At 42.6% G+C, this 72,089-nt stretch overlaps 1 protein-coding gene across 1 annotated transcript; it reads left to right on the top strand.

The window, feature by feature from the left end:
* Positions 1–17,663: 17,663 nt before the first annotated feature.
* On the top strand, positions 17,664–54,698 carry LOC121289986 (protein SPEC3-like). Its single transcript, XM_041210077.1, has 3 exons — positions 17,664–17,784; positions 22,308–22,505; positions 52,430–54,698. Exons 1-3 carry the CDS (start codon positions 17,676–17,678, stop codon positions 52,504–52,506), a joined length of 384 nt encoding a protein of 127 aa, XP_041066011.1. The 5' UTR covers positions 17,664–17,675; the 3' UTR covers positions 52,507–54,698.
* Positions 54,699–72,089: the final 17,391 nt, after the last annotated feature.

Here is a 72,089-nt window from a genome sequence, read left to right as displayed (position 1 = left end):
TAATGTGAGATGGGTGCTCCACAGTTTAGCTCTATTACCTTTGGGAGTCGGGGAGAGGAATAGTGCCCACTGTAAGGGGAGATTAGCTGCAGGGTAATGTTGCCTATGCCTCTGAATTACAAGTCCCACTCAAGAGCTTGAGCACAAAAATCAAAGCTGACACTCCAGTGCAGCACTGAAGGAGCATTGTACTGTCAAAGATGCTGCCTTTCAGATGGGATGTTAAACCAAGGCCCCATTTGCCAGCTCATTTCGAAGAAGAGCAGGAGAGTTATCTTCAGTGTCCTGGCCAATATTTATCTCACCAATCAACATTACAAAAATCTCATTGCTGTTTGTGGGAGTTGTGATCCAAATTAGCTGTCACCTTTCTGACATTACAACAATGATCATACCTTGCACTTCATTGGCTGTAAAGCACTTTGAGACATCCAGTGGTCATGAAAAGCGCTATATAAATGCAATTCTATTTTCTTTCTTGCTCAATAGGAGCACTCTCACCTCTGAATCAAAAAGTTGTGAGTTCAAGGCTCACTTTAGTCACTTTAGGGTCTTGAGCATATTATCCAGGCTGATACTCCCAATGCAGAAATGGGGGAGTTGCCATCTTCCAGATGAGATGGTAAATCGAGACCCTATCTGTCCTCTCAGATGGGCAAATAAAATCATGTTGATTTTAAACAGTCATCTCCCCAGTGTCCTGGCCAACATTTATCCCTCAAATAATATCACTAAAAACGCATGATCTGGTTGTTTCTCACATTGCTGTTTCTGGGAGCTTTCTGTGCATAAACCAGTTTGCACATGAAACAAGAAACAGGAGCAGGAGTAGGCCACACAGCCCATCAAGCCTGCTCCAGTGTTCAATATGATCATAGCTGATCTTGGGCTTCAAATCCATTTCCCCACCCATTCCCAAATCCCTTAATTCCCCGAAAGACCAAAAATTTATCCATCCCAGCTTTAAATGTATTCAACGATGGAGCATCCACAACTTTCTGGGGTAGAGAAGTGATTACACTTCAATAACGCTTGTAAAGCACTTTGGGATGTCCTGAGGTTGTGAAACTTAGTTGATAAATGCAATACCTTTCCTTACAGTGCAAAATGTTTATGGGGGAAGCCTAGAATATCCATAGAGTTGATACATTCCACCCATCAATCACAGGAAGTGGCCTTTACAGTATTGATAATTGGTATGAAGTTAACCACCAATCTTTTATGTGTTGGCCAGGGGCTGCAGCCGAACTGCTGAAACATAGGCAAAAGCCTTTTGAACTGAAGTAAGTTGAGTCCAGTCACTGGCCTGAGCTGGCAGGCACCTGTTTGAATTAGCTGAGTTTCGTGAAAAACAAGGGAAATGTGATGTGACATAAGTCCTTATTTAGAAAAGGAGTAATGAGGTAATGCTACCTAAGCCCTTGGGACAGAGCCAATGAGAAGATGCCACAGACTAGGCAAGCTAGCCTAAACCAACGGGAGAGAAACAGCACATCTTGAAGAGATAAGATTCGGAATAAGAATGGAGAATCTCGGGCGTGGAGCCAGCGAAGACTCCGGAGACCAACCATCACGGAAGTGGAAGAACCTATGTCAGCAACGTAGAGACAACGTCGAAAGAGAGAGAATGGAACACCTGGCCAGCTTCAGCCCTCCTTTTCGGGTTTTAGCTTTTATATTCTGTGACCACTCAGGGAGTGTCAGAGAAACCTAGTGGGTGTGCGTTTAGATCCTAGTTTGGGAATAAAACTGTATTTTTGCAAACTGCATGTCTATATCTAACCAAACGTATAAGCTATATGTAGATGATCTAACGATGTAAATAAAGCGAATTGAGAGTTAAGAGAGAATTGACTCTTTGTATTAAGCCAATAACCGTTACTGGTGACCTCCGGTCAACATATGTTTACCTTGAAAAATATTTATTCGCCAATTTTCTGCCTATGTTTTACTTCTGTGTCCAGGTACTCTAACCTTCTATCAGAAAGTCAATGGCATCTGGATCTTTTTGCATAATTGAGAAGCCTCTTAGGTAGCCCTGTGTCCTGCACTTTAATCTTCTGAAGAGTTTCATAGAATCATAGAACTTTTACAGTGCAGAAGGAGTTTTGTCAATGTGGTTTTTTTATATTTGTTCATGGGACCATGGGTGTCACTACCCAGGCCAGCATTTACTCCATCCCTAATTGCCCTAGTTCAGAGGGCATTTAAGAGTCAACCACATTGCTGTGGATCTGAAGTCACATGAAGGCCAGACAGAAGGTAAGGACAGCAGATTTCCTTCCCTAAAGGGCATTACTGAACCAGACAGGTTTTTACAACAATTGACAATGGTTTCATAGTCATCATTAGACTTTTCATTCCAGATTTTAATTTAATTCAAATTCCACCATCTGTCATAGCAGGATTCGAACACAGGTCCCCAGAGCATTACTAGTCCAGTGACAATTTCACTATGCTGTCACCTCCCTTTGTCAGCTGGATTTAGTTGGTAGCTGCCTTGCCATTGGATTTCTGTATAAGAAGGGTCTACAATACGGAAGTAATACATTGCATGAAGCACTCTGAGAGATTTATGTAAATTATTTAAATATTTACTTGTGCTTTACATTTATTCTCTGAGTAACCTATTTTCCCACTATGATTATGAAGAAAATTGCTTTCTTGTTACCAAGCAATTCATAAGATTAGCTGGGTGGAAAGTAAATCCCATTTCTGTCTTATTTGCTGGTGTCTCTTTAAGTCAGTGAAAATAACCATTTATATAGTACCTTTAACATAGTAAAACATCCCAATGCACTCCACAGGAGAGTTATCAGACAAATTTTGATATCAGCCACATAAAAAGATATTAGGACAGGTGATCAAAACCTTGACCAAAGAGGTAAGTTTTAAAGGATGTATTAAAGGAATGAGAGGAAGAGAGGTTTAGGAGAATATTCCAGAGTTTAGAGCCCGGACAAACGAAAACGTAGCCACTAATGGTGTGCCACAGAAAATTGGGAATGCACAAGAGGCCAGAATTGGAGAAAAACACAGTTCTTGGAGACTTGCAGGGATGGAGGAAGATGCAGACATAGGGAGGGGAGAAGTCAGGCAGAGATTTAGACATAGATCAGAATTTTAAATTTGTGGTGTTCCTGGATCGAATGCCAATGTAAGTTACTGAACACAGCAGGATTTGGATTGGAATAGAATAAGGGTAGCAGAGTTTTGGAAGAGTTGAAGTTTACAGAGGCTGGAAGATAGAGACTGGCCAAGAGGGCATTGGGATAAGCCTTAGTAATAAAGGCATGGGTAAGGATTTCATAGCAGGTGAGCTGAGGCAGGACTGGGGACTGGCGATGTAGCGATATGAAAATAAGTAGTCTTTGTGATGGTGAGGATTTGGGCTTGGAAGCTTAACTCGGTTGAATTGGATGCTGAGGTTGCGAACAGTCTGCTTTAGCCTTAGACAATGGCCAGGGAGAGGGATGGAACCAGTAGTTAGGAAATTGAGCTTGTGACAGAGGGCAAAGACAATGACCTTAGTTTTTCCAATGCTTAATTGGAGGAAATTTCAGCTCATCCAATACTGGATGTCAGACTAACAGTATAATAAATCAAAGGCATTGGAAGGATCGCAAGAAGTGATAATGAGGTAGATCTGAGTGTTAATAATGCACATGTGGAACTTGATGTTGTGCTTTCAGAGAATGTCACTGAAGGTTAGCATGTAGATGATAAATAGGAAGGTATTAAGGATAGATCCTTGGGAGACTCCTGTGATAATGGAATGAGGAGAGAAACCTTTGCAGGTTATTCTGTTTTTTATTCATTCATGGAATATGAGCATCACTGGCTGGGCCAGCATTTATTGCCCAACCCTCACTGCCCTTGAGAAGGTGGTGGTGTGCTGCCTTCTTGAACCGTGCAGTCCCTGTGGTGTAGGTACACCCACAGTGCTGTTAGGGAGGGAATTCCAGGATTTTAACCCAGCGACAGTGAAGAAACAGCAATATATTTCCAAGTCAGGATGGTGAATGGCTTGGAGAGGAACTTCCAGGTAGTGGTGTTCTCATCCGTCTTCTGCCCTTGTTGTTCTATTCGGTAGCAGTCGTGGGTTTGAAAGGTGCTGTCTAAGGAGCCTTGGTGAGTTCCTGTCATGCTGCCGCTGTGCATTGGTGGTGGAGGGAGTGAATGTTTGTGGATGGGATGCCAATCAAGCAGGCTGATATGTCCTGAATGGTGTCAAGCTTCTTGAGTGTTGTTGGAGTTGCATTCATCCGGGCAAGTGGGGAGTATTGCTTCACACTCCTGGCTTGTGCCTTGTAGATGGTGGACAGGCTTTGGGGAGTGAGGAGGTGAGTTAGTCGCCACAGGATTCCTTGCCTCTGACCTACTCTTGTAGCCACAGTATTTATATGGCTATTCCAGTTCAGTTTCTGGTCAATGATAACTTCCAGGATGTTGATAGTGGGGGATTCAGCAATGGTAATGTCATTGAATGTCAAGGGATGATGGTTAGATTCTCTCTTGTTGGAGATGGTCGTTGCCTGGCACTTGTGTGGCATGAATGTTATTTGCTATTTGTCAGCCCAAGCCTGGATATTGTCCAGGCCTTATTGCATTTGGCCATGGACTGCTTCAGTATCTGAGGAGTCATGAACATTGTGCAATCATCATCGAACATCCACACTTCTGACCTTATGATGGAAGGAAGGAAGGTCATTGATGAAGCAGCTGAAAATGGTTGGGCCAATGGCACTAACCTGAGGAACTCCTGCAGTGATGTCCTTGCACTGTGATGATTGACCTCCAACAATCACAACCATCTTACTTTGTGCTAGGTATGACTCCAACCAGCGGGGAGTTTCCCCCTTGATTCTCATTAACTCCAGTTTTACTAAGGCTCCTTGATGCCACACTTAGTCAAATGCTGCCTTGATGCCAAGGGCAGTCACTCTCACCTCACCTCAGGAGTTCAGTTCTTTTGATCATGTTTAAACCAAGGCTGTAATGAGGTCAGGAACTAAGTGGCCCAGGCGGAACTCAAATGGAGCATCAGTGAGTGGTTTATTGCAAGTGCCACATGAAAGCACTGTTGATGACCCCTTCCATCACTTTATTGACGATCGAGAGTAGACTGATGGGCGATAGTTGGCTGGGTTGGATTTGTCCTGCTTTTTGTGTACAGGACATACCTTGGTAATTCTCCACATTAGAACCATAGAAAAGTTACGGTGTAGGAAGAGGCCAATCAGCCCACAGTGTCTGCGCTGGTCAAAAAGAAGCTAGCCACTCAGTTTAATCCAACTTTCCAGCATCTGGTCTATAGCCTTGCAGGTTACAGCAGTTCCGATGCGGATCCAGGTACCATTTAAATGAGTTGAGTGTTTCAGCCTCAACCACCAATTTATTCAGTGAATTCCAGACGGCCACCACCCTCTGGGTGAAAAAGCTTTTCCACATGTCCCTTCTAACCCTTCTACCAATCACCTTAAATTACCTCCTGGTAATTGACCCCTCAGCTAGGGGAAACAGGTTTTTGCTGTCTACCCTATCTAGGCCCCTCATAATTTTGTACACCTCAATTAGGTCACCCCTTGGCCTCCTCTGTTCTAAGGAAAACAAAAAAACACATAGCCAGGTAGATGCCAGTGTTGTAGCTGCACTGAACAACTTGGCTAGGGGCGCAGCAAGTTCTGGAGCATAAGTCTTCAGTAATATTACTGGGATATTGTCAGGGCCCATAGCCTTTGCATTATCTAGTGCCTTCAGCCATTTCTTGATATCACATGGAGTGAATCCAATTGGCTGAAGACTGGCATCTGTGATGGTGACCTCCGAAGGAAGCCGAGATGGATCATCCACTCGGCACTTCTGGCTGAAGGTGGAGGATGGGGATATTTGTGGAGCCCCCTCCTCTAATGAGTTGTTTAATTTCCACCACCATTGACGACTGGTTGTGGCAGGACTGCAGAGCTTAGATCTGATCCATTGGTTGTGGAATTGCTTAGCTCTGCCTATCACATACTGCTTATACTATTTGGCATGCAAGTAGTCCTGTGTTGTAGCTTCACCAGGTTGACACCTTATTTTTAGGTATGCTGGTGCTGCTCCTGCACTCTTCATTGAACCAGGGTTGATCCCCTGGCTTGGTGTTAATGTTAGACTGGGGGATATGACAGGCCATGGGGATACATACAGATTGTGGTTGTGTTCAATTCTGCTGCTGCTGATGGCCCACAGCGCTTCATGGTTGCCTAGCTACAAGGTGCTAGATCTGTTCAAAATCTATCCCATTTAGCATGGTGGTAGCGCCACACAACATGATGGAGGATATCCTCAATGTGAAGGCAGGACTTTGTCTCCACAAGGGCTGTGCAGTGGTCATTTCTTCCATTACTGTCATATCCAGATGCATCTGTGGCAGGCAGGTTGGTGAGGATAAGGTCAAGTATATTTTTCCCTCACTACCTGCAACAGGCCCAGTTTAGCAGCTATGTCCTTTAAGCCTAGGCTAGCTCAGTCTGTAGCGGTGCTACCAAGCCACTGTTGATGGAAATTGAAGTTCCCCACCCAGAGTACCTTTTGTGCCCTTGCCACCCTCAGTGCTTCCTCAACATGGAGGAGCACTGATTCATCAGCTGAGACTGGGGTGAAGGGTGGTCGGGGTGGGGGGGAACGGGGGGGTGGTTCATGGTATGTGGTAATAAGCAGAAAGTTTCCTTGCTCACATTTGACCTGATGCCATGAGATTTCATGGGCTCCAGAGTCAGGAGTCTATGTTGAGGATTCCCAGGGCAACTAATTCGGCAGGGGGAGGGGACACAGAATGTTAGCAGAATAGGGACACATCACAATACAGTAAAACAGTAAAACTAATCAAGTCAGAGGGAGTACAGCTGCAATAAGCTTCAAGGGAGTAAGGCAAGGCTGGATGGCCTCTACTTTAATGCCAGAAGTATTACAGGTAAAACAGGTGAGTTAAGAGTGAGGATTGACTTGTGGAATTGTGATATAGCAGCCATCACTGAGACATGGTTGAGGGAGGGACAGGATTGGCGGCTCAACATTCCAGGATATAGAATCTTCAGGCGAGACAGGGGAGGGAGTAAAAGAGGAGGAGGCATTGCATTATTAGTTAAGGAGTCTGTTACTGCAGTAGGGAGAGATGATATCTTGGATGGGGCATTGAATGAAGCTTTGTGGGTAGAGCTTAGGAATAAAAAAGGGGCAGCCACATTGTTAGGTGTTTATTATAGAACCCCAGATGGTCAGTGGGAAATTGAGGAGCAAATATGTGCACAATTCGTGGAGGTGTGTAAAAACAGTAACAGTAGGTTAATTATATTAGGTGATTTCAACTTTCCCAACATTAATTGGGATAGACATAGTGTTAAGGGCTTGGATGGAGTGGATTTCTTGAAATGTGTACAGGAAAACATTTTAAGTCAGTATGTAGAGGGTCCAACAAGGGACGGCACAGTGCTGGACCTAATTCTGGGGAATGAAGCCGGACAGGTAGCTGAGGTGGTGGTGGGGGAGCATTTTAGTGATAGTGACCACAACATGGTACAGTTTAAGTTTGTTATGGACAAAGAAATTGACAAGTTGCAAAAAAATGTTTTGGATTGGAGGAGAGTGGATTTTAGTAAAATAAGGCAGGATCTGGCCAAGATAGACTGGGAACAGTTACTTGTGGGAAATCTACAGAGGAACAGTGGGGGATGTTCAAAAAGGAAATGGGGAGGGTACAGGCTCAACATGTTCCCTCTAGGCTGATAGGAAAAAGTAACAAGCCCAGAGAACCATGGATGACCAGAGATATTCAGGTTATGATGAGAAGGAAAAGAGAGGCTTTTAGCAGGTACAAGGGAAGCAAATCAGCAGAGGCATTAGTGGAGTACAAACAGTGCAGGGTGGAGTACAGACAGTGCAGGGTGGAGCTTAAGAAAGCAATTAGGAGAGCAAAGAGGGGATATGAGAAAGCTCTGGCTGGTAAAAGTAGGGAAAATCCCAAGATATTCTCTAAGTATATCAATGGGAAGAGGATAACCAGGGAAAGAGTAGGGCCCATAAGGGACCAAGGGGGCAATCTATGGGTGGAGCCAGAGGACATCACTAGAGTTAAAAACAAAAAACTGCGGATGCTGGAAATCCAAAACAAAAACAGAATTACCTGGAAAAACTCAGCAGGTCTGGCAGCATCAGTGGAGAAGAAAAGAGTTGACATTTCTGTGGAAGGGTCATGAGGACTCGAAATGTCAACTCTTTTCTTCTCCACCTATGCTGCCAGACCTGCTGAGTTTTTCCAGGTAATTCTGTTTTTGTTTTGACATCACTAGAGTGTTGACTGTATACTTCAAGTCTGTCTTCACCCAAGAGAATGAGGATGAAGGTATTGAACTTGGGGAGAGAGACTGCGAGGTTCTTAAGCAAATTGATATAGGGAGTGACAAGGTATTGGAGGTGTTGGCAGGCTTAAAAGTGGACAATTCCCAGATCCAGATGATTTGTGTCCCAGACTGCTGAGGGAGGCAAGGGAGGGGATCGCAGGGGCTCTGACCCAAATTTTTAATTCCTTTCTGGCCACGGGGGTGGTGCCAGAGGACTGGAGAACAGCTACTGTGGGTTCGCTACTTAAGAAGGGTTGTAGAGATAAGCCAGGGAACTACAGGCCAGTGAGTCTCACGTCAGTGGTGGGGAAACTATTGGAGAAATTTCTGAAGGAGAGTATCTATCTCTACTTGGAGAGGCAAAGTTTGATCAAGGATAGTCAGCATGGCTTTGTTAGAGGGAGGTCATGCCTAACAAATTTGATTGCATTTTTTGAGAAAGTGACCAGGTGTGTAGATGAGGTTAGTGCAGTTGATGTAGTTTATATGGATTTCAGCAAAGCCTTTAACAAGGTCCCACATGGGAGACTTATAAAGGCAGCAAAGGCACATGGGATACAGGGTAACTTGATAAGGTGGATTCAAAGTTGGCTTAGTTGTAGGAACCAGAGGGTAATGACAGAAGGATGCTTTAGTGACTGGAAGCCAGTATCCAGTGGCATACCACAGGGATCTGTGCTTGGTCCCCTATTATTTGTCATTTATATAAACGACATAGATGACTATATGGGGGGTAGGATTAGTAAGTTTGCGGATGATACAAAGATTGGCTGGGTGATTAACAGCGAGTTTGAGGATCTTGGGCTACAGGAAGATATAGATGGGATAGTCAAATGGGCAGATAAGTGGCAGATGGAAATTAACCCTGAAAAATGTGAGGTGATACACTTTGGAAGGAGTAATTTGACAAGGAAGTATTCAATGAACGGCATGGCACTAGGAAGTTCTGAGGAATAAAGGGACCTTGGCGTGTGTGTCCATAGATCTCAGAAGGTGGAGGGGCATCTTAGTGGGGTGGTGAAAAAGGCATATGGAACACTTGCCTTTATCAATCGAGGCATAGATTACAAAAGTAGGGAGGTCATGTTGGAGTTGTATAGAACCTTGGTGAGGTTGTGATTTGAAATCAAATCCCCAGACCATTATTCTGGACTACTAATCCAGTGACAATATCACTACACTACACTGCCCCCTCCTTCCAGTTATGGCTGGATGGATAAGAATATAACAACTGGATGATGGAGGAGAGGTGTTGAACAAGGATGGAGTGCCCAACTGTCTCAAAGCCACAGATAAGTTGAGGAGGGTGAAGAGGGACAGTGCACATAGTCATGCAATTTATGTTAAATCCAATATCAGTATGTTGAGGAAAGAACGAGTCTGAAGCCGGTCTGTACTTTAAGACTGACTTATTTTCAAGCCTGCACAGCATAAAAACAGAGTCCTCCAATTCCCTCCTAACTGCCAGTGTGAATGCCTTTTTATACCCTGGCAATGAAGCCCGAACACTTCCCCAATTGGGACAACTGCTTTTAATTATCAACTTAAAGCTTGAACTCTATTGCAGCACAATTTCAACATTAACAATTTATGTTAAAACTATATTATTGTCAACAGCGTTTAAATATCTTTTAAACCTAAAAAAAATCTTTGATGATAAATATTCCAACATTTGTTTAAGACACTAAAGCTTCCTGTGTAGAAGAATATAAATATATATGGTAGATTTCTGAATATATCTCAGTTTGAAAATGGGCACTACATCCTACAGCAAGCGTGCCCCATTGTCAATTTCTTTTGCCAGAATTTAGAAAATGCAGACTTTCTGCTTGTTTCAATCAGGTTCCCCCTCTTGATTGCAAATTAGGTTGATGTTTAAGTCTCTGTGCACCAATCCATTGTGGGTGGAGCTTAATTCAACGTGGAAAATGTAATCTTCCAGCAATTAATTCGAAAAGTTGGACTGTTGACAGAACCGACAAGCCTGCTAGAAACTGAGTGATAAGTAACAGAGGGACCAATTCCAGCCTGTGTTAATATTCACCGTAATAATTTATCACACTGTTTTAACTAATCTTATTGTTTTAATTGCTGAATGGCATTTATTTATTTCAAAGATCTCTGGTGGTTTTTTAGGTCCAGTGTGATCACTTTTAATTTTCCTTTAATTTCCTACTTTTTCCCACATTGGCAATTCTTTTATTGGTTAATCAACCTTCAGATTGTCTATTAATAAACATGAACATCCATCACTGCAGTAGGATGGTGAAATTCAGTTCTGTTTAGCACATTTTGGTCTGGCACTATACTACAATTTAATTCCCTCAATCTATTATTGACCTCCATCTATCTGCACACTCCCTTTTTTGGGTCATAAGCGTAAATCACAACACTATGATTGTTGGGCCAGTTAGTTAAGTGACTGATCTGGTTGGTTAAAGGCACACTCAACTGTGAAACAACATGACCCAAGTGTTAGAGTTAAAGCTTCATTCCACTGAAACCACATCCAGTCTGAGAGGGGAGAAAAGAAGGAACTCGTGTTAGCTGTTATCTTTGGTTTCCTGTAAACCTCCTCTGGCCTGGGTTTCAGTAGTACGCTGAAAATAAGGAGTTTTCAAAACAATCTGATTTTACTTTTTTTTACTTTGAACTGAGAAAATAATTGCATAAGAGGAATGAAAGATGGAGCTAAGAATAGTTAAAAGCTAAGTGGTACAGAATTGAACAGCAGTGAAAAGATCTTCCTTGTTATTTCAAGACAAATGCTGGGGGAAAATTTGAATATGAACAAGAGGTGCCCCACACTTTTCATCTCCCACGTCTCAGAGACTCCCTCTGAGGATAAACAAAATCCCGGACTGGGATGTCGACCAGTGAACCTATGGGATGGGTTGTCTGTCGCTCACCTCGATCTCAGGAGAGCCTCTCTCACTGACTCCAGAAACAACCTGGTGACATTGGTCCAGGGTGCCTTGCAGAAGGACGAGGAGGATTCGGAGAATGACACAGATGATCCTCAGATGAAGCCGACCAAAATCACCGGAGCTATCCCCTACATGAGCAGGCCAATGGCTGTCTTCTGCCTGGTACTGAACATCATACTCCCTGGATCAGGTATACATATTTAAATAAAAATCAAAAGAATTGCTTTATCCAACTTTGTTTTTTAACTATGTGCCTTTATCTTGAATGGATTTAATAATGAACTGCTTCTTAAAGGAACATTGTGTTTATGAGAAAAGTGTTTTGTGCATTTTTTTGAATAAAATCTTTCTTTGTCAACCTTCTCCATTTGATTCCTCCTGAATGCGTGGATTCCTCAATGAGTACCAAATCCATAGATCCTGGATATTCTTGGTAACTTGCCTTGATGTCCATTCATGTCTGAACTTGCGCAAGTGAATGGTGGCAAGCTATTCCTCTGCATAGTGCATCGCATTTGATTTCTGCACATTCGGCCATTTTCAGCATGTTTGATGAAAGCAGCAATGGGCCAATCCAGGGCATTGAGGCCAATTGTGGTAATCTTACCACTCCAGCTGAACACGTTGGAGATTAAGGCTTAGGCTGGTCTGTCTGACTGAAATACTCTCTGTTTTAGCCAGTTTTAGTCCTAGCAAACATATTTGAGAGAGGGAAAAGAGTCAAAATATGTAATATTGAGGTAATGCTCCGATTTATCGTACATTGTGTCCTGTGCTTGTAAAGAAATTTTCTTTTAAAAAATTGACCAAATATGAAAACTTTCCTCAACCAAAGTAAAACATAGGCTTGCAATTATATAGCACCTTTCATGACCACTGGATGCTCTAAGGCACTTTACAACTAATGAATTGCTTTTCACTATTGTGGGTAATGTAATAATAAAATTGTGCACAGCAAGGACCCACAAAAACTAATGTGATGATAAACCTGTTTAAGTAATGTCGGTTGAGGGATGAATATTAATCAGAGCACCGGAGAGAACTCCGAGCTCTTCATCAAATAGCGCCACCTGAGAGAGAAAAAGGTTTAACATCTTATCCGAAAGACTGTACCTCAAACAGTGCAGCACTCCCTCCATACTGTACTGGAGTGTCACCTGAGATTTTATGTTCAAGTCTCTGGAATCGGATTTGCACAAAAATTAACCCAGAGGAGAGAGCACTACAAACTGAGCCAAAGCTGAAACTTACAGATATGTCAAATATTGATTGATTGGATCCTTGCTGGAGATTGGGGTGGGAAGTGAAGTGAAACCAGCTGCAGAGTGGCACTTTTTAAAGAATAACATTTTCAAAGCCAGAGTTGTTGTTTTTCTGCCCTCTTGTGTTCTGAAAATGAGGTCTCCTGGAAACAGAAGTGAGGCAAAGAGTCAGGTAGGTTGAAATTGTGCAGGGAAAGCCACATAAATGTTTTGGTTCTTGCTAGTTAACTGACATCTCTTGTTTTTGGAGTCCAAGGTCCAGTGTGTGCCACATGAGTGACTTAATAATGTTGATACTGAGCAGAACCTGGAAGACTGTGGCACATGACAGGCACCCAAACATCAAAAATGATTTCAATGTGTGGTTCCACCTATAAAAGGAAGCACTTACATTTATAAAACACTTTTCATGACCTCAGGAAATCCAAAGTGCTTTACAGGCAATGAAGTACTTTTGAAGTGTAGTCACAGTTATAGGAAATGCAACAGCCAATCCTTGTACAGCAATGTCCCATTAACTGCAATATAGTAGTGATAAAGTGAATCTGATGCTGACTAAGGGATATACACAGGGGAGAATTCTCTTTCTCTTCTTCAAAACAGTGCAATGGGGTCTTTAATGTCAACCTGAAAGGACACTCCCTCAGTGCTGCATTGGAGTATCAGCCTGGATAATGCACTCAAGTCTTTGGAGTGCAGCTTAAACCCAGGACCTTCAAATTCAGAGGCAAGTGTGCTACCCACTGAGACACAACTGCCATCTTGCTACCTTGATTGGCTAGTTCTCCAGAGACACTTTCAGCAAGTAAATGCATTGGGCATCTAGAGTGGTGAATGCAATATTCACAAGGACTGTTGGAAAAGCTGATTTAGACTAAAATTGCCCTGAAGAAAATCTTTGTTGGCTAATAAGAAATAATAGAACAGTGCAATGTATTTAAGAAAATCACACACAAATATACAGGCAACTTTACTATAGCATGGCACATATGCAAAGGCAAGCTTTCAATGTGACTTTTTTTGTTAGAAATTGATTTGTGGAAGTTGCACATTGAAACGGTGTGAAGCATTAGTAGTCTAAGCAGACCAAAACAGCAATTGCCCAATTTTTCACCAGAGGGCACTGTTATCCCTGTTGAAGGATTCATTCACGTGCACAAGCACTTAACTCAAGTCAAATTGAGTGTGATCATTCAATAAAATATTATTCTTGGCTCTTTGAGAAAACTTTCACATTTAATAAATTTTGAACTATTTAATGAATAATATTTTACATTTGTGTGGCAGTTTCACCACCAATGTGTGTTGTGTGTTGGGGCTGGAATCATCCTGTGTAATGCATGTGGGGCAGCTGCTGAGCTGCTGTATTCGCCTCAGTCTTTGCTCAGGCATTGTGATATTTCCCCTCCAGTGAGATTCATTTCCTATTCCCCAGTCAGTCTCTGCAATTTTGGGTGTGATGACTTGACAGAACAGACAAGTTTCAACAAGAAACATATAAACTTTATTACAGAGAGCTTTTCAGGTGCTAAATGCTCGCTCGATCAGGACTCTCGTCAGGAAGGCCCACCCCCCAGATTGCCCGCACTTAAGGCTCATTGGTTGGAGCCCTCCAGATCATCACGTGATCCCTGATAGGCAGCAGGAGAGGCTATACCTTCAGATACTACATTTTGTTCCCCTTTAGTTTTTTTTACAATTTCTATTTACAGGGAAATATTTTATGTTTCCAACAATACATACATATATACAACTTCAGGTGATTAAAGCTCAAGTCTGTAAGGTGCTCTCCTTGTACGGCTAGAGCGGCGTTGCTCTACCACTTGTGGTTCCTCAACAGGATTGACAGGATCTGGAATTGCAGCATGAGACACATCATTAGAAAGTAGCAGTTCTGGGCTTGGCAACCCTAAAGAGACATCGGGCATGTCTATTCTAGGTTGACCTGTCACCTCAGGAATTCACGGTTTGATGTTATTTACAGGCGGAATAATTGGTTGTTGGAATGTCACTCTAGCACAAATATGATTTATATGCTTATGAACAATTCTATCTTCTACTTGTACTTGGAAAGATAATAGGCCAGTCTCTGAGATAATGTTTCCAGAAAACCAACAAGGTCCACTTCTGAAATTTCGCACAAATACCATGTCACCTACACTAATGTGTGAGCTTTGCTGTATATATTGTTGTTCAGTTTTTGATTACTCTGATTCCGCTCTACCTTCCTCTCTAAATTTGGAAACATCAGGCTTAAGCGTGTACATAGACAATGTTTCATCAATAATTCAGATGATGTTGAACCCGTAGTCGAATGTGGTGTATATGATAATGGAGAAGAAAGCGGGAAGTCTAGATTCTAGAGTATCTTCTAATAAGCTTTTCACACCAGACTTGAAAGTTTGTTCAGCTTTCTCAGCTAAAGCATTTGATGAGGAGTGGCAAGTGGCTGTTTTAATATGTCTGATTCCATTCAGGTCCATGAATTTCTGAAACTCTGTGCTGGTAAAGGCTGTACCGTTATCAGAAACAATTTCAGGTAGGCCATGTATGCTAAAACAGTGACACAGCTTGTCAGTAGTTGCACTCGATGTTGGTGATTTGACTTCGTATACAGTCATCCATTAGAATGTGCATCTACAATCAACAAAAACATTGTACCCAAGAATGGTCCTACATAATCGATGTGCAGTCTAACCCAGGGTCAACCAGGCCACGCCCGCAGGTACAGGGGAGCTGAAAAAGGCAACTTTTGTTGTTGCTGACAATAGAGACAGTACTTGACCATGCTTTCAATGTCGCTGTCAATGCCTGGCCACCAGACATAGATTCGAGCAAGCACTTTCATCTTCGCTATGCCTGATATGTACTATGAAGCTCTGTCAAGAGTGGTTCTCTACCTTGTGATTTTTTTTTAAATTATGCATTCATGGGATGTGGGCTTTGCTGGCTGGGCCAACATTTATTGCCCATTCATAGTTGCCGTTGAGAAGGTGGTGATGAGCTGCCTTCTTGAACTGCTGCAATCCATGCTGTGTAGGTACACCTCCAGTGCTGTTAGGAAGGGAGTTCCAGGATTTTTACCTAGTGACAGTGAAGGAACGATGATATATTTCCAAGTCAGGAATTGCTAGATGGGAAAAGACTAAGGTCCATCCAATTTGCACTGTACCATGATAAAACAATAATAGAGTTGTTGTCTAATTATAACAATCAATCTCTATCAACCCATCTACAACAGACACAGATATGGTGAGAAATACAGTAGAATATGACACCTTGAAACAGGCATCTGACGTCCCCTTTTTAATAGCCATATTTTCCATGTCATTATTTTTTGTAAGTCAGAGGATGTGCTGAGTCTAAAGCTGGGAATATTATACCGTATAAAACACAATTTATCATTCTACTGTTAAGGTGCAGATATGTGTCCCTTTATGCCTACAAAGCCTAACTGTGGTTGAATTAAATTATAGGTTCCTATAGAAGTGGTGAAGAGCTTTGGGAACCATAGGCTCAGAATCACTTGTTCCTTTCGATCGTGTTACACTTACTACGTCATATTTTAAATTGTTCACATACTGTATCCTCAATGTTATTTTCTCAATGAAAGCAATCTATTTTGCATTTGAATAAATTAATAATTAAAATATCTATCTAATCTAATCTGTCTAGCTCTCTATCATAATTTGTACCTATGCAACTTCAGATTTCTGAGGCACATTTCAAAATAAGTGTAAAGGAACAAAGGAGTATTTTAGGAACAAAAAAATACCAGAGCCAGAATATCTGCAGTCCCTTAATTAACACCTTCATAAGAAGCTGGAATTAATTTGCAGCCTTAAAGGAACGCATATGGTAGAATGATAAATTTTGTTTTATATGGTTCAATATTCCCATCTTTTTAATGCAGCACACATGTTGACTTCCCAAAAATAGTGTTATGAAAAGTCAGTCTCCAGATATACTGTATATAATAAGACACTTTGTCATAAATCAATTAATTTACTATGCACAAAATACAGCTTTTATATTTTGACAGCCTGAACTTTTTGCCAACTTTACTATTATAATTTCCTGAGTCTATAATTGTAATGGGAACTGATTATGTAAACTTGTCATGCAACAACCATACCCTCCTGCCAGAGGAGGTGCTGTTGTGCCACACCACTGCTGTGGGTGCCACGGAGTAGTGAGACGGGGAAGAGGGCCAGCAGTGATCCAACATCAGATCAGCCATGATCTTCAAATTGTGGAGCAGACTCAAGGGGCTGAATGGCTTGACTCCTGCTCCTAATTGATACGTTCATATGATTGTGGGCTGCATTTGGGGTGGGCATTGTGGGGAAAGAGTGACTCTCCACAGGTCTCTTCCCCTTCCAGCACAAGGGCAAGCGTTTTCTCGAACCCCCCTTCACTCTTGTTGCGTTCCATGTCTCCTTCCTCCTCCTCCTCTTTTTATCATTACCCCTGCCTCATCTCCTTTGAACTACCTACATAACCTATTTTTCCCTTGCTCTGCTGTCACTCTACTTACTCAACACTCCTCCATTCCACCCCCTATTCCTGCTTACTGTTCTCTAAGGGTGGGTGACAGGAGACTAGAAGATAGTATGTGGAGCATTAACAAAAAGAAAAGATAATTTTTCTTTGAGAAATCTAATAGCATTCTTTTGAGGCTTGGTGATCACTTTTGGCCCTGACGACGTTAAAAATAAAAACTTGTACTAAGCAAGAGATAAATACTTGACGTGCTGGAGCAGGTTCAACCTCATTTGCAAAGAGGGGAAAAAAGGGTTAACATTTCAGATAGAGAATCCTCCATTAGAATTGTTATACCGTCAGGGCTGCTGTGAATTTCCAGCAAATGTTGTGTTTATTTCAGATTTCCAGTGTTTGCTGTGTTTTTTTTACCACATTCCCAGAGCAGCCCAGTAATTGAGATGATACTTAGATTGGAGCATGTATGTGGTGCCTTTATCAATTGTGATAGTTTCATTTCCTATATTTGCTTCATGTTTGAGGAAAGATTGTATGGGGGATGGGACTGGGTGAGCCTAAGAGATTAGCAACATTCTCTGAGCTCTGCATCTGTTCCTGCTGTTATGCATTCCTTTAACCAGCAGCTCAGTGCAATCATTGGAACACACAGGATGCTAAAATACTTGAGCTGCCAGCAGAAGAATCTCCAGACCCCAACAATTAACAAGAAAGGTTGTATACTTATTTCTCATGTTTGGAGAGACAATCGTGTAATGGCTTTAGAAAGGGTACGAGAGAGGTTTACCAGGGTGTTACCAGGGATGAAGGACTTCAGTTATAGGGAAAAGTTTGTGAGGAATTAATAACATGGTTACAATATATATATATACTATATATTACATATGTGACATATATGTATATATATAAAGTACTGGAAATTACTTAAGATTTCACTGTCATGGAAACCAGGCTAGTGAAATCAGTATTTTGGCTAGTTGCAACAAAAAGCCATAGTTGGAAGAGAAAACAAGTGGTATGCAACTGTGCTAGATTTTTCGTTTAACTTTGATTAACTATGATGCTTGCTGAAACACATCTATTCAGTGGTATGTGGGAGCATTAGACTTGTCTGCAGTGTACAATAGCCTGGTTCATCGGCCTGATAAGGGGTAAAAAACAGCTGCACTTGAATTGTCATTGTGAATGCTTGTTAACAGGTCTCATGAACAAGCCTGGGTATAAATAACTGAAAGTGAAATGGATAAATCCTTTTGGAAGATAATATTGTACCAGAGGTAGAATGAATGGTAGAGTAGAACTAGTCTGGGATAGACAAGTGAGAGGTGATAAGGAAAAGATGAGGTAAGAATATGACCAGAATACATGTGGAGGTCCAAAAGAATAATGGCAGGGGTGACTGACATCAAAAGGTGGGACGTGTAACCCAAAGTTTAGACAAAGAACCTGACGCCGCACAGGGTATTTTGCAATAAAGTAAATCTTCATAGGTCCAAAAGGTCTTGTCAATAATCCATCCAGCCATCACCCCTGAAAAATGGGATAAAGTAAGAGACTTTGGGAAGGGTCATTGCAGAAGATGGTGGAAAAGGCCTCTGAAGGAAGACTCCAGTCAAACACTCCTGAGTGGTTTCAGAAGTGGAAAAGACTTGAGCACTGAGAAGAGACAAATAGCTGTTTGTGCATGTCAGCTGTCCAATCTAGACCAGTACTCACTACTTGTCACAGTCAAGTAAGTCACAGTTGTGTGTTTTTGTTGTATAACTAGTAATGTTAAACCTCATCTTAAACTCTTATTAAAGCTCAACATCCCAGCAAATTGGTTGCACTTGAGTCTTAATTAATTGGTTAACTGATTGGATAGTGATAACTCTCAAGTAACTCTCTAAGTTTAACTCAGAGTATCTTTCAAAGATTAAAATTCTTACAGCTGGAAAAGTTAGAAACATTCTCCTTGGAACAGAAAGGTTAAGATGTGACCAAGTAAGTATTTTCAAAATGGCAAGAGGTTTTGATAGAGTGAATTGGGAAAAATAAAATTCCTCCTGGACAGTAGAACAATAACCACACGTCACAGATTCAAAACCATTACCAAACAATCTGGAGGTTTGGGAATGGGGAGACATTTTTTCCCTCAGAGAGTATTCAACATCTGGAATGCTCGGCCTGAAAAAGTGGCAGAAGCTGATTCCATAAATTATTTTAAAAGCAAGTTGGATAGAGAATGAAAAAATGTACATGGTGTTACGAGACCTGATTTATCTTATCATTGAATGGGGGCTGGGAACTATGAGTCCCAACAGGCCCCGGGAGTTTCCGCATAGGTGCAGCCCACATTTGTAATGCCTGGTACTAAGGACACAGGCCCAGTGTACCTGCATAAAAAGAAAACAGCACAAAAACCCTGATCATGTGACTCACCATGTTGGATAAGAGTCCCAGACAGGGGACAGGGAGAGGAGACAGTGAGAGGATCCAAAGAAGGAACCCAAAGAGGGAAACCAGGGAGAGGGGACAGGCAGAGGTCCCAGAGAGCGAGGGAGAACCGAGCATGGAGCCACTAGGAGGAGGAGGCCACAGGTAGGAACCACCTGGAAAAGGAGCAAGGAGAGAGGCTCCAAGTAGTAGGAGTGATGTGGTTGGCAGGCTTCAATTAGTGAGGGCTTAGGAGAAGCCCATCTGAGAAGGCAGCGGAAAGTTGGTGATTCCGTGCCACAGGCTGTTGGGGCAAAGTGGTATTCTGCTTGGCGTGGCCGAAAACGGAAGCTCTGCTTGTGAGTTGGTGCTAGAGTGCAGACTCGGAAACCCAGGGTAACGGAGTCTCGGGAGACAAGTTTGAAACCCTGTGAGGGGTGCAGTCATTGAGGCAGTCCGAGTCAGAGTGACATTTAGAGAAATTCCAAGGCTAGATCTTTGAAAGCGAAGACTGGAATCCCTCGTGAGAGAGACAGACTTTCAACGAGATTGGTTGACTTACAGTGTTTGCTGATATCTGAGCAGGTGGCTGAGAAATTCATGGGATCTGTCTTGGTCACATTAGAAACATAGAAAATAGGAGCAGGAGTAGGCCATTCAGCCCTTTGAGCCTGCTCCACCATTCAATATGATCATGGCTGATCCTCTATCTCAATGCCATACCCCCGGTCTTCCCGCCATGCCCCTTGACACCTTTAGTTTCGAGAAATCTATCTATTTCCTCCTTATATATATTCAGTCACTTGGTCTCCAAACCCTCTGTGGTAGAGAATTCCACAGGTTTACCACCTTCTGAGTGAAGAAGTTTCTCCTCATCTCAGTCCTAAATGGCCTACCCCATATCCTGTGACTGTGATCCCTTGTTCTAGACCCCCCCAGCCAGAGGAAACATTATCCCTGCATCCAGCCTGTCCATCCCTGTCAGAATTTTATACGTTTCAATGAGATATCCTCTCATTTTTCTAAACTCCAGTAGATACAGACCTAGTTGACCCAATCTCTCCTCATAAGTCAATCCTGCCATCCTAGGAATCAGTCTGGTGAACCTTTGCTGCACTCCCTCTATGGCAAGTATATCCTTTCTTAGGTAAGGAGACCAAAACTGCACTGGTGGTCCCACCAAGGCCCTGTACAGTTGCAGTAAGACATCCTTGCTCCTGCACTCAAGTCCTCTCACATTGAAGGCCAACACACCATTTGCCTTCTTAACTGCTTGCTGCACCTGCGTGCTTACTTTCAGCTATTGGTGTACAAGGACACCCAGGTCCCTTTGTACATCAACATTTTCAATCTATCACGATTTAATTAATACTCTACCATTCTGTTTTTCCTACCAAAGTGGATAACTTCATACTTATTCATGTCATAATGTCACACTGCATCTGCCACGTATTTGCCCATTCACTCAACTTGTCTAAATCAACTTGAAGCCTCTTAACATCCTCTTCACCACTCACATTCCCACCAAGTTTTGTGCTGTCAGCAAACTTGGAAATATTACATTTGGTTCCCTCATCCAAATCATTGAAATATATTGTGAATAGCTGAGGCCTAAGCACTGATCTCTGCGGTATCCCACTAGTTACTGCCTGCCACTATGAAAAAGATCCTACTCTCTGCTAACCAATTCTCAATCCATGCTAATATATTACTCCTTATACTAATTGGATTTAAATCCCAACAACTACATTCTTCCTCTGGTGGGATTTGAACCTATGTCCCCAGAGTATCTAGATTAGTAGGCCAGTGATCTTATCACCAGGCCACCACATTAATTGCTCAGTATAGTGTGTTTGACCACAGTTTGCCTGTTAATTCACATGTATCTCATATTAACCCTGAATGTTAAAGTTAGGTATTGTAAATTGTTTTATCTATCTGACCTTGTACAGTAAAGTTTATTTTGTTTGTTCAAAACTGTGGAATTCTGTGGTTTTATTCTCTTAGTGAGTGTCTTGGATTTCAAGTTTTGTCTACTTTAAACAAAATGTTGTTGATCCCTAACTAGATCGTACCAAAAACTTGGGGGTCTGGTCCAGGATCATGACAATGATTGTACACAGAAAATATGTGTGTAGGACTAAGTGCGACAGCTGATCCAAAGAGCCAGCTAAGGCATGATGGGCCAAATGCCCTACTTTGTGTGCAGAAAGACCAACTGGTCCATCACATCTAGCCCACACTAATGATGCCTGGAGCATTTTAACTAGGCACTTCTCACACCTTCCACGGCCATTTAATTTCTCAAGAGACGCAAAAAGAGATCAATAAGGGAAAAGAATCCTCCATGAAATTCTTCTCCTATCCCTTCAGACAATCAAAACTGGTCCAGGAGATTAAACTGGCAACGTCTGGAATAATTGTTAATCCACTTACCTCCTACATGAGGCAATCTTTGCCGAATCTAGTTCCCTCTTGAAGGCATGCAGAGAGTTAGCACCAACCGCATCCAAAGCATTCAAGAGGTTCACTTCTCTCCAGGAAAAATGTCATATAAATACAAGTCTTTCATTTAGATAGTTTAAGGTTTTGCCATTTATGTAAATTGTAACATTCTGAAATAAGAACATGTAATTCACCTGAAACTTTAAAAAAACTGGTGGAATAGACTACATTTTACGGATATAAATTTGATTTGTTGGTTGATGACTGTCAGGTATGACAAATAAAACAACAGAGTGCTTCATTAGTCTATCTCTCTCTCTCTGCACATTTAAAATATTGACAAATGTTGACCTTCTGAATGATGTCTAATCTTTCAGGTACCATTCTATCTGGGTTTACACTTCTGTGCTGTTCTGAACCAGCAACACCCACTGGCCACAAGACCAACGATGAGATATTGACCCTTGTCTGCCTCAATGTTTGGGTAGGAATCTCACAGCTTTTCACTGTCCCCTTCCTCTTGGTAGGCTGGCTATGGAGCATAACCTGGGGTGTGATGATGATCAACTTATCCTGTAAGTACTTTCACAGTGAAAATGTCTTTGGTAATTCACCCTTTCAAGGGATCTGTTTTTATTATTATTTTCTCCTCAAGATGCTGACTCATGGCAAACTATGATCCATACGCACTAGCCCATCTTTGGTTCTTTATGTGTGAGCCTTGACAAACTATTTAATCACCGGGGCATCAGACCCAAATCTTGTCCTATTCTCTGCCAGTCTGGCAGTTGGTCATGGGATAATGATATAGAATGGATACCCAGGTTGATTTGTTTTCCAGGCCAGGGGACCTGAAGCCAACTTCCTTAACCTTCCTCTCAGCCCAGCTGCAATCAGCTAATTTCCAGCAGGCTGATGATCAAATCCAGGACAATCTCCTTTCACTGATGTTCTCCATTAACATTCCATCGTTAAACAAAATGGGAATTCCATGCAACGCTCTCCAACAAACATTGTTTTGTCATGACCTGAAGCCGTCCGCTTGGAGGCCTATTTGTACGGGAGCAGTACTAGTTGACGCAGAAGTAGGGAGAGATATGGATATGAAGCTCTGTGAACAATGAGTCATGGTATAAACAACAGAGCAAGCCCTGTGGGGTAAATAGTCTTCCTTCATTCCTACTTCATTTTTCCTCACAAAGCAACATCTAGTTTTCCACCCCCTCTCTTTGATGAAAGTTAATAAGCTAGCTTAATATCTTTTGGTACAACAATAAATCAGCTAAGATTGGAAGCTCACAGGTTGAGGGAAGCTTGCAGAAACCGGTATTGCATCACTCCAAGGCACAGTGCATTAGTGTGTCAAGACACTGCCAGTAGGCCATCTTCTCAATTTTCTCCCCCTTCCTCTTAAACTGCTTGCTGGAATCTGATCCCATTGTTAGCCTTGGCTCAATGGTAACACTCTTTGTATCTGAGTCAGAAGGTTGTGAATTCCAGATGTAAAATATCCCATGGTACTATTTCAAAGAAGAGCGGGAAAGTTTTTCCCTGTGTCCAGGCCCCTCAACCAACACCTAAAAACAAACTACTTGATTATCACATTGTTGTTTGTGTGACCTTGCTAAGTATAAATTAGCTGTTGCATTTTCTGCATTACCACACTGATTACTTCAAAAGTACTTCATGGGCATTAAAACGCTTCAGTACATCCTGAGGTCATGAAAGGCACTTTATAAATAATAGTCTCTTTCTTTTTCAAATGCCCCATGTGACCATTATTTAGGTATGAGTAGATAAATTGGTTAGGTTATTCAATAGCTTGGGGTGGCCTCATAACTGAACCCCAGGGTCCCCGCAGGCTAATCAGCTCCAGTCCGTCTCAGGGTACTGAGGTCAACTGTGGCATCCCTCAACTATTGTCCTGACTGGAAATCAGCTAACTTGGCACAGACCGGGATTGACTCTGAAACCTTCTGGTTCTATGTGACTGAGTACCACACGAGCTGCTGCTGGAACAAAAGAACTAGATCCAAGTCAGTGCCACTAGGAGAGAGAAGGAGGCTGGGTAGGAGGTGAAAACAACGCATAGTGGACTTCCTTCAGTACGAAGTATTCATATGTCTCGAGGTCAAGCCCAGTATACTGAAGCTGAAACCCAGAACGTGACTACAGTTTCAAATCAGTTAAATTACAGGTGTAAATAGGGTATGACGGAGTCGGGTTCAGAATGGGAAATTCGGTATTTATGTAAAAATGGCGTCCATGACTACAAATTTCCTGTTTCCTGAAACAATTATCTCATAAATAAGTCAAATTCTTTTTGATCTAATATTTTATTTGGAAATGCTTAATTATGGAATCATAGAATGGGGCCTGGAACTCACTGCCTGAAAGGCTTATAGAGGTAGAAACCTAATGGCATTTAAGATATGTACTTGAAGTGCAGTAGCCTATAGGGCTATGGACGAAGAGCTGGAAAGTGCAATTAATTTAGATAGCTCTTTTATAGTCACTAGAGACACAACTTTCACATTTTAAAAAATTCTTTCATAGGACATGGGCGTCGCTGGCTAGGCCACCATTTATTGCCCACCCCTAATTACCCTTGAGAAGGAGGTGCTGAGCTGACTTCTTGAACCACTGCCATCCCTGTGGTGTAGGTACACCCACAGTGCTATTAGGGAGGGAGTTCCAGGACTTTGACCCAGTGACAGTGAAGCAATAGCGATATATTTCCAAGTCAGGATGGTGAATGGCTTGGAGGGAACTTCCAGGTCATGGTGTACTCATCTGTCTGCTGCCCTTGTCCTTCTAGATGATTGCGGTCATGGCTTTGGATGGTACTGCTTAAGGAGCCTTGGTGAGTTTCCTGAGTGCATCTTGTAGATAGTACACACTGCTGCCACTGTTTATTGGTGGTGTAGGGAGTGAATGTTTGTGGGAAGGTTGCCAACCAAATGAGCTGCTTTGTCCTGGATGGTGTCAAGCTTCTTGAGTGTTGGTGGAGCTGCGTTCATCCAGACAATTGGAGAGTATTCCATCACACTCCTGACTTGTGGCTTGTAGATGGTGAACAGGCTTTGGGGAGTCAGGAGGTGAGTTACTCCAGCAGGATTCCCGGCCTCTGACCTGCTCTGGTAACTGCAGTTCAGTTTATGGTCAATGCCAACCTCCAGGATGTTGATAGCGGGGATTCAGCAATGATAATTCCATTGAATATCAAGGGGCGATGGTTCTTGTTGGAAATGGCCTGACACTTGTGTGGTGCAAATGTTACTTGCCCCTTGTCAGCCCATGCCTGGATGTTGCCCAGGTCTTGTTGCATTTGGACTTAGACTACTTCAGAATTTGAGGAGTTGCGAAAGGTGCTGAACATTGTGCAATCATCAGCAAACATCCCCACTTCTGATCTTATGATGGAGAGAAGGTCTTTGAAGAAGCAGCTGAAGATGGTTGAGTCTAGGACACTACCCTGAGGAACTCTGGCAGCGGTGTCCTCAAACTGCAATGACTGACCTCCAACAACAACAACCATCTTCCTTTGTGCTAGATATGACTAGGTGTTGGAGGGATTGAATGTTTAAGTTGGTGGATGGGGTGCCAATAAAGTGGGCTGCTTTGTCCTAAATCACATAATGCAGAATGGGGCCAGTTATGACTATCACAGCTTGGAAAGAGCTATCCAATTAGTCCCCCTGGGCTGTTATTTCCCCATAGCTTGGTATTTTTTTCTTTTCCAATATTTTTCCGATTCCCTTTTGATATTTATTACTGAATTTTCTTCCACCAGCATTTCTGGCAACACATTCCAGATTATAACAATTCACAGTTCTCTGCTAATTGTATATTAATTGGGTGTTTAATTGTATTCAGGAGATGAGCATTAGCAAGTGTATAAAGACTAGGCTCCAGTTATATCCTTCACTGCCTGGCTATCTGAATTAGAATAATCTCCCCTTGGTCATTTGCCAATTATCTTAAATCTGTGTCCTTTAGTTAATATAACCCTTTACCAGTGGAAGGAGTTTCTCCCTCTTCTAAAGGAAATATATTTTTTCCCCTAATATTACTGTGGGATACTGAAAACAGCCTTATGGGGTGTGTCTGTGTGTCTGTGTGTGTGTGTGTGTGTGTGTAGTTTAAGGAAACTGCAGACAGTCAGGCTGCAATGTTTGAATCATCAAAAGGGATTATGTGTAAAACAGGCATTTGAAATGGAGATGGGTAAGTTAGGATGAAGTCTCAGCAGATATAGTGTGAATGGAATTTGCATTTTCAGATAAGTTGAGAGCTTGTTTTATTTTCAGAGGGACATGATAAGATGTTTACAACTGGCAAGATAAATAAGGCAAAGTTATTTTGTTTATTTTTCCTGGAAGTACTGGCCATAATAACAACATGAAAGATTTTTATATTCTGGGAAAAGTAACTTCTGAAGCAAGGGTGAAACAATGGGATGTGCAGATCAAAAGGGAGAAAATATATTTAAAGAACGATGGAAAGCTGTTTGAAGTGTGGCCGTGTGAGACCTTGGAAGGTGCAGTGTGTGGAACAGACCTGTGGAAAAGCCTCTGGTCACCCTGGAGAAGTTTGCTGTTCCGGTACCAAGGTTGTATTAAAAGCATTTGGAGTTCCATTGTTGAGTGAGATGGAGAGAGGGGTTGTGAATGACCTCCCTTATAGCAAAGGTGGGTGCTTATGGTAATACTGCTGGATGTCTTATGGATTAAGAATCTATTTGGACTGTCGCCCAAAAGAGGTGTGTTGTTCAGAGTCTAGTTAGGTAGAAAGCCTATGAGAACTGTTATAAAATTAAATGTAACTGTAGTCCTGTGTGTTTAAGTTTTCTTTTCTTTTGTTAATAAATATTTTAATTTAATCTTTAAAATCTCAAAAGGTGTAGTGGACTCATTACTTCTGACTTCAGTGCACGAGCCTTCTCGTAATAAATACAAATTGCAAAATCATTGTGATAGCGTGATAAAGTTTCCCTTTGGGATTTGGTCAGCCTGACAAACATCATTTGCCATATCGTTACATTTACACTCTATAAAAACCCTTCAGAATTTTGAGCATTTCTATTATATATCCCCTTAACCTTCTCTGTCATAAAGAGAACAACACAGCTTCCACAGTCTCTTCACATAACTGAAGTCCCACATCCCTGGTCCCATTCTTGTAAATATTTTCTTGAATCCTCTCCAAAGTCTTGACATTTTGAAATTTTATCTGTGAGCTTCTTCCTGCATACTGGTTACCACATTTGTTTCAAATTCCCTGGTGGACTATTTATGCCTCCAAATGTGTTATTTTCCAGACATTTGCCATTGATTGTATTTATTTGCATTTCTGATCTCATGTAAATGTAATGAAAATCAAATGTTAGTCATGGAGCAATATCACGTTCTACTGCAGTTGACAGGAATGGATCTCAAGGTCAGTAAACAGCTAAGGGCACACACAGTAGCAGCAGTGTGTACCATTTACAAGATGCATTGCAGGAGCTCACCAAGCCTCCTTAGACAGCACCTTCCAAACCCTCGGCTGCTACCATCTAGAAGGACAAGGGCAGTAGACGCATGGGAGCACCACTGCCGAGAAATTACCTTCCAAGCCACACAACAACCTGACTTCAAACTATATTGCCTTTCCTTCACTGTCGCTGGGTCAAAATCCTGGAATTTCCTCCTTAACAGCACTGTAGACACATCAACACCAAATGGACTGCAGCAGTTCAAGGGCCAGAATTTTTGTTTTGGCTAGTGGGGGCGGGGCCTGCTCGCCAACACCTAAAATGACACATGGTGACACGCACATCATTCAGGTCTTGAGTTCAGTGGGTGCGCACCGGAGTCAGCTGCGTGCCCACTGAACTGTCAAAGGCCTATTAAGGCCATTTAAACACCAGTTAAGCTAATTAACTAAGCTGCCTGTCCAACGTTAAGGTTGGCGAACAGGCGAAGAGCCCAGGCGGCCTTCGCATTTATCATGAAACCTCATCCACGGACGGGATGAGGTTTAATGCACGTTTTTAAAGTTTAATAAAAAATTTTAATTAAATTCATTGACATGTCCCAGCTTCTGTGACACTGTCACATGAGGGGACATGTCTTAAATTTTATTTTTCTTTATTAAAATTTTCAAATATCAAACTAATCTCCCTGAGGCAGCTCTTTGCCTCAGGGAGATTTCAGTGCGCTTTCGCACACATGCGTGAAAGAGCACAGGCCCCAATTCTGCCTACACCCACCGCCTGCACAGGGAGTGCACAGCGCTTCTGGGAGCACATCACGCTGGGTGGGCCTTAATTGGCCCGCCTACGTAAAATGGCAGCATGCAGTCGATCGCTGGCGGCAATTGGCTATGTGCCTGCCCGCGCCTGCTCCCTTCCAATCACCCCCCGACGGGAAGAAAATTCTCCCCAAGAAGGTGACTCTCCACCATCTTCTCAAGGGCAATTAGGGATGGGCAATAAATGCTGGCCCCACCAGCGATGCCCACCTCCCATGAATGAATAAAAACATAACAGACTGTAAAAAACTGTAACACACACACACACACACACACACAGTGAAACTGGTTTTAATTTCTTCGCTGACACGTCACTGTAGAAATTCCATAAAGTCTGTTGGGAGGGATTGACAGGGGTGGGGGAAAGGCAGAAATGTGAGAGGCAGAACTTCTACACGTGGCTTTGCACAGCATTTGATCCTAAGGCTTTTCCTGGGGTTAGAAGGTATTTCAATATTCAGGGAGGGCACTCGGCTTTGTTGAAGTGATTGGAATATGAAGCAGCTCTGTGCCACTCTGATAGGAGATACCTTTATTGCTCTGAATTGGGCCAAAAGGGGTCAATAATTTTTTTTGCTACTACCCTCAGGGAAGAGAAGGGCACCTGAAGAGTACATATTTGTTAAGGCTCAAAATATGGGCTGAAGCTGCTCTCAGCGTGACAAGTTCTCCTGAGACTATGATGGGATAGCTGGACAGTATTTCCAGAGTAGAAAGAAAGGCTTGTCTTTTACGATCAGAGGACATCCCAAAACACTTTCTAGCCAATGAAGTACTTAGTCACTATTGTAATAAAGAAAACATGATGGCCAATTTGTGCACAGCAAGCTTCCACAAATAGCATGGGGATGATGACTAGATGATCTGTTTTTGTGATGTCAATTGAGAGATAAATATTGGACAAGATACAGGGGTTAACTCTCCCCTGCTCTTCAAAGTAGTGCCGTGGGATCTTTTACATCCTCCTGAATGAGCAGATGGGACATGAGTTTAATGTCTCATCCGAAAGACAGCATCTCCGATGATGGAGAATTTCTTCAGTACCACACTGGATTCTCAACCTTGATTTTTATGCTCAAGCCCTGGACTGGGAGTGGAGCTCAGAAATAGTTCCATATATCCATCAGTGGAATGGGGGAAGATCTAAGGAGCAGCCTGCCCCAAACCAAGTTAATGGGCAAGATATAAAGGGCAGGAACCTGTTGCGGCACTGCTCCTCCTCTTCCTGCAAACCGGGATTTTTACCCTACTATTATAAACTGCTGTCAGCAAAAAATAAATTGATGTGCTTCGTCCAACCTTCTTTTAAATTTTCTCCTTTTCCAACTCTTGAAGCAGCATTGTCTTTCGGTTACAGATCAAAAGGCGTCCACAGCCCTGCTCTAAATTGCCCAAGTGGCTAATCTTCATGTCTCAGTCTGGATTAGTAGTCAACCTCAAGTCCCAGTCTGAATAATGAGTGTCTGTAGGCTTTTAAATCACAGAGCTACTTAAAGATGAGCCCAACCATGTGCCCACCCAATATCCTCATATCCAGGGATGAGGATAATTTCTTTTACACAGGTGAGTTGTCATGATCTGAAATGCACTTCCTGAAAGGATTTTCGAAGCAGATTCAACAATAGCTATCGAAAGAAGATTTCATGGTATCGTGGGCTCAAAAAAACTTATGGTACAGAAGAAGGCCATTCAGCCTGTCATGCCTGTGCTGGCTCTTTTAAAGGGCAAACATGCTTAGTCTGATATCCCCGCTTTTTGTCTGCATTGTGGATTTCTCATCCTTAAGCATTTGCATAAGCCTCTTTTCAGATTATTTGTGAATCAGCTTCTGCCACTTTTTCAAGTAAAGCTTCACAAATACTGACAACTCTGAGTGAAAAAGTCCTCTCTAGATATTTTGCCAATGATTTTGAATCCATGACTGTTAGTTATTGACCACTCACAAAAAAAAATAGTTCTTCGCTATCTAATAAAACTAAATACAGGTAATCACAGGGAAGTGGGATTAAATGGATAATTCTTCCCAAGAGCCGACACACACATGATGGATCAAGTGGATTCCTTGTATGCTGTATGATTCTATGATTCTATCTGTATTATTGTGGTGCCAGACCAAACAGACGAGAGTGGTACGAGCTCAGTCCTGGTCTCTGTTGAGTTAATTGCCCAGAAGGCTGGGGCCACCACAATTAGCCTCAGTGTGCTCTGGGCTAGGAAGATGAAAAACAATCTGATAGCGTGTCTGATCCTCATCACCATCCGGTGACTCCATGCTGGAAAAGTTGTGTGTTGATGTAGGTCTAGGCAGATCAGACTCAATTCTGATATCTCCTGTAATTAAGACCCGTGACTTTCTGCCTAGGCTACAGCACAAACAATGACCACTTAGCTGATAATACCAGAGGGAAAAAAAAATAAAAACAAAAAAACTGCGGATGTTGGAAATCCAAAACAAAAACAGAATTACGTGGAAAAACTCAGCAGGTCTGGCAGCATCGGCGGAGAAGAAAAGAGTTGACGTTTCGAGTCCTCATGACCCTTCGACAGAACTTGAGTGAATCCAAGAAAGGGGTGAAATATAAGCTGGTTTAAGGTGTTGGGGGGGTGGGGTTTGGGTGGGGGGAAAGAAATGGAGGGGGAGGGTGTGGTTGTAGGGACAAACAAGCAGTGATAGAAGCAGATCATCAAAAGATGTCACAGACAACAGAACAAAAGAACACATAGGTGTTAAAGTTGGTGATAATATCTAAACAAATGTGCTAATTAAGAATGGATGGTAGGGCACTCAAGGTATAGCTCTAGTGGGGGTGGGGGGAGCATAAAAGATTTAAAAATAATGGAAATAGGTGGGAAAAGAAAAATCTATATAATTTATTGGAAAAAACAAAAGGAAGGGGGAAGAAACAGAAAGGGGGTGGGGATGGAGGAGGGAGTTCAAGACCTAAAGTTGTTGAATTCAATATTCAGTCTGGAAGGCTGTAAAGTGCCTAGTTGGAAGATGAGGTGTTGTTACTCCAGTTTGCGTTGGGCTTCACTGGAACAATGCAGCAAGCCAAGGACAGACATGTGGGCAACAGAGCAGGGTGGAGTGTTAAAATGGCAAGCGACAGGGAGGTTTGGGTCATTCTTGCGGACAGACCACAGGTGTCCTGCAAAGCGGTCGTCCAGTCTACGTTTGGTCTCTCCAATGTAGAGGAGACCACATTGGGAGCAATGAATGCAGTAGACTAAGTTGGGGGAAATGCAAGTGAAATGCTGCTTCACTTGAAAGGAGTGTTTGGGCCCTTGGACGGTGAGGAGAGAAGGGGCAGGTGTTACATCTTTTGCGTGGGCATGGGGTGGTTCCATAGGAGGGGGTTGAGGAGTAGGGGGTGATGGAGGAGTGGACCAGGGTGTCCCGGAGGGAACGATCCCTACAGAATGCCGATAGGTGAAGGGAAGATGTGTTTGGTGGTGGCATCATGCTGGAGTTGGCAGAAATGGCAGAGGATGATCCTTTGAAAGCAGAGGCTGGTGGGGTGATAAGTGAGGACAAGGGGGACCCTATCATGTTTCTGGGAGGGAGGAGAAGGCGTGAGGGCGGATGCGCGGGAGATGGGCCGGACACGGTTGAGGGCCCTGTCAACGACCGTGGGTGGAAAACCTCGGTTAAGGAAGAAGGAGGACATGTCAGAGGAACTATTTTTGAAGGTAGCATCATCGGAACAGATGCGATGGAGGCGAAGGAACTGAGAGAATGGGATGGAGTCCTTACAGGAAGCGGGGTGTGAGGAGTTGTAGTCGAGGTAGCTGTGGGAGTCGGTAGGTTTGTAATGGATATTGGTGGACAGTCTATCACCAGAGATTGAGACAGAGAGGTCAAGGAAGGGAAGGGAAGTGTCAGAGATGGACCACGTGAAAATGATGGAGGGGTGGAGATTGGAAGCAAAATTAATAAATTTTTCCAAGTCCCGACGAGAGCATGAAGCAGCACCGAAGTAATCATCGATGTACCGGAGAAAGAGTTGTGGAAGGGGGCCGGAGTAGGACTGGAACAAGGAATGTTCCACATACCCCATAAAGAGACAGGCATAGCTGGGGCCCCTTCTTTTTGTTTTTTCCAATAAATTATATAGATTTTTCTTTTCCCACCTATTTCCATTATTTTTAAATCTTCAAATCTTTTATGCTCCCCGCACACCCACTAGAGCTATACCTTGAGTGCCCTACCATCCATTCTTAATTAGCACATTCGTTTAGATAATATCACCAACTTTAACACCTATGTGTTCTTTTGTTCTGTTGTCTGTGACATCTTTTGATGATCTGCTTCTATCACTGCTTGCTTGTCCCTACAACCACACCAACCCCCTCCACTTCTCTCTCTCTCTCTCTCCGCCCCCCCCCCCCCCCCACACCTTAAACCAGCTTATATTTCAACTCTTTCTTGGACTCGAACTCAAGTTCTGTCGAAGGGTCATGAGGACTCGAAACGTCAACTCTTTTCTTCTCTGCCGATGCTGCCAGACTTGCTGAGTTTTTCCAGGTAATTCTGTTTTTGTTTTGGAATACCAGAGGGAAGTTGGTCACTTAATTGTAGAGGTGTACTACCAAGAGGCTTCTTTAGTTGAACAATGAGCTTTATTTACAGAGCTGTTGCATTCGATGCTTGCTTCTAGCAAGGCTACAATAGACTCTCTAGACTAGGAAAACTCCGCCCTGTATAAGATTCCCCACACTCGGTGTTGATTGGCTGTTCTGAACACGTGACCCTTACTCAATAAGGCTGGCCTTAAAGCAACAATCACCACATCCCTCCCCCTTTAATTCCTTGTTTTACATTCCTTTTTTACACAAATTACTTTATACAGGTGAATAGAAAATAATGTCAAAAATCTTAGAAATAATCACACTTGCACTTTGTCATGAATTCAGGTTATACACTTATATATAGGTCCAGTAATTGCAAATCAAGTCATTGAGGGGTTTTCTGTTCCAGGTAGAGTGGCGTAATTCTATAGCCTGAGGCTCTCCTACAGAATTGACACTAACGGGAACTGCGATAATGGCTTCCTCTTTTGGCACAGGCAGTTCATTACTATTTGATTCAATGGAGTGATCAGTTATGTTTATTGTGGGTCGATCAGGTACTTTGGTGCTTACCATTTCAATAACATTCTATGCTGACAACACTGGCTGTGGAAGTGTCTCCCTGCTCCTCAGGTGAGCCACATGTTTACGACCTATCCAGTCTTCCATGTCTACTTGGTATGAAAGGGGTCTGGTCTCGTAGACAATAATTCCTAGGATCCAACTTGGACTGCTACCGAAGTTTCTTACATATACGGCTTCATCTACCATAAAATGTCTGGGCTCTGCTCTGCAAATTGTGGCTTGTTTTCTGATTACCTAGGTTCTAATCTACCCTCCACGGCAAATTTGGAAATACGAGGCTCAGTATCGTTCCGAGACAACACCTTATAAGTAGTTTTGCTGGTGGAACTCCTGTTGTTGCATGCAGAGTCGTGTGGTAGCTAAGAAGGAAGCATGAGATTTTGGTTTCCAAGGTTCCTCCTGACAATATTTTTAATTCTGCCTTGAAAGTTTGGACAGCTCTCTTGACTAGTCCGTTTGATGCTGGATGGTAAGGCGCAGTTTGGATGTGTTTAGTGCCATTTAGATTGAGGTTCTGAAATTCAGCACTTGTAAACACAACTCCATTGTCTGATACAGTGGGCAGAATTTTGCCCTTGGTTGGCGTGTGGGCCCCACTGGCTCAGTGGCGGGTGGGCAGCCAAACTCCGCTGCCGAAACGGGGTCTGCTGCCATTTTAAGTGATCGGGCCAATTAAGGCCCACCCAACGGCCTGCCTGACAGGAAATGCTATGTGCTTCCTGTGCAGGGGTTGGGGGGGAGTTGGGGTGGAGGGATTCCCCATCTGTCATAGCGTACTTTTTCGCGCATGTGCGTGAAAGACCACACTGCTCCCTGAGACTAAGTGCTGTCTCAGGGAGATTACTAAAAGTCTAAAAAACTTTAAAAATAGAAAAATTAGAAAGTTATTAACATGTCCCCCTCATGTGACAATGTTACATGAGATGGGACATGTTAATAAATATCACATAAACTTTATTAAAGTTTTTAAAAACGGACATGAAACCTCATCCTGCCAGTAGATGAGATTTCATGTATTATCAGAAGCCCGCTGGGTCTCCTGGCCTGCCCGCCAGCCTTAAGGTTGGAAGGGTAGGGCATTTAACTACCTTAATTATCCTGTCAATAGCCTCAATTGGCCATTGACAGGTAGGCGGGTGGACAGCTGATTTCGCTGCGGCCCCGCCTTCCTCAAAATTTAAATGGACCGGGATGAGGTTGGGAGTTCCCGACGTCATCCCACAACATTTTCCCGTCGACGAGTGAGCCCCACCCCCAAAGGACCAACAGGAAAATTCTAGCCAATGACTTTGGGCAATCTGTGGGTCAAAAAGCATTGGCGTAACCTTTTGATGGTAGCATGCACTGTTGGTGATTTCACCTCAAAAATCTCCATCCATTTTGAGTGGGCGTTGATAATGAGCAAAAACATTCTGTCCAGGAATTGACCCATGTGGTCTATATGGATCCGCATCCATGGTCGGCCAGGCCATTCCCAAGGGTGTAGTGGGGATGCAGCTGGCAGCTTTTGTTGCAGTTGACAGTGCTTGACTAGCTTCTCGATATCTGCATCTGTATCAGGCCACCACATGTAACTCCTGGTGAGCATTTTCATCTTAGAAATGTCAGGGTGAGTGCTGTGTAATTCAGTTAGGAGCAGTTCTCTAGCTGGCACAGGAATGACTACTCTTGCTCCCCAGGATATGATGCCATCCTGACAACTCAATTCATATTTTTGGGTAAAAAATGGTTTCATTTTCTCGGAGACTGGCTCATTTAACCATCTTGTAATTACCTAGTCTCTCACTTTGGACAGAAGCGGATCTTGATTGGTCCAGTTCCTGATCTGCTTCGCGTAGGTGGGTGATGTGTCTAAAAAGTTAAATGCAAGGATGACTTCTCGAGGTACAGGAGTACACAAGATGCTTTCTTGCAAGGCTTAAAGCATCCACGTTCGCTATGTGTATCCCAAGTCAGTGCTTGAAAGTGCATTTGTAGGTGGACAGAATTAATGCCCATCGCTGAATTCTTATTGAGGTTATTGGTGGGATAGCCTTGTCTTCTTTGAAAAGGCCCAAAAGCGGTTTATGATCAGAGACGATAGTAAAGTGCCTGCCATGTAAGTACTGGTGGAATATTTTAACTCCAAAGACTATTGACAGTCCTTCCTTCTCAATCTACAAGTAATCTTTTTCAGCCACTGAGAGGGTTCTTGATACGTAACCTATTGGCTTCTCAGGGCCGTTGTCAATTTCATGGGACAACACTGCACTAAAACCACATGGAGAGGCGTCACAAGTCAATGTCAATTTTTTAGATGGGTTGAAGTGCACTAACAAAGTTGACGAGTGCAGCAGTTGTTTTACTCTGTTGAAGGCTGCTTCCTGTGGAGACTTCCAGGACCAACTATGGTGTTTCTTCAGTAGTACGTGCAAGGGGGCCAATACAGTCAATAGGTTGGGTAAAAATCGCCGGTAGTAGTTTACCATCCCTAAAAATGATTTGAGTTCGATGATATTTGTGGGGGAAGGCGCCTCCTTTATTGCGTTAACCTTTTCTTCCACGGGTGTAATCTTGTGTGTCTACACGGTGCCCCTGATAGATAACCTTGGTGGCTTGGAAAGTGCATTTCTCCAGACTCCAGCTTCCAGAAATCTTTTTAATACCTCTAAATTTGCTAAATGCTCGACCTCTGTTGATCCAGTTATGAGGATGTGGTCAAGGTATACTACAAGCCGTGGTAATCCCATAGCAAACTCTCCATCGTCCTTTGAAATATTGCACATGCCAAAGACACGCCAAAAGGGAGGCGCGTATACTGGAATAGGTCTTTGTGTGTGTTTATTGTGACATACCTTGGGGATGTGTTATCTAACTGGAGATGCTGGCAAGCATGGCTCATATCCAACTTAGTGTAGGATTGACCTTCTGCCAGCTTTGTGTACAAATCTTCAATTCTTGGAATTGGATATTTATCCAACTTGGCAGCCCGATTAACTATTAGCTTATAATCGCTGCAAATGCAGACGGTCTTATCCGGTTTCAGTGCGGGGACAATAGGTGCTGCCCATTCGGAAAATTGAACCAGCTGTATGATGCCTCGTTCCTCCAACCTATTTAACTCAGCGTCCATTATTTCACCTAAGGCATATGGTACTGGTCTTGCCTTAAAAAAATCGGGGAGTTGCCTCTGGATCAACATATGTCTTGGCTTGAAGTCTTTGATTTTTCCTAATTCATTACGAAAGATGCTGTCGCATTTTTATTTAAACAATTCTAGCAGTCCTCCTGCCCGTACTTGAAAAATCTCGGACCAAGTTAACTTGATTTCTTTTAGCCAATCACAACCCAGAAGGCTTGGTCCTTCCTCAGTCACTATTATTACTGGGAGCTGGGTTGACGGTGCCCATATCTCACAGGTACCATAGCGGTGCCTTTCACTTTTATGGCTTCTTCTATGTAAGTCTTCAACTGGGAAGAAGTTCTCTCCAGGCTCAAGGGTTGGGTAGCTTTTCTCAGGTACTGAATTTTGCACTCATCCATCACTGTAGCTGATGCCCCTGTATCCACCTCCATAACTAGAGGCTTCCCATCTACATGGAGTGTGACAATAATAGGATCTGCCTTGACTCCTTTAAGATTAAAAAGAGAGTGAATGTCAGAATCAGTTATTTCAGGCTCTTTTACGTTATCTAAGTCTGGACTTAGCTCTGCACTGCTTTATCAAATGTCCTCTTTTGCGACAGTAATAGCACTCGGCTCCCTTAAATCTACATGTTTGAGGAGTGTGGTTATCCCCACGTCAGCAACACTTCAACTTCAGGATCGCTGTCCAATTTCCTCTGGTATATTTTTTGATTTCCGGGTGTTTGGGAATGATTCCCACTTCGTGGCTGCTTCTGCGGTTTGGGCACCTTGCCTGGCTGCAGGTTCATGCCCTGACTGGTAACAGACCTCAAGAGAATTGCTTTGCGCTTTTTGTCCTACCTTATTTCGTTGGCCTGGAAATAAAATTCAAGTTGCTCAATGTTTTGACCCCAGTCCTCCGTGGAGGAGTCAAATTGGTTGATCCTCCTAAAGAGAGGCATCCTGGTGAGTATATATTTCTTTTTTCCTTTCTTTAAAACGAGATGCCCACAGTTGTAGGATAAGAGTTGCTCCAGGATCACGTATCCTCATCACCAAATATAAAGATGTACTACCGAGAGGTTTCTTTAGTTGAACAACGAACTTTATCTACAGAGCTGGCCTAACAGCATCTGTGGAGGGAAAAACGGAATTAACCTTTCTGAAGAAGAATCATACGGAGTCGAAATGTTAACCCTGTTTTCCTCTCCACAGATGCTGTTGGACCTGCTGAGATTTTCTAGCATTTTCTGTTTTTGTTTCAGATTTCCAGCATCCACAATATTTTGCTTTTATCTAGAGCTGTTGGATTAGCTGCCTGCTTCTAGTAAGGCTAGCCAAGTGTTTATGGTACTGGGCTTGTAACACCAAGATCAAGAGTTCGAATCTCACAATGGCAAACTATGAAACAATGTAACTTCATCTGAATAGGAACAGATGGAAACGTGTTTGTACTCGAAAGAGTTACAATGCGCTCTCCAGACTAGGAAAACTCCGTCCTTTATAAAACTCCCCATGCCAGGTGTTGATTGGCTGTTCTTTGTGACCCTTACTCAGTAAGGTTGGCCTTAAAGCAACAATCACAACAATAATGTAACTTGTCCAGCCTCCATCTAATTTAAATATTCAGCTTGTGACATTCAAATCTAAAATATGGATAAAAACAGAAAATGCAAGCACAACCTAACTTCAGGAGGCACTGACTCTGCATCGGAGTAAATAAAATTGTGCTCAATATCCTTCACTTTAAGGAACTATCCTTGTGTTATGATCCCCGAGGAGACCAATAAACTAAAAAAACCAAACTTACCGAAAGACCCCAACGGAAGAAACTGATGGACAAAGTTTCACTGTTATAACTTTTACTGTGACAATCAAACCAAAAGCAACATAGATAAGCATGAATTCAGCAATTATATTCAGAAATGACTATAAATTACCCTTTAGATAGCTGATACAACAATGATAGATCTCAGCGATTTATCAGGTAATCACCTCAGCATATATAGCACCATTCTCAGCCACAAAGCCCTTCAAATCTTTGTCTTCCTCAGCAGGTAGAGTTAAACTCCTTTTCTTCATACAGGATTTGGTCAGTGAGTTGCTTCCAACAGCAGCCTTGCTCTATTGGAGTTCTGCGGATACGGGCATGACCGAAAGGGTGACTTCTGCAGAACCTCCTTAGCTTATGACAGTCTTGATGGTGTGGATTCCCCATAGTCACCTTTGTCCAAATACTCAGGAACGCCCTGGTGCACTATATGGCCACCTCTGGTTTACCAGTCCCTTTAAAATAACTGAAGCAGCAGCAGTTACCTTATTTCATTATCCCTGCTGCTAAATCCAGACCCTCTCCTCAGCCTGCTTGTAATGGTCTGCTACTGAAATCTGATCTCTGGGGGATATATGTTTTTCTTTTGGTTTCAATCAGCTCCCATTTCCTTAACAACCTGAGGTCACAGTCTGATTTCCCAGAAATTTGATGTCACAGCCAGAAACCTAAAGTCACAACCCTCTTTCCCAGAAATCTGAAGTTTTAGTTGCTCTTTCAGTTAGTGATGGTCTCAAAAAAATACAGGCATTGAAATCAAAATCAATGCATCCACCAGAACATCGACAAGCTATCTGTGCAGACAACAGCTCACACAGGCTTCTCACTGGACCCACAAACCACAGATTTCTTCACGTTATAGTTAATGTTGCTTTTCTCTAAAGGCTGTGGAATATTACAATTTAATAGTTTGTACCACAATCTGTGCAGAGAGAAATCCAGGAAGACCTGTCCTAATTCAATAATCTCTTCTCTGAATCAAACATTTATGCATTGTCAATGACCTTACATGGAATTAATCTATTTTACCTTGTTTTGGTCCTCCTTTGGTTCTCAGTGTAAGTGCGCCTCAGTGAATGGATGTGAATGTGAGTGTGTGGGTGCATGTTTTCTGCAGGCTGGTAGCTCTATTTTGTTGATTTTCTTTCTTTTTACCACCTACTGTGACCTTTTCACCATCTAAATTTACCTACCCCAACTTCAATCATTCCATGCCAGCACTTACAGCTATAAAATCAGCTCCTTTGTTTCAAGAAGTGAGGGATTGGAACCTGGGCAGAAACAAAAACACCTTTTTGTTACAGCATGCTACTAATACCTCTCAGATAAGTATAAACTAGTCAAAGTCAAACCCTCCAAACCACATTAATAGAATGGGATAATGACTTGAACTTGCTTGCTAGAATAGGTATTCAACATAATCATTACATCAACTTGCTACTCTCAAACTGTGCATTTTCCATCAATTGTTCCCTATGAACGTAAGTGTGAAACATCTGTAGAACTCGGATAGCAGCTGTGAGACACTCCATGGTTGAACAATCAGTGATGCCAGATTATTCTAGAAGGCAATTTAGCTCAATCCAATCCAATCCTCACCTAATCACCATGCACTTTCCATCAGATATTACTGGATAAACACCAGAAATAGAAAAGTCTGTGTGTTTTAAAAAAAAATTCCCAGTATTAACTCTCCTGTCACACATATGTCCCAAGTGAACTGCTGCGGTCTGTGGATTTGTCACAGCAAGAATTATTAAAATTCCACCAATTCTCTACATTTTCCTTTCCACTAATGACTTGTACGCTGGCAATCCTCTAGTAACTTGAATAAATGACCATTCAGATTCTTGATGAGTGAGTAAGACGTTCATCCAAAAGGGAGACCCAACTGAAACTAAACCTGCATTTATTCAATTTTCAGCAGGAATCCCTGGATAATTATCAGGAAGTGCTGGCTGATTTTTTTAAAAGCCTTCCTTAGCTTAGGTATGCTGAGACCAATTATAATGCTCCCAATGTACTCCTGTAGACATCAGGTACTTCAGCACAGATCAGTGCTCACACCTGAAACCTTCCTGAGATAGAATAGAATCATAAGATGTTACAGCAGAGAAGGAGGCTATTCAGCCCATCATGTCTGTGCTGGCTCTCTGCAAGAGTAACACAGCTTGTCCCACTTTAGATGTGGCTCATAACTGCATGGCGCAAAATGTTTAATTGATTTTTATTCAGCCTTGTTTTAATTCAAATTCCATGAGACCAGCATAGGAGCAGTAGATCAATCAGCACCTTGAGCCTATGCCACCATTCAAATAGAGTATGGCTGAGCTGTATCTCAGTTCTGCTTATAACCTAAACCTTAATACCATTGCCTCACAAAGATCTATCAATCTCAGCATTGAAATTTTCAATTGACCTAGTCTCAATAGCTTTTTGGGCAAGAAGGTTCCTTGATTTCTATTATACTTTGTTCGAAGAAGTGTTTCCTGATATTACTCCTGCATGCTTTAGCTCTATTTTTAAGTTTATGCCCCTATTTTGGAATCTCCCACCAGAGAAAATAGTTTCTCTCTATCTATGCTGTCAACTCTTTTAGTCACCTTACACATCTCAATTGGGTCACTTCTTAATCTTCTGTGACTTGACTCCTGGCATTTACAATACTCAATCCAAATGCATTCACCCAACTCAGGTGTGTAGACTGGTGACAAAATGGCATGTACAACTCTGCTGCAAACTAGCTTTAGCAGTGAAAATGTCAGGAATCAAATCTGGAATTGAAAAGAAAGCAAGGTCAATATAAAAGCAGCTTTATTTGATCTTTTCAGCCTACCTTGGATGAGGTTGCCCAATCTCACTATAGATAGGACCACTTACAATCAACTGAGAGTGGAATCTTACATCACGTCAGTATAAATTGAATTCAAAGTCAGGTCTCATGATGTGAGTGCATGAGGTGTCTTTATTTGCTGATCCTCTATCACACCTCATTACTCTCTACTTTTAGTTTTGGCTAGACCCCATATGCCCATACTTTCTCAGGAAAACTGGTGAACCTTCCAGAGATTTCAATACATACAATGCAAAAGGTGACTTTATACATGTACAACACCTGTGCACAGGAGGCACATATTTAGGAGAAATTTAGACAGTGGTTTTCTTCACCAATCAGATTTCAGTCTTGGATTGCTGTCAGCCTTTTGGCTAAGATCAAGTGTAGTCGTGAAGCGAAAGCTATAACCAGTCGAGCCCCATACCATGGGGTACATAACACCGTTCGGGTGACGGTGAAGGACAGTGAAGGAGGGGCACCCATGGATTGGGCCTTCTTTAGCAAGCGGATCCTGTTGAAGGCGTGTGGATTTGAAGCGGAGGAGATCTACTGCCTGCAGGACTTCCCCAGTGCTGGATTTTTTGACGTGACTTTCAGAAGTGAGCCAGCTTGCATCAAGTTCCTGAAGGCGTTCGAGGACAAGAGAGACCAGTGGAGATGAAGATCCTGACGGTGGAGCCGCTCTTTGCTCTGCCGTTGCAACGAGACTGTGTGATGACGGTGCATCTCTACAACCCCCATGTCCCTGTCGCCTATGTGTTCACCTTCCTCGCCAGGTACATCGACAAGGTTGGGAGCTGCACTGAGGTTAGAAATGTATTTGGGATTTGGACATGCAAACGCCACATCAAGCTCAAGACCGATGGTAGCCGTGGCTACCTTGTCTACGTTGGGCAACCCAAACTTTGTTGCTCATTCGGTAAGTCTGGTCATGTGGCAGCCAACTGCAGCACCGTCCTCTGCAAGAACTGCAAACAGGAAGGGCACCAGACAAAGGACTGCAAACAGACTAAGTGCTGCAACCTGTGTGGCGAGGCAGGTCACCTCTACAGGACCTGCCCCAAACGCTGCTGCACTTATGCACAGGCAGCCAAAGCCAACAAGGGGGAAGCAGAGGAAATGCTTTGTGTCACTAGTACTAAGGACACTTGCAACACTCCAACCACCATGGCCCCCAGGGAAAACATCGGGACAAAGGAGGACACAGAGAGAGACAAGGTGGAGGAAAAGATTGAGGCAGCAGACAGCCAATCAACAGCACTGCCCCCTGAACCTCCCACTCCTCAGGAAAGCGAATCAACGGAGGAGGAGGAAGGAGAGGAAAATCAGCAGGGAGAGTGGCAGCTGGTGAAGAGAGCCAAAAGGAAGAAGGGGCTAAGAAGGGACCAAGCCACTTCCCAGACAAGTGGCAAGAGGTGTCTCCCATCCGACACGGATAACAAGAGCAGCAGCTCTTCGGACGAAGAAGTGCAAGGGCGGCACCGACAGAAGAAGCGGCAAAGCTCTAGGGAGTTGGAGCACGAGACACCCAAGCTCCAGAACATTGGAGACAATGAGGAGACCAGCACACCCCAACTTTGCCCAAAACCTGAAGAGGCCAGTGTACCACAGCCCCAAGAATCTGGGAGCAGTGAGGCGCTTAGCGCACCCCAGCTCCGGGAAGCCGGGAGCAGCAATAACCCAGAGGGGGAGAGGTTTGGAGAAGCTTCTCCAACAGAGGACATTTCAAACCCCGCTCTCTGCACGGACCCCCAGATGCCACCTGAGTGGAACATCTCCAATGGGAAGGTTCAGGACAGTTTCCTCAGCCCATCCAAAGTGAGGCAATTTGTGAACACTATGGGTATGCAGGAGCAGACCAAAGGTCTGGAACTGTCATAGACAACAGGTTTCGTAAGAGACTAAATGCTTTAAAATGGGTGTAAAGATTGTATCCATAAATGTGCATAGCATTAAATCTACTGCACGATGTGTTGCAACCTTGGACTACCTTGCCAAGGTCAAAGCTGACCTGTTGTTTCTACAGGAGTGTGCGATACCGCACCTCAGCTCCTACAGGCAATGGTCACGATGGTGGTCCCATGGGCCATCGATCTGGTCGGGAGGAAATGACTCTCGTTCCTCCGGCCTGGGGATTCTGCTGCGGGGAGGCGGCTTCACCGTCTCCCAGGTTAAGGAGGTGGTGGGCGGGCGCCTCCTCGTAGCAGACGTAATGTATAAGAATTCTCCACTCCGGTTAATTAACTTCTACGCCCCAGCACAAAAGGCCGAGTGGCTGGAGGTTTTTCAGCAGCTCCCACTACTGCTGGCGACCTCCAGGCCGGTCATTCTGGGCGGTGACTTCAACTGCATCATCGATGTGGCTGGACGATCCTGCAGGGCCGACAGCAGACTGGATGCTACATCCAGATCCCTGATGGAAACAGTTAAGGATCCCAAGCTGCACGACGTCTTCAGCAACCCTGCAGACGGCGCGCAGCGTAGATACACCTGGTCACGGCCAGATGGGTCCATACGTTCCAGGATAGACTCCCTGTTTGTGTCCTGTTCGTTTGCAGTCAGATCCACCGACATCAAGCCGCTGTTTTTTTCTGACCACTGTCTCCTACTGGCTGACTGTCACTTAGAGGAAGACCAGAGGTTGGGCAGGGGGACATGGAAGCTAAACTTGCAACTGCTGACCCCCATAGAACATTGAGGAGCTCAAGAGGGATTACAAAGGTTGGAGAACTGTGAAACCCCTCTTTGAGTCCCTGACACACTGGTGGGATCAAGGGAAACATCAAGAGGTTTTTCATCCTCAAAAGCGCCCAGAAAGCTAGAAAGGAACAGAGGGAAATGTCCCGACTCCAGAAAAACATGCAGAATCTGCACCGGCTGCAGTCAATGGGGGTCGATGTCAAGGAGGAACTCCAAGAGGTGAAGAGCCAGCAAGCCTTGCTCTTTGCCTCGGAGGCCTCCAAGATCATCTTCCGTTCCAGAGTCCGCTCCGTGGAGCAGGATGAGACGTGCTCACGTTTCTTCTTCCAAAAGGTACACAGAGAGAGCTCTGTGATCAGCAGCCTGAAGGAAGAAGATGGCTCGGTAAAGTCATCACAGTCCAACATTTTGAGGATCAGCAAATCCTTTTATGCCGGATTGTATGACGTGAAGCCCACAGACAGCACGGCCTCCCAGTCCTTCCTGTCCTCTATCACGGAGGTCTTAGATGACAGTACATGGGAGAATCTGGACAAACCACTAACTCTTGACGAACTGACTGAGGCCCTTGAGTCCTTTGAGAAGAGTAAAACTCCCGGAAGCGACGGCTTGCCGGCGGAGTTCTATTCAGCTCTGTGGGACTGGATTGGTCCAGACCTGCTAGAAGTGTACGAGAGTATGCTCCTGGCCAGCAGTATGTCAGAATCCATGAGGAAAGGCATCATCCCCCCTCATCTACAAGCACAAGGGGGAAAGGGAGGAAATTAGAAATTGGCGACCCATTTCACTGATAAACGTGGACTATAAGATTCTGTCCAAGGTCATCGCCAATCGGGTCAAATCCGCTCTGGAATTGGTGATCCACCCTGACCAGACCTGCACTGTGCCGGGCAGGAAGATCTCTGACAGCCTCGCGCTGCTCAGGGATACGATTGCCTATGTACAGGACAGGGGTGTGGATACCTGCCTCATCAGCCTGGATCAGGAGAAGGCCTTTGACAGAATATCGCACACCTACATGGTGGATGTGCTCTCCAAAATGGGGTTTGGGGAGGGAATTCGCAATTGGATCCAACTGCTCTACATTAACATCAGTAGTGCAGTCTCAATCAGTGGGTGGGAATCAGATAGCTTTCCTCTTAAATCTAGAGTCAGGCAGGGCTGCCCTCTCTCGCCTGTTCTTTTCGTGTGTTGCATAGAACCCTTTGCTGAGTCCATAAGGCAGAATCCGGGCATAAGAGGAGCGACGATCCCAGGCAGTGGAGGCACTCAGATCAAAGCCTCCCTGTACATGGATGATGTCGCCGCTTTCTGCTCGGATCCCCTGTCGGTCCACAGACTGATCCACATCTGCGACCAGTTCAAACTGGCATCGGGAGCCAAGGTGAATCGTGGGAAGAGCGAGGCCATGTTCTTTGGGACATGGGCTGACTGATCCTTTGTCCCCTCCACTGTCAGGGCTGATGGCCTGAAGGTGCTGGGGATATGGTTCGGAGGGACCAGGGCATGCGTTAGAAACTGGAAGGAGCGAGTGTCCAACGTGAAAAGGAAACTGGGCATGTGGGAGCGATGCTCCCTCTCCATTGCGGGTAAGAACCTGGTCATCAGGTGTGAGGCACTCTCGCTGTTGCTGTACATGATGCAGGTATGGCCCATTCCAGACTCCTGTGTGGTGGCGATCACCCGAGCCATCTTCCACTTTATCTGGAGGTCGAAAATGGATCGTGTCCGCAGGGACACGATGTACAATCCTCTAGATAAAGCAGGAAAAAACATGCCAACATCGCCCTCATACCGATGGCCACCTTGTGTGCGGCTGCATCAAGCTGGGCGTAGACCCTCAGTACGCAAACACCAAGTGTCACTACGTGCTGAGGTTCTACCTGTCCCCGGTGTTGCGAAGGATGGGTCTGGCCATGCTGCCACGGAACGCTCCAAGTAGTTGGACCGTGCCGTACCACCTGTCCCTCGTGGGAAAATTTATGTAGAGAAACACCTTTGACCACAAGTCCATCAGGCAGTGGTCAGAGAGGCCCTGCGGGAAAAGGAGAGGATGGGATGGTTCCCCGAGCAGACTGTCAAAGTCATTTGGCAGAATGCCTCATCGCCAGAACTTTCCAACAAGCACCAATATGTAGCTTGGCTGGTGATGAGAAAGGCCCTCCCCGTCAGATCCTTCCTACACGCCAGGAGTCACCTCCCTGTGGATTGTGCCTTTGCAAAGAAGGTCTGGAGAGAGATGCAGTGGTTTCTCTCGAGGTTCATCCCGAGCAGTTCTGTGACACAGGACTCTGTGCTCTATGGGCTGTTCCCAGGGACACACACCGAGACAAACATCAACTGCAGCTGGAGGATCATCAATTCGGTGAAAGACGCTCTTTGGTCTGCCCGAAACCTGTTGGTTTTCCAGCAGGAAGAGTTATCCCCGACCGAGTATTGCAGACTGGCACATTCCAAGGTCCAGGACTACATGCTGAGGGACGCACTAAAGCTTGGGGCAGCCGCCGCAAAGGCGCAATGGGGAAGGATCGCTGTCTAAGACCTTTCTGCCACAGTGCACCGAGGGGCTGGGAACTGTTGAGAGCCCCTCAGATTGTACAGCTCAAAATGAATGTCTGCAGTGAATACTAATTGTATTATAATTGTATTGAAGCACCTCAAAGTGCAATATAATGTATGTGGATAACTCCAATACCATTGTCTGATTGTCTGCATTGACCATATTGAGATGATTGTAATATTCTTTGATTGTATTGATGCACCTTGTGATCTATGTATTAAACTTGAATCTGATTGTACTTTTGTGATGGTGATTTAGAAATGTTTTGGAATGTTCTTCCAGATATTTTATGAATAAAGTATATTTTTTCAAAAAAAGAAATAAATTTCAGTCTTGGATTTCTTTCAGAAATCAACTCTTTCGGATACAGTATATAAGTAAATTGAGACTTAGGGCAGAATTTTCTGCCTGTCGGGCGGGCGGGCCCAACCCCATCTCAGGCGGGCGGGGATCCGATCCCCTCTGGAGAAGCGGGCCCCGCCGCCATTTTACGTGAGCGAGCCAATTAAGACCCGCCCAGCATGACATCCGGCAGGAAGTGCTATGCGCTTCCTGTGTGGGCGGGAGTATTCACCAAAAGCGATAGTGCACTCTTTCACACATGCGCACGAAAGAGCGCACATCTCCCTGAGGCTAAGTGCTGCCTCAGGGAGATCGTTGACAGTTTTAAAAATATCAAAAATAGAAAAAAAAATCCTTAACGTGTCCCCCTCATGTCACATGAGATGGGACATGTTAATTAATTACACTTAAACTTTATTAAACTTTTTAAAACCCTGCATGAAACCTCATCTGGCCGGTGGATGAGGTTTCATGTTTTTTCTAGTTCCCGCCGGGGCTCCTGGCCTGTCCGCCAACCTTAACGTTGGACGGGCAGGTCCTTTAATTGTTTAATTGATCTTGTCAATGGCCTCAAATGGCCATTGACAGGTCGGCGGGTGCACAGCTGATTTTGCTGCGGGCCCACCTTCCTGAAAATTTAAATGGGGCGGGATGCCGTCGGGGGTTCCGCCCGACGTTACCCGTGTCATTTTAAGTGTCGGCGAGCGGGCCCCACCCACTGCTCACCAACAGCAAAATTCAGCCCATAGTATGTAGCAAGTGTAGTATGCTTGGGAGGAACAGTTGACTTAGGACCTATGGTTTCCAAAACTCCCCACCACGAGGGGTTTCCTCATGTCACGTCCAGGTTCATTGTAACCTAATTAACAGGGATTGACTGCCATGATAAGTCCACAACTCTATTATTGTTGTATTATGTGACAATCTTGGTTTTTATTTAGCAATTCCCCTGTTCCTGAGAAGTGTGGTTAGAAAAGGGATTTAAAATAGGAAACGTAGGGAAGCCATAAATACAAACTTTTCAAGCTGTATTGATGTTATAATTGTCACTTGAGATTCCTTCTCGAAGGCCCCTTTTACAGAGAACCATAGAACCATAGGAAAGTTACAGCACAGAAGGAGGCCATTTGGATCATCTTGTCCATGCCAGACAAGGACACCCAGGTGCCCTTTCTAATCCCACCTTCCTACACACGGCCCATAGCCCTGCAGCTTACAGCGCTTAAGTTGCAGATCCAGATACTTTTTAAAAGAGTTTAGAGTTTCTGCCTCTACCACCAACTTGGGCAGTGAATTCCAGACACCCACTACCCCCTGCTTAAAAAAAGTTCTTCCTCATGCCCCCCCTACACCTTCTGCCACTTATCTTGAATCTATGTCCACTGGTTCTAGAATTCTCCATCGAGGGAAACAATTTCATCCTGTCCACTCTATCTATTCCTCTCATAATTTTGTACACCTCAATCAAGTCACCTCTCAGCCTTGTTTGTTCTAAGGAAAATAACCCCAATCTATCCAATCTCACCTCGTAGCTACACTTTTCTAACCCTGGCAACATTCTTGTAAACCCCCTCTGCACTCTCTCCAGAGTTATTACGTCCTTCCTGTAATGTGGTGACTAGAATTGCACACAATTCTCCAGTTGTGGCCTCACCAGTGGTTTATACAATTCCAACATTATATCCTTACTTTTATATTCTATACCTTTGCCAATGAAAAGTATCAAGTATATATAAATGATTCACATAACTTTAAAAGACAAATAGTAAAATGGTCCTGGGAGATTTGGATCTTTTAGGAAACTGCACCAGTATATAGTAAGTGCATTTCAATGTAGTAAAATATTCAATATTTACCAGGCTATCTTACTAGTCCAGGCTAGGGAGTATGTGCTGAATGAACAGTCATGCAGCACGCTGATCAGGAAAGAATTAAGATAGTTATTGTTTGAAAGTAATTAAAATCGTGAGGCAAATGTATGCCAGAGATATGAAAAAAAAAGAGATTTTGGGGTGCATTAGAAGACAAACAGAATGCAAGTCAAAAGAAGTGACACTGTAGCTGTATCAGGCCTGATACGGTATCAGTCACTATATCATTGAAACAATAATGCCACCCAGAAGAGGGTGCAGCGTGGCACAATTAAGTTTTTAAGTTATAAAAACCAAGGAAATTAGCCTCATTTCTGTTGGAAAACAGGCAATTTTAAGGTGGCCTAACAGAGGCTTTGAAAATTATGGCAAAGTCTGGTAAAGCTGATCTAAAACAAATTGCTCACATTGACTAAAAGTTCAAAGGTTATGACAAAATGTTATAAATTATGAGAAAACAAGGAATTCATATGGAACAATTTCACAATAAATGGCATATTACCATTGAAAGCCAGAGATGTAAATAGTATAAATAGGGAAAATAAGACATATTTCTGGAGAATGAGATAAAGGGATATGGTGAGAAGATAGCATTGAAATCAGCCAGGAAAAGGCAGAATTTTTTGAGCCAAATAGATCTTTTTCAGTTTCTAAAATTTAATACGTTCACAGTTAACAGGCTTGTGTCACCAAAAGCAGGATAAATCCAACACGGCCAATTATCGCCCCATCAGTCTACTCAGCAACGTGATGGAAGGTGTCATTGACGGTGCTATCAAGAGGCACTTACACAACAATAACCTGCTCACAGACACTCAGTTTCGGTTCTGCCAGGGCCACTCAGCTCCTGGCCTCATTACAGTCTTGGTTCAAACATGGACGAAAAAGCTGAACTCAAAAGGTGAGGCAAGTGTGACTGCCCTTGACATCAAGGCAGCATTTGACCGAGTGTGGCATCAAGGAGCCCTAGCAAAACTGGGGTCAATGGAATTAGGTAAAACTCTCCGCTGGTTGGAGTCATGCCTAGCACAAAGGAAGATGGTTGTGGTTTCTGGAGGTCAATCATCTCAGCCCTGGGACATTGCTGCAGGAGTTTCTCAGGGTAGAGTCCTCAGCCTAAACATCGTCAGCTGCTTCATCAATGACCTTCCCTTCAATCTAAGGTCAAGTGGGGATGTTTGCTGATTGCACAATGTTCAGCACCGTTCACAACTCCTCCTGCATGGGAACACCACCACCTGAAAGTTCCCTTCCAACCACGCACCATCCTGACTTGGAACTATATCGCTGTTCCTTCACTGTTGCTGGGTCAAAATCCTGGAACTCCCTTCCTAACAGCACTGTAGGTGTGCCTATATCACAGGGGCTGCAGCAGTTCAAGAAGGCGGCTCATCACCACCTCCTCAAGAGCAATTAGGGATGGGCAATAAATGTTGGCCTAGCCGGAGACACCCACATCCCATGAAAGAATAAAAACAATGTATTGATTACCCGTGACTGTGTGTGTGTGTGTGGGTGGGTGAATGCAAATAAAGAATTTGAATTTATAAAATGCATTTCAAGATCTCATAAGATCCCAAGGCACTTCATAACTAAGTATTTCTGAATTGTATTCATTGTTGTAATGTATTAAATACGACAGCCAATTTTGTGCACAGGCAGCATTGAAATAAATGACCAGATAAACCTTTTTTCTTGTGTGATTTTGGTTAAATGATAAATATTAATCAAAACACTACTGAGGTCTCTCTTGCTCTTCTTTGAAATAGTGCAGCAATATCTTTTACATTCACCTGAGAAGGAGCAGGAGGCCTCCGTTGAACGTCTCATCTGTCAGATGGGATGATGGTTGAGGTGTCCATGTGTGCACACAAATTAACAATGAAGCAGCACAGATGGAACAGTATCCAATGTAAATTTGCTGTCACCATATACTAAAAGCCCAAGCTTGCTGCTATCCGGTGATTCATTGATGAAACAGGAGGAAATGTGGCATTGTGAGGAATGGTAAACAAGCATTTTGTCAGCTCTCTCACAGGCAAGGACATGCTTTTTGAAATTGCAGCTGTAAAGTGCTCAAGTCATCCAAAGCAAGTTTGCTACATGTTGCTCCTCTTTGCAACATTTAGGTAGAAGTTATAAGAGACAGACAAACATAATTGGTTACTAAATTATATAAGGTCACTCATTTAATGTCTTTGCATATCTTTTCTTTTTGTATATGTTGATTACTATGCAGTAGGATGGAGTGGAAGATTTCCCTTCAGCTTTTCAGTGATACCAGCAATCATTTCTTGTACAGCTTTAGCATGCACAGCTGCACTGTAGACACTCTCCATATAATTATGAAAACCTATCTAAAATCTAACAGTAGGGTCTCCAGAGTAGTTTTGCTGTATATCATTCAATTTATTCTTATGTGCTCTCTAGACAAAACTGACCAGCAAAATAGTTATAAGTGCCCAATGTGACAGCAGCTTTGGACTTTGACGTTATTTCAACTGGACACTGGGGAATGCACTTTCCCACGCTTGGGATTCTTAACATTCATGAAAAACACCTTTCACCCATCTATCCAGGTTGAATTTGGTTTTACCCGGCAAAATACATAATGGCTTAATTTATCCAGTTCAAAATTGGGGGCAGGAAATAGGGTTGAGTGAGTAAAAGATCAACTTCTAAAAGTTTTACAATGCTTGGCCATACAGGTCAATGTGATATCTTACCGGAGGATTTATTCAGTGTATAAAGAAAGCTAATCATGCCCTCCTAATTATAGAAATTTACGGAATTTTAAAAGGAAAACATTCAGCTCATTGTATCTGTGCCAATCAAAAAATTCTATCTAACCTAATTCCACTTTCCAGTTTTTGGTCTGTAGCCTTTATGTTATGGCACTTTAGTGTATATCTAAGTACTTTTTAAATGTGAAGAGGTTTTCTGTATCCACCATCCTTTTAGGCAGTGAGTTCCAGACCCCTACCAGCCCCTGGGTGAAATGATTTCTCCTCAACTCCCCACTAATCCTTTTACAATTTCCTTTAAATTTATGACCGCTGGTTATTGACCTCTTGGCTAAGGGAAATAAGTCCTTCCTAACCACTCTATCTAGGCACCTCAATTTTATGCACCTTATTAAATCTCCCCTTGGCCACCCCTGTTCCAAATAGAACCCCAGTCTATTGAATCTTACCTTGCATCTAAAGTTCACCATTGAATTCTATTTGCCACTTTTCTGCCCACTTTGTCAATCCACTTATTTCTTCCTGCAGAGTATGGCTTTCTTCCTCACTATCAATCACATGGATAATTTTAGTATCATCTGCAACCTTATTAATTATGTCCCTTACATTTAAGTCTAAATCATTGATAGGTACCACAAAAAGCAAGGGACCTAGTACAGAGCCCTGCAGAACCTCACTGGAAACATTCTCCAGACTCTGTGCTTCCTGTCATTGAGCCAATTTTAGATCCAACTTGCTACTTTCCCTTGGAACCATGGGCTTTTATTTTTCTGACCAGTCTGCCAATAATCATTTAGCTGCTATGTTGAAATTTTCAAAAGGTTTAATAATCCATTTGTGTAATATAACATGCTCATCTTAGTTGATGTTTGAGGCACATACTCGAAGCAACGTAGAAAAAGTTTAGCTATGCACTGTGCCTGTCCTAGGCTGAATGCAAACACCAAGTTCTAAGACCAAAAAAACTATCATCTTGAGTGCCAAATTTAAAACCCAAAGCACTTTGCATTTCACTAAGTTAATGCATCTGACAAATTTTGCATAATTTTTTTTCTACTGCAGATGAACAGAGGAACGATGGAGAAGCACAAGCAGTTACCATGGAGGCGAAAACTGAAACTGTATTCCTTCCTTCTTGAGTAAATGACTGTAAAATGCAATTAATTGGGCTTTTATTCAGCGTTTGATCTGCAAAAGGCATAGTAGGAATCAAGATACACCTACTTACCTTCAATAATCATTATACATTAGGGCTTCGCAGCTTACATTGACAGCTTCATTTATTGGATGGAGCATTAGATCATCTGCACAAGCATGGACATTTCAGGTTCATGGCACAGGATATCTTTTGATGTAGAGGTATCTTTTAGAATACTAATATATTGCATTGCAATGTAGGTTGAAAATACATCCAGGTAAATAGAAGCTTAATACCACTGAATGTTTATTTCACATAAAGTATATTTTCTTTTCCATTTATGTTTTCTAGTCTCTTAAATTGCTAAAGAGAGAACTTGCATTTATATAGCTACTTTCACAAACTCAGGATGCTCCCAAACACTTTACAGCCAATTAGGCATTTTCCAAGTGTAGTCAATGTTATAATGTTGGAACCACAACAACCAATTTTGCACACAGTAATGTCCCATAAACAACAACAATTGATAATCTGCCTCTGAAGTTGGCTCAGAATAGATATTGGCCAGGACATCAGGAAGAGTTCCCCTGCTTTTCTTAGAAAAAGTGCCATGGAATCTTTTCCATCCATCTGGAAGGGAAGATGAGGGATCAGATAAACATCTCATCAAAAGACAGAACTTCAACAGTGTAGCAGTCCCGCAATACTACACTACACTAGGGACAGGACATTGTACTCAAGTCTCTAGAGTGGAAATTGAATCCTGAACCTTCTGCCTCAGAAGCAAGATTACTTCCAACTGAACCAAAGTTAGCATATGTTGTTAATCATGTTTCTTTCTCCTCTCTATTATCTCACTGCTCATGCCTGAAGGGAAGTCGTTCCATTTTGGTTTGAATATATGACATTTCTCAATTCCCTCCTTCCTATGGAAGTCTTACTGAGTGATGTACTGTGTGTGTTTTTGGAGGCAGACAACCAATTTGTATCCCTTCATCAATTCCACTCTTCAGAAGAGGCACAAAGCACAAACCTGGTGATCATATCCCCTTTCCCCTTTTTGGAAGGCCTTGGGGGCACCTGGGATTGTGAGCTCAGTGGAGTAGGAGTATTTGAATTTGGATCAATTTACTCAATGCTACTGAGTGTTAATACTGTTTGCTACTGTGCTATTCACTCTGTTACCATTGTTTCTCAGCTTATGGAGGAAGAGGAGAAAGTGAACTGACTGTCAGTTTATTTTCCCTTCTGTGACATTGGTTCCGCCCGAAACCATCTGTTTGACAAGCCTTTGACCATCTGTGTTATTGGATCTCTCAGCAGTGGATAATTATTCATTATCTGCCCAGATCCTAGGCATGCAAGCATCCTTGCATCAGAGTAATGCATCATTAATGTTTTTATTCACTTTTATTGTAATGGTGGGGGGATACTTTAAAGTGCTTGGCATTATTTATCAGGTGAACATTTTGTTAACTAAACATTTTTTTAAATCCCAATGGCTTAGTGAGTACTGATTACACAGAAGGCCCAGGGTTAAATCCATAATCTTCATATAATTAGTCAATCACAGTCAGAGTTTAAGAATTGGCCTGAGTGTCACCACACTAGGGAAGGGAAAAAATTCAGATGGATTCCCTGTTCCTGACTGGTACCCAATGATGCTTGATGGGAAACGCATGTGTGGACATCAGGTGAAGAAAGAATAGGTTTAGGCATGATCACTCTTCACAAATACCCTGCCGACACTCACTATTGGAAGATCAGTTGTGGTGAATGGCTAGTTAGACAAGATATCAGAAAACTGCCAGCAACTGCAGAGTTACGTTTCATCATGAGTCACTATCTTCTTAAGGTGGCAGAAAATTTAAGGTTAAAAATTGATGCTAGTGCTGTGTTGCTATGGCTGCAGTTGTTCCAACTTGATATTTGTGTAACACCTGACATTGATCAGTAGTCATTTGTGTACCTATGAAAAATGCATATAGTTCTTAACATTTTAATCATGACCTTTTAAATCATCAAAATTTTGCATTAATTCATTTTGAGTGTTGTCTTTGAATATCATTATGTAAAACACTTTGGTGTCTGATTTCAAAATAATGTTTGCCTAGACACCTCTTTTGCACATTTTTTGTGAGAAATGTGTTTGTTCACAAAAGCTCCATTAAATCAATCACAATTGCTTATCTTCATTAACAACAACTTGTATTTATGTAGCACCATTAACATAGGAAAACTGCACAAGGCACTTCGCAGTAGTGTTACTAAACCAAACTTGATAACGAGCTACATAGGGAGATATTAGATAAAAACAAAAAACTGCGGATGCTGGAAATCCAAAACAAAAACAGAATTACCTGGAAAAACTCAGCAGGTCTGGCAGCATCGGCGGAGAAGAAGAGTTGACGTTTCGAGTCCTCATGACCCTTCCACAGAACTGAGTGAATATAAGGAGAGGGGTCATTTCACCCCTCTCCTTATATTCACTCAGTTCTGTGGAAGGGTCATGAGGACTCGAAACGTCAACTCTTTTCTTCTCCGCCGATGCTGCCAGACCTGCTGAGTTTTCCCAGGTAATTCTGTTTTTGTTTAGGAAGATATTAGGGCAGATAGGCAAAAGCTTGGCCTATGATGTAGGTTTTAAGGGGCGTACTAAAGGAGGAAAGAAAGGTAGAGATGTCAAGAGATGTATGGAGGGAATCCCAGAGCTTAGGGCTTAGGCAGCTGGAAGCATGGCCACCAATGATGATGCAATTAAAATCAAGGACAGTCAAGAGATCAAAATTAGATGAGTGCAAATATCTTAGAGGGTTGTGTGGCTGGAGGAGATTACAGACATGAGGAAGGGCAGGGCCATAGGCAGATTTGAAAACAAGGATGAGAACTGAAAATTCAGATGTTCCTTAACCAGGACCCAATATAGGTCAATGAATACAAGGGTGATGAGTGAATGGGACTTGATGCAGGTTAGGACATGGCAGCCAAGTTTTGGATGGCAGATGATAGAATGTGGGAGGCTGGTGAGGAATGCATTAGAGCAATCAAGGGATATGATACAAGTTAGGACATCAACAGCCGAGCTTTGGACGGTGGAGGGTAGAATGTGGGAAGCCAGTGAGATGTGTATTGGAATAGTCAAGCCTAGAGGTAACAAAGGCATAGGTGGAGGTCTCAGCAGCAGATAGATGTATCAGGAGTTAGGCAATGTTACAGAGGTGGAAGTAGGCAGTCTTCGTGTGGATGTGTGTTTGGAAGCTCATTTTGGTGTCCAATATGACACTAAGGTTGCAAATTGATAGGTTTAGACTCAGTTGTGAGTCAGTGCTGGGGAATGGTGTTTGTGGTGGGAATTAAGATAGTGGCTTTGGTTTTCCCAATACTTAGCTGGAAAAATTTCTGCCCATGTCGTACTAGATGTCAGACAAGCAGTCTGACAATTTTGAGGCTGTGAAAGGATTGAGGGGTGATGTTGAGGTAAGACTGGGTCAGCATGTACATGAGAAATAGGAGGGGGCCAGGGACAGATCCTTGGGGAACAACAAAGGTTAACAGTGTAGGGGTGGGAAGAGAAGTCATTGTCAGTGATCCTCTGGCTACAATAGAATAAGAATGAATCCAGATAATACTGTCCCATGCAGCTGGACAACGATGAAATGGAGTTGGAAGAAGATGGTGTGTCCAATTGTAGACAGGTCAAGAAGGATATGATAGTTTATCTTTTTCACACCCATACAGGATGTTATTTGTGACTTTCGATAGAGTCATTTTGGTACTGTGGCGGGGCAGAAAGCTGATTTAAGGGACTCAACCATAGAGTTCAGGAAAAGTTGGGCACCAATTTGGGAAGTGACAACATTTAAGACTTTGGAGATGGAAAGCGGTGCCATAAATCAACATATATGGTGCATCAGGGGGTGCTGCTGTGAATTTTGGTTTAGACATGTTAATGCAGGGGATATTGCATATTGCATCTAGAACTCAGGATGGCAGACAGAAGGGAGTGATTTTGATGTTGATTCTCTATTTAAGTGCATGCCAATTTATATATTTCTAATGACCGTGATCAGCAATTTTGCTTTTAAAAATTAATTCCCAGTATGTGACCATTGCTAGCAAGATCACATTGATCATCCCTGGTTGCCTTGAGAGAGTGAAGAGCCATCTTCTTCTTTATAGACTCATGGATGTTTACAGCACTGAAGGAGGCCATTCAGCCCATTGTATCTGTGCTAGTCAACAAAGATCTGACTACACTAATCCCATTTTCCAGCATTTGGCCTATATCCCTGAAGGCTATGGCAACACAAGTGGATATCTAAATACTTCTTAAATGTTATGAGAGTTTCTGACTCAACTACTCTTTCAGGCAGTGAGTTCCAGACTCCCACCACCCTCTGGGTGAAAAAATATCTCCTCAACTCCCCTCTTAGCCTTCTATTTCTTACCTTAAATCTATGCCGTCTGGTTATTGACCCTTCCAGTAATGGAAAAAGTGCCTTCTTATCCATCCTATCTATGTCCCTCATAATCTTCACCTCTATCAGGTCCCCTCTCAACCTTCATTGCTCCATGGAAAACATGCCCAGCCCATCCAATCTTTCCTTATAGCTCAGACCCTCCAGCCCAGGCAGCATCTTGGTAAATCTCCTCTGCACCCTCTCCAGTGCAATCACATCCTTCCAATAATGTGGCGACTAGAACCACATGCAGTACTCCAGTTGTGGCCTAACAGTGTTTTATACAGTTCCAGCATAACCTCCCTGCCCTTGTGTTCTATGCTGCGGCTAATAAAGGCAAGTATCTCATATGTCTTCTTATCCACCTCATCTACCTGCCCTGCTACCTTAAGGGATCTATGGATATGTGTCTTCAGTACTTTCCAGGGTCCTACCATTCATAGTGTAATCCCTTGCCTTGATAACCCTCCCAAGTGCATTACCTCATACTTTTCCGGATTGAATTCCATTTGCCATTGCTCTGCCCACCTGACCAGTCCATTGATATCCTCCTGCAGTTTACGGCTATCCTCCTCACTATTTACCACCCTACCAATTTTCGTGTCATCCGTGAACTTCTTGATCACACCCCTGCATTTAAGTCCAAGTCATTATGTACACCACAAGCAACAAGGGCCCAGCACCGAGCCCGGCAGAACCCCACTGGAAACAGACTTCCAGTCACAGAAACGTCTCTCTACCATCACCCTCTGCTTCCTGCCTCCCAGCCAATTTTGGATCCAATGTGCCACTTTGCCTTGGATCCCATGGGCTCTTACTTTCTTGACCAGTCTGCCATGAGGGACCTTATCAAAAGCCTTGCAAAAGTCCATGTAGACCACATCAAATGCGTCACCCTCATCAACATTCCTGGTTGCCTCCTCAAAAAATTCGACCAAATTTGTCAAACACGACCTTCCCTTAACAAATCCATGCTGACTATCCCTGATTAATCCATGTCTCTTCAAGTGCAGATATATTTTGTCCCTCAGAATTCTTCCTAGTAACTTCCCCACCACTGAGGTTAGACTGACTGGCCTGTAATTTCCTGGACCATCCCTTCCTCCCTTTTTAAATAATGGGACAACATTAGCAGTCATCCAGGCCTCTGGCACCTCATCTGTGGCCAGAGATGACTTGGAAATTACTGCCAGGGCCTCTGATATCTCTTCCCTTGCCTCCCTCAACAGCCTGGGATACATCTCATCCAGGCCTGTGGATTTATCTACTTTTAAGGCTGCTAAACCCAATGGTACCTCCTCTCTCTCTATGTTAATTTCCTCCAATATTTCACAGTCCTCCACCTTGATGTCTATACCTGTGTCATCCTTTTCCATTGTGAAGACTGATACAAAGTATTCATTGAGGACTGCACCCACATTTTCTGGGTCCACACACAGATTACCTCTATGGTCCCTAATTGGCCCTACTCTTTCCCTAGTTATGCTCTTGCTCATTATATATTTAAAAAAACCCTTTGGGTTTTCCTTTATTCTACCCACCAATGCTCTCTCATGCATCTCTTAGCTTTCCCAATTTTTTTCTTTGTCGAGGTTTGATACAATAGTGGCTTCTGAAGGCACTTCAGAGAGCCATTAAGAGTCACCTATATTAGTGTGGCTTTAGAGTCACTAGTAGCCTTCCCTGAAGGATACCAAATGAACCAGTTGGGTTTTTACAACTATCAGACTATCAGCAGCTTTTTAATTTCCAGAATGTAAAAAGCATAATTCGAATTCGCAAACTGCTGTGGTGGCCAGGGTGTGGGAAGAGGCATAGAATATGAACTCCCATGCTATAGATTATTAGGTTCCTAAATGACTAGTCTTAGAACATAACAACACCAACAGTCCTAACAACACTCCTGGTAACCGTTCTAACAGCACTGTAGGTGTACCTACACCACATGGACTACAGCAGTTCAAGAAAGGGCAATTAAAGAAATGCCCACATCCCATGAATGAATAGATTAAAAAAAACATAGAGCAGGATTTCCCCCCCACCGATGGGGAGGATGTGCGGGAGTGGGCAGAGGCGGGTGGCTTCCCGATCGACGCCCCCGGTTTGGGGCTCACCACCATTTTACATGGATGGGCCAATTAAGGCCCGCTCAGCATGATGTCTGCTCGAAAGCACTGAGCGGTCCCTGTGCGGGCGGGGATGGGGTGGGGGGTGTTCCCTGGAAGAGCGTACAGATCCCCCTGAGGTAAAGTGTTGCCTCAGGGAGATGGTTGGAAGTTTTAAAAATGTTTTAAAGGGTACGAAAAATTTTCTTGACATGTCCCCCTCATATGACACTGTTACACCAGCAGGGACATGTCAATTTCTTTTATTTAAGCATTTCATACACATTTTAAATCTCTCATGAAACCTCATCCGGCCCGTGGATGAGGCTTCATGTTTTTTCTGAAGACCGACTGGGCTCTTCGCCTGCCCACCAGCCTTAAGGTTGGACAGGTAGGTCCTTTAATTGTTTTAATTGCTTTTATAAAGGCCTTAAGTGGCTGTTGACAGTTTGGCGGGCGTGCAGCCGACTCGGCTGTGTGCCTGCCGAACTGAAAATCTAAATGACACATACCTGATGTCACCCCGTGTCATTTTACGCATTGGCGAGTGGGCCCCGCCCCCACTCACCGACTGGAAGATGCAGCCCATAAATAACCACCATTCTGCAGTACCAAGTTGACCATCCCTACCTATGAACAATACTTTTCACTCGGACCTCATCAAATAATTGATGTACTGGAGATCTTAAAAGGCTGTCAACAATTTGAAAGGGTCTGGGTATTTTTAAAGTATTTTTGTTGGCAAAGGGGAAGTGGAAATGTCACTTCAAAAATTGCGAAGTTCTTCTTCCAATAGCTGGTCATTGGATGGCAAAATGAGTGAGTCGTGGTACTTGGCAAAAGGCTATGGCACCTTTAAATGGCAAATAATTGGTCAGCATACTTTGCTGTGATACAGCAAAATAATTATCCACTTCATTGGATGTGCCAAGGTAAAGAAAAAAAACTTGCATTTATTTAATGTCTTTCACAATCTCAAGACAGCAAGAAGTGCTTTGCTATAATAAAAGCAAAATACTGCAGATACTGGAAATCTGAAATAAAAACAGAAAGTGCTGGAAAAACTCAGCAGGTCTGACAGCATCTGTGGAGAGAGAAACAGATAACGTTTTGAGTCTGTGTGACCCTTCTTCAGAGCTAAAGAGAAGTAGAAATGTGATGAAATTTATACTGTTTAAGGTGGGGTGGAGCAGGTAAAGTTGGATAGAAAGCCAGCGATAGGTAGGGGCTCAGGAAAAATTGACAAAGATGTCATGGACAGAAGGACAAAGAGAGTTTTAATGATAGTGGTAAGGACTAAAAGAGGTGCTGATAGTGGAATAAAGGTAAGAAAGCAAAATTGATAATAGCAGATCAAGGCCCTGTTAAAGAACATCATGGAACAAGTAACAGATGGCCCTTTTGGGAGTGGGGTGGGAGGAGGGGGCAGTGGTTGGAGAAAAAGGATGGAAAAGGCATAAAAAAGGGATTAAACAATAAATAAATGAATAAAAATGGAAATAAGTGGATAAAAAATGAAAATAATTTTTTTAAAAGGAGATTAAAAAAGGGGTGGGAATGGAGGAGAGAGTTCATGGTCTGCAGGTGTTGAACTCAATGTTAAGTCCGGAAGGCTGTAAAGTGCCTAATCGGAAGATGAGGTGCTGTTCCTCCAGTTTGTGTTGGGCTTCACTGAAACATTGCAGCAGGCCAAGGATGGACATGTGGGCATGAGAGCAGGGTTGTGTGTTAAAATAGCAAGCAACAGGAAGGTCTAGATCATGCTTGCGGACTGACCGAAGGTGTTCCACAAAGCGATCACCCAGTCTGCGTTTGTTCTCCCCAATGTACAGGAAACTGCATTGGGAGAAGCAAATGCAGCAGACCAAATTGAAGGAGGTGCAAATGAAGCGCTGCTTCACTTGAAAGGAGTATTTGAGCCCTTAGATGGTGAGGAGGAAGGAGGTTAAGAGGCAGGTGTTGCACATCTTGTGATTGCATGGGAAAGTGACATGGGAAGGGGATGAGGTGTTGGGAATGATGGAGGAGTGGACCAGGTGTCCTGGAGGGAATGGTCCCTATGGAATGCTGACGCGGGGTGGGGGTGTGAGGGGAAGATGTGTTTGGAAGTGGTATCAGGCTGGAGTTGGCGGAAATGGAGGAGGATAATCCTTTGAAATTGGAGGCTGTTGGGGTGAAAACGGAGGACAAGAAGTGCTTTACAGCCAATTAAGTACTCCTTGAATTATAATCAGCGTTATGTAGGAAATATAGCAGCCAATTCATATAGCAAGGTCCCACAAACAGCAGTAATATAAATGACCAGATATGATTGCTCTTTTGAGAAATAGATTTTGGTCAGAATATCAAAAGATTGTCAAAACATTAAACTATCAATGCAACACCCATGAGGCCTTGCAGTACTTTGAAAACTTCCCGTGATTAGCCATTATGGACCCAGTATACATTACAGCAGCTCCCTTTCCCAACAACTGCCCCTTTTACAGTTTCAAGTTGTGTTTCCTGGCAAATCCTTTAATTGAGTGTACCTGATGTCTGCATTCCTGTAATCAAATCACAACCAGTGACAACACAGAAACATCAATAGCTCTATATGTGCTCCTATCAATGTTAGTGGCTCAGCCCCCTTCTACTCTTTTAGCAAATGACTAGATATTACAAAATGGAGAGAAATGGTGTATTCAAACAACGTCCAAAATCCAGCCTCTTGCTTACTTTGAGGAACCAGCACATCTCCTCCAGGGTAGAAAGAATATGGGAGAAGAAGGGGTTTGTGAAGTAGGAAATTTCGTTCCAATTCAGTTTGCCCCAAACTTCTCCTGATTATTTTTCACAGCTCTATTAATTCACACTGAAAAACAATTCCATTTCACTCACTTACTGAATGTAACATCCCAACAGCACAGCATGCTAACACCTGTCATCTAATCTTTTACTATGTGTGCCACATGAAGGTAAGTGAGTCCGGGGAACTATAGGAACATTTCACTTTACAGCACGCTCATTCTTTAAAGTAATTTTGCAAAGCCACAGCTTCTACAACAATTGTTTTTCAGGTGATCCAGGCAATTTCATCCTTGTCTACAAATGACAGATACATGGTTTTCCTGTGATGTAATCCAGTTTATTTGGCATCCCTCCATTCTTCTTCCACTTTTAAGTAGCACAAATAAAGAGAGGCTCCTATAAGAGCACCCACAGTCTAAAGGATAGATATACTTTCAAAAACGGGCCTGACTAAAGCTTCCTAATGACCACACAAACTGAGCATCCAGGATTACTAGACTGTATCATTAACTAACAAGGTATTAAAGGAACAGCCAGCAATTTCTTTTTAACTTTTGTCAATATTTATTATGGTCAAGCCTGTATGCAATGGAATTGTACTCATAAGCCTGAGGTCCAGATGAGAGCCATCTATAATGCCTTGGACTTGGGAATATATCACTGCATTTGCATTGAAGCAGAAGCACTGACAGGTAAGGGTGACATTTTCCATAAATCCAAGTCCAAGGATAGCGGCAGATGTGCACACCACATCTAAGATGTCTTTGGGCAGATGGTGTCGCATCATGAAGTGGTCCTCCACATCCAGGTCACAACTGAATTGAAGTTGACAGCCAAGCCATCCTCGGTGGTATTAGAATTGCAGCAGTTGTTTAGTAACTTCACTTGATGCACTGCACAGCAAAAGAATTATGAAGTAGGTCAGCAAAGAGCCCAAACAATGTATGTATAACCTTATAAGTACTCCAAACAAAATGAAAATGCAGACATAAAGTAATAGGTCAACTCTACAAGCACTAAGTAGGTCTTGCACTTTTTTTTTCATAGGCACAGTAATACCATGGTGGAGCCTTGCCCAAACTCATGAAACTTTGACACTGAGCCTGAAGCCTTTTGTTGCATATTAAGATGAGTTCCATACAAGCCAGTTGTGTGGTTTCCTGCAACTTCACTGTATTGTGCCTGGTGAAATGCACTGCAAATGAGGCGTGCTCAGTTTTACAACCTTTCAAGCAGCTGAGTGAAGCCTCACAAAACATGTCTTATATTGTCGATATGTTGCAGTCAACAAGAGTCAGTGAGAAATTTAGTATTGAACCAAGAGGAGCTTTCTAGTCTGTTTTGTTCAGAGGTTGATCGAGGCTGATTTGTGCACACCTGCATACATCCTGGGAGTTGGGATTTTAGAACATGACACTCTTTCCTGAGCATGTCAGGCAGCTTCAATGCAGATACAGAGACAGGCTTCCCAAGAGTCCAGGGGCTGGAATGAGGCTGTATAGTCTACTATGCAATGACAATGAATGCATGACGGTTTTTGTGCAGAATCTGTTGTTGCAGAGGCACTTTCTTTGTCACTGGGGGAGGACAGCTGAATGTCACATTCAACACAATGATGTCACAGCCAAACGAAAAATTACATTTTTGAGACAGTGATCTGTTTCAATGGGAATTATGCTGCACTGTTTGAAAAACATAGAAAGTGGGTGGGTGGTAGGTGAGGGGATGTACCAATTACTTTTCCATAGAAAATCCAATCCGAAGAGACAGGATTTTCTCATTAATTTTCAGTAAATTGTGCTATTCACGCTATCCTCAAGATCACACGGGTGTGTAATCTGAAAATTGTATTTCGTTTTTAAAAAAGTTATTGTGAGGATGCTGCGATTGTCAGACTAGAGGAGGCCACAAATAAATGTGTATATGTATCAACATTGGGTGAAGAAAGGATTGGTTTCTGTATGGTGCTCTCACCCACCATGGTAGCAGGAAGATATAATAATTCTCATGATGTTATTGGAATTTATTGTAAAATAGAGTCTGTGTCTATGTGTCTTATATGTGTCTTGTGTGTGTGAGAGACTTAATTGAATTAGAGGCAGCTAGTCTGGGTGGTTTGATGTAAAAGAAGTTAGGTTTGAAATGTTAATTAGGTAAATATGGGTAAGGTTAGAAACATAGGTGTCAAGGGAACATTTATATTTTTAAATAAACCAGGCTAGATTGTTTTCAAAAGAAGGAGTGAAATGTGTCACCTAGCCAGGTGAAGTTTAGAAGGAGTGTGTTTATTTTTCCCAAAGATTACTGGTAAAATATAGTGCTATGAGAGGTTTTTATTATCAGGAACATAAAGTCCAAAGACATGGTGAAACAATGGGTATTTGCATTCAAAGGGGAAAATATGTATAAAGGAGTGAAGGCTGTATGTAAGGGTAGGCATTTTAGGATCTTACAAGTGTGAACAGCCTTCAGGATCTATGCCTCAAGCTGCTGTCTTCAAAGGACTGAAGTTAAGAAAACTCGCTTTGGATTGTTCAGGGTATCATATTTCTTTGCCTGGGTCTTTTAAAATCTATGTGTCTTACTGTTGCCTTAACGAAAGTGTAACTGAGAGTTAGATTGATTAGGGGATTTAGAAGTTGTCATATAGGTTGTAGATCTATGTATGTATTTAAAAATAATTTCTCTTATTAATAAATGTTAATCTAGTTTTGTAAAACCTATAAAACTTGGTGGTCTTATTTGACTGAATTCAAGGCACGCATCTTGAAATTTATACAAACTGCAAATCAAGTTGTGGCAGTTGTTTCAAGTTTCCCTTTGGGATTTGAACAACTCATCATTTACCATCGGCTGTGCCTTAACAGTGGCCAAACATCCTACCAACTATCAACAATTACTGCTTGGTCTCATTCATAAAAAATGATTAAGGCTGCTGGCACCAAACATAAGTCACCATGTCATAAATTTCTTGTCAACCATCTTCCATTGGGGCTTGCTGCCCGCCATGAGAACATATGAGAAATTTGACTGGACACTGCATGATTTTCTGACCAGTAAAAAATAATGGTCAGAAGACTGTGCAGCTCACACCTGAATTCATATGCACTCTCAGTGGGGAGGCACCTGGTACCACTTATTTGGAAAATTACGTTACTATCTTAGGAGATGTAATGTTCTGTACACTCTTGTTGCTTTAAAGTAAGATCATTACATTCTATTGAGCTGTTCAGGTGAACACAACACATCCCAAAGCAATGCCAACCCCTTGGCGCATATTCACTGCACAGCTCCATAGGAGGTTGCCCCAGAGCCTATGTAGTCAGTTCTGTAAGCTCATGCCACTATTCCAAAGAAGAGCAATTGTGGTCACTTCTGTGTCCTAGCCAACATTTAACCCCCAAGAGAAACATCACGAAACTAGGTTATCTGGTCATTATCCCATTGCTGCTTGTGGGAGCTTGCTGTTCTTCCAAAATTATATAATTGTAGAGCACTTTGGGTTGTCCTGAGGTCTAAAAGTCATAACGTAAATACAAGCCTGTAATCAACATGCTTTGTTTACATACACAGTTGGAGATGTAGACTAAAACCTAGATGCACAGTGAGTGCAAGAAAGCAAATAGATAATGCAAATTATGTTTTATTTTCCTATGCAATTTATTAATACTATAGCTCTGTGTGAAGAATATACATACAATACATTGCCAGGGAAGGGGATTCATTCCTGTAATCTCAAGAAAGAAATAGATTTTGCTTAGCTATGTTTAGTAGTTACTTAACATGTTTAATTTTGCTGAATTACTTGTATACATATAAATACTTGTTTACAACAATGGCCTGTCAAATAAGTTAGCTATCACTGCTTCCCGCATCTAGCCTTCAAGCAGCACAGTAAAGATTGTGCGTAAACATCACTGTTAATCAAAGTCAGCCACTCCAACATATTACATGGAAAATTGCTGTTCTGAAAAACTCATTATAATCTGCTTTTGCAGCACAATTGGTGAATTGTTTTTCTTTAAATAAACAGTGGAGTAGGAACTTGAGCATTAAATGAAGAAAAAATGTACAAGAACATAGGACAACAGTCTTTCATTCTTTGATAATGCACACCAAATATAATTTACTGCAATTTCCAACCTAACCAACTGTGATCTATATATACTAAAAATGTTCAAGTGATTGGAATACACATTAAAGATGCAGTGTTCCGGTATTGGAGATGTGCTTCGAAAATGACTGGTTAGGAATAGTAACACTAGAAATGGAACAGACACCCATTTCTAACCTGCCAGCTAGCTGCAGAGTGAGGCTGCCTCTTTCTGTGCTGGCCTTGCACCCTATTGTACTATATTACATTTTTCCCTGTCCCACATTAGCTGTCCTTGTGCCCATTGAGTGAGATTGTCAGTTTGGGTCACAATCTGGCACTTCCTTTCTGAAGCTGGATTGCAAACGTACATGCCCATGTAATAGAGAACCTGGAGCTCAGCAAAGGCTCCTGTCCTGGATACTTAAGCTGCATTTGAACCTAGATTTTAGAGGTTGAAAAATGACTTACTCGTGATTACTCATCAACTCACGTTGATCTCCAGGACTGTGTTGGAAAGAATGAAATGTGAAGGAAAAAATTAAAGTAATAGCATGTGCACCAAAACCAGTTGGAAATAAGTGCAATTCACCTCAGTTTACAACTTTCATAGTAATTCACTCTATGATATCGGCAAACATAAAGGGCCCTAAAATGGAATGGACTGGAAATTATCTGGAAACTGTCTTAATTTATTCCTTTTGTCAAATATTTAGCAGCTGAAGACAGACAATACTATACTGCAGACCTTCAAACACAGGAAAGCGAGTATGGTTGGCTACTGGTCATGAGTTCATAATTCCACCAAAGCCATGAAAATAAATTAATTTATGGGCATCATGAAACTAACCATAAAATACAGCTAGACAGTCATTAAAAAATATACTAGCTCACTAATGTCCTTCACAAAAAAGCGACCTGTCACCCCTATCTGGTTTGGCCTATATGTGGTTGACTCAAGGTTTACAGGGCAACTTGGGATAAGCAATAGGTACTGCTTTGCCACTATTGCCCACATCTTAAAAAAACAAATAAGATTTTGAGGGCTTCTCTGAGAAGTCCAAAATTATTTAAGCCCAAGAAGTTTGGTAACACAGTAAACTCCTGCCGTTTGTGGGGGTTCCATCCCCACGAGATTCTTGAAGGTTGAAATCGCAAATGGCGAAAACTCTTTATGATGCAACTGAATTAGATATGTTCCAGCCATCCCTTGATTTCACATTTTTACCTTAATGGAGTCAATAAAAACTTTTTTGGATTAAATTAAGGACAATTTGACTGAAGAAATTGTTTTTGTTTTCTTGTATTGACAAGCAAAGTAGGAGTTTTCAATGACAGAATACAGTACCCTGTAGTAAATCACAGTACAATAGTACATTACGGTACAGGTACATTGAAGACAATTGTATTGAAGAAATTGTTTGTCCATGCAAGAAAACAGGAGCAATTTAAAACTTATCAATTATAGAATACAGTACATACCTGTATTGTAATTTACAAATCACAGTACAGGTACTGTACATTACAGTACAGGTGCCATACTTTACTGGAGAGTGGATGTAGATGGAGTGACGTGGCTGATGCAGCTGTTGATGTGGATGATTTGGATGAGAAGCATGATGTTATCATTGACTGCTTCACCTTTTGTTTTCCAATTTTGTTAAGTTCTCTGTAAGGTGCAATAGCTGTGTTGATCACTCTACAATAGGCGATACTTCTTTCCATGCTTGTATCATGGTCTGTTGCCTGTTTTTTCAGATCTTCGGCAGACCATATGAGATCCGCCATCATCTTGGTTGTGAATTGAACCTGTTTAGGCTCTTCTCCCTCCTCCTGCTCCTGTTTAGGCTCATTTATCCTCATCAGTTCGACCAATTCTTCTGTAGAGAGTTCCTCTTAATGAGATTGAAGGAACTCATCCATTTCAGCTGTGGTCATGTCTTCGAATTCCACCCTTCCAACTTACTTTGACAAGTCAACAATCCTGGCCACCATGGCATCCACGTTGGGTGAAATCCCGTGAAATCATACACAGCCTCAGGACAAACTTTTTTCCAGCAGGCGTTTATTGTTGAAGCTCTAACTTGATCCCATGAGTCCTTAATTATGCCTACAGCTATAAGGATGTTGAATTGCCTCCAGCAATCATGGACTGTGATTGGGAAGGATCTGCTTCCAGAAGATGAAGGATATAACTGAAACTTTGTCAGGTGTAGTAAGTCTTGAATGAAGCAATGACCTCCGTCCATTGGTTGGATGTGAGGTTGTATTTGGAGGTAAAAACAAAATTTTAACATCTAGATGGTTCTCAGTGAGAGAGTGTGGATGTCCAGGTTCATTATTGAGGATTAGCAGAACTTTCAATGGCAGGTTCTTTTCCCTCAGATAGTTCCCTCGGCTCTCTGGCAGAAAGCAATTCGCAAACCAGTCTTCAAATGTGACTGCTGTAACCCAGGCATTGCTGTTAGCCTTCCAAAAGACTGGCAGACCACATGTATTTGTTCCTTTGAAAGCTCGAGGGTTTTCTAACCTATAAACCAGCATTGGTTTACATTTAAAGCCAGCCACATTGGCGCACAGCAGAAGTGTCAAGCTGTCCTTTGCTTCTTTAAACCCAGGAGCTGCCTTTTCTTCTTTTGAAACGTAAGTCCTACTTGGCATCTTCTTCCAGAATTTTCTGCAGGCATGTGCAAAGAAGCCTAGCTCCAAGTGATAGGTCTATCCATGCAGATCCCATTAGTGAGCCAAGCTGGTTAATCATCAATCATGATATGGACTACTACCTGGACATCTAGACTCAGATATTCTATAATGTCTGCCAGTTGCCAGTGTCAAGTTACATCCATCTGCAGACATGTTATCTCAGGGCCAGTTGAGTCTAAGGGATCCAAATTGTACAATCAGACAGACTTAGGTAATTATTATATTATCACCCTTAACACCACATTCTCTCAGACTTTATCCCAGATATGGGTTGCCTGGAGTAAATAGTACAGAAAGATCTGTAGAGAAGAGCACGACTCATCCAATTTGCTGCCTAATGATTAAAATAGACAGAAAATCAGGTGGAAGCAAGGGGACCAAAAGGGGTAATGACTTAGAGCTGGGTGTTGTCAGTGTTCTTGCAGAAGGTAATCGTATATTTATGGATAATATTGCCAAAGGACAGCATTTGATAAGGAATAGAAGGGGTCCATGGATAGACTCTTGGGTATCTAGAGACAACACTGAGAAAACATTGTTAAAAGCAGTACTATTAAAAATGCTTTGACAATGTAAGTTTAATTATTTCCTCAGTTTTATTATGTTAAAAATCCATTTCCAATCACCAATCCTCAAGAACTATATTCAAGGTTGAGATAATTAGATTTTTGATTTCTCAGGGAATCAAGGGATATGGGAGTGTGCTGGAAACTAGAGTTGAGGTAGAAGATTAGTTATGATTGTATTGAATAGCAAAGCAGGCTTGAGGGGCCAAAACAAAAACAGAATTACCTGGAAAAACTCAGCAGGTCTGGCAGCATCGGTGGAGAAGAATAGAGTTGACGTTTCGAGTCCTCATGACCCTTCGACAGAACTGAGGGGCCATATAGTCCAGTCCTGTTCCTATTCCTATTTCTTATATCCTGATGCTTAGTGGAGAATCCAAGTTGGCTACCAAAACTGAATTTCAAACATGTTCTTGAGTATGCAATTGTTCCTCCTTTGTACCTGTTGCTGACTCATTTTTGAATTATGAATCATCGTCTTTTGAACTTCATAAATCAGTGCTTTTCATTCCCGCTTGCTCCTTACTGATTGGATAGTTTCCCATCTGTTCAATTATAAATTTGAGCCAGTTAATAAGTGTAACTCAGAAGCTTACTCAGTGTGATGCCTAGATGTACAAATCTCTCATTTATATTGTATCAAAAGAAAACACATATAAAATGCAGCGAATCTGAATCCCAATGGAAGACAATATCCATTTTTAATTGCATCTATTTTTAAATGCTTAAGAAATAAAGTTAGAATTTTTTCTGGCATCAGGATTGTGTTGTGTTATTTATATTCATGACGCAGTTGATGATGGAGAAACTGCACATTTGTCATCAGTTGTACCCATACAATGTAATGGCTTGGACTTTTTCCCATCTATTCATTCATAGCTAGTCAACAGCTTCCAAAGCAGTGACGTTACAAACTGAAATATGGATTTATTCTCTGTTGTGAATGGATTGGACTAAACCAAGTTTAACAACTAACCTTGAATTTCCTGTGTCATAGAAGGTGGAAAATAACAGCACTGGAGCAATATATATTAATTAAATTGACTTTAGATTTATGTATAGATAAAATATTTCCAAACAAAAATACATGGCAACAGTATTGAAACAGCAGAATACTGTTAAAAACAAAAGATTTGGAATCAGATCACAAGGGTATCAGTATAACTTTTTCCACAAATTTGCAGTCTGTTGACAAGCAGCGGTTCGTTCTGATGAAACAGTTGCGTGCCTTCTTCTGTAAACCTTCAGAACAGTAGACAACAGGAGAATTATTTCATCTTGCTCAAATTAGAAGCCGTCAAACACTCATGATAAAAGACAGAATAGTGAAAATTATTTTATTGAATGTTAGTGAGTAGGTAATTAATTATGTATCTGAGTCTCAAAGCACCTGCTAAGGCCCCAGCAACATAAGCTTCTTTTTGTGTCAGAAGAGAAAAATTGTTACATCTGAATGAAGAATCATGCCTTTTCTGGACATGGGGAAGGGAAATCTGCATCTATTTTTAACTTAGATTATTAAAATAATATATAGAATGAAGACAGTGGAGTCCATATCCCATGGTGTCTTGTTAGGATTGCAATGCTGGGAGGAGGCCACCAACACAGCGCCATCCTGGTCAGACTGTTTGTGATTGACTCAGCCAATGGTGATACCAGTAAACACAACCCCAATTTCCCACTCACTACCAGTCAACAACAACTAGTATTTATATAGCATCTTTAATGCAACAAAATGTCCAAAGGAGTTTCAAAAGGCCATTGTAAAACAAGGCATGACAGCGTGCCAAATAGGATGTTAGGGCAGATGACCAAAAGCTTGGTCAAAGAAGGTTTTAAGGAGCATCATAAAGGAGGAAAGCAAGGTACATGGGCTAAGAGGTTTAGGGAGGGAATTTCAGAGCAAAGGGCACAGACAGCTCAAGGCAATTAAAATTGGACATTCCCAAAAGGCCAGAATTTGATGAGTACGAGTATCTTGGAGGGTTATGGCCGGAGGAGATTGCGAAGAGAGTGAGGGGCAAGGGAATTGGAAATACAATTGAGAATTTTGAAACCAAATTATTGCTTAACCGGGAACCAATATATGTCAGTGAACATGGGGTGGTGGGTGAAGAGGATTTGGTGCAAGTTAGGATACACAGCAGAGGTTTGGAGGACCACAATTTAATGGGGGGAAGTTTGTGGGAGGTCAGGAATGCATTAGAATTCTCAAGTTTAGAAGTAACAAAAGTATGGCTGAAGGTTTCAGCAGCAAATGAGCCAAGGCAAGGGCAAAGTCAGATGATGTTATGCAGATGGAAATAGGTGGTCTTAATGATGGAACGGGGACATGATTGAAAGCACATCTTGGAATCAAATATGACACAAAGGTTGCGAGTATTCTGGTTCAGCCTCAGACAAAGGCCAAAAAGAGGTGGCTCAGAAACAGATTTTGTGCTGGGAATCAGAGAAAATAGATTTGGTCTTCCCAGTATTTAATTGGAGGAAATTCCTGCTCATCCAGAGCTGGATGTTAGATAAGCAGTCTGACAATTTAGAGACAGTGGAGGGATCAAGAGAGTTGATGGTGAGATAGAGCTAGCTGTCAGTGTACACGCCGAAATTGATGCTGTGCTTTTGGAGATGTCTTGAAAAATATGAGGGGGTGCAAGAATCCTGGAGAATCCCTGCTCCGGGTTTTCTTTCTAATTAACAAAAACTAACTTAACTGTTATGACTGATTAAGGGAAACAGTCTCATACTGAGCTATGTTACTCCTATTTGTGATACATCCTGGGTAAAATTTGCTGAGTGGTGACATGATGAGAAAGTGTAATTTCAGCCTTAATTGACCAAATGTTTTATTGGTCTGAAAAGTGTAAAAGAGG

The sequence above is a fragment of the Carcharodon carcharias genome, chromosome 2, assembly GCF_017639515.1.
Source record: "Carcharodon carcharias isolate sCarCar2 chromosome 2, sCarCar2.pri, whole genome shotgun sequence".
NCBI classification, from domain to species: Eukaryota; Metazoa; Chordata; class Chondrichthyes; order Lamniformes; family Lamnidae; genus Carcharodon; species Carcharodon carcharias.
The sequence above is the reverse complement of the archived record's forward strand: the minus strand, read 5'-3'. Positions and strand labels throughout refer to the sequence as shown.

Excerpts from the sequence above, each read along its gene's own strand:
- LOC121289986 (XM_041210077.1), top strand. The coding sequence starts at position 17,676 with ATGCATTCCTTTAACCAGCAGCTCAGTGCAATCATTGGAACACACAGG. Across the intron at positions 17,785-22,307 it reads CCCAACAATTAACAAGAAAG|GTACCATTCTATCTGGGTTT; the intron begins GTTGTATACTTA and ends CTAATCTTTCAG. Across the intron at positions 22,506-52,429 it reads GATGATGATCAACTTATCCT|ATGAACAGAGGAACGATGGA; the intron begins GTAAGTACTTTC and ends TTTCTACTGCAG.